Source organism: Capra hircus, chromosome 10, assembly GCF_001704415.2.
Source record: "Capra hircus breed San Clemente chromosome 10, ASM170441v1, whole genome shotgun sequence".
Classification (NCBI taxonomy): Eukaryota; Metazoa; Chordata; class Mammalia; order Artiodactyla; family Bovidae; genus Capra; species Capra hircus.
In genome coordinates, this window is record NC_030817.1 from 72,777,268 (window position 1) to 72,849,356 (window position 72,089).

At 42.7% G+C, this 72,089-nt stretch overlaps 1 protein-coding gene across 1 annotated transcript; it reads left to right on the forward strand.

Moving 5' to 3' along the window:
• On the forward strand, positions 24,148-27,003 carry GJD2 (gap junction protein delta 2). The gene is made up of 2 exons (XM_018053800.1): positions 24,148-24,400; positions 25,411-27,003. The coding sequence occupies exons 1-2, from the start codon at positions 24,330-24,332 to the stop codon at positions 26,303-26,305; spliced, it is 966 nt and encodes a 321-aa protein (XP_017909289.1). The 5' UTR covers positions 24,148-24,329; the 3' UTR covers positions 26,306-27,003.

A 72,089-nucleotide genomic window follows, 5' to 3' on the forward strand; every position in this document is an offset into this window, starting at 1 on the left:
CCTTTTTGATGAAAACTGATAGCTGAAGAGGCCCTTTGCCTTAGGTCAGGCTGCTACTAAGTGGCAGAGCTGAGCATCAGCACTCTTGGGGTGCGGCTCCATGTCCCCTGTCAGCAGTCCAGAGGGCTCTGCATCAGTGAGGAGAGCTAGAAACCAGAGGACAGCCTCTCTCAGCATGCAGCCGGATACTAGTCCAGGAGGGAGTTTCCGAGTTCCAGTCATATTCTCTGTGTTCAGAAAGGATTTTTTTTTCTTTTTTTTAGAAAGGAGCTTTAAGGAGAAGGGGAAAAAAATGGTGGGATGAACTGAGAGAGTAGCAGCGACATGTATACACTACCACATGTAAAACAGAGAGCTAATGGGAAGCAGCTGTATAACGCAAGGAGCTCAGCTCAGTGCTCTGTGATGGCCTAGAGGGTGGGGTGGGGGGTGTGGGAGGGAGGCTCAAGAGGGAGAAGGTATATGTATATACTTACAGCTGTTTCACACTGTTGTACAAAAGGAACTGAGACAACATTGTAAAGCAATTCTCCTCCAATTAAAAAAACATAACCTGTCAAACAGTTTAAATCTGGTTAGGGGAAGTGATTGTTTGATTGACTAATTGATTAGACCAACATATACTCATTGAGATCTTTCTACTGGGTGCTGGGGACAAAACAGACATGGACACTGTCCTCATGTGGCTTACAGTAGAGTGATCCAGGGCGCATGGGTGTGTGTTGTGGGGGGGAGATAAATCTTCAAATACACAGATACCCAGATAGAACGTGATCTCAGCCCATGGAAGGAATAAGAGTGCAGTGAAAGGAGATTCTAGTTGAGAGGAGGGTTTTACTTAGATAAGGCTGTCAGGAAAAGCCTCTTTGAAAAGGTAACGTTTAATCTGAGAACGGAAGAAGGGAAAAAGCAAGCAGGGAAAACAGCACCTGCAGAGACCTGGAGGTAGGAAAATCTATCATGTTTAAAGATGTGGGAGAACCCAAGTGAATGGATAGTGATGGGGGGATGCTAGGGAGGTGATCAGAACACCCATCAAGGACTTCCCTGGTGGTCCACTGGCTAAGACTCCATGCTCCTAATGCAGGGGGCCCAGGTTTGATCCCTGATCAGGGAACTAGATCCCACATGCTGCAACTAAGAGTTATTGGGCCACATCTAAAGATCTCGAAGGCTGCAAATTAAAAAACAAAAAAGGAGCCTACATGCCACAATTAAGACCTGGCACAGCCAAATAATAAAAAAACACCCGTCATACAGGGACTTTAGACTACACTGAAAGTTTAGATTCTAAGTGTAACAAAATGATCCTAAAAGGTTTAAAACATGGAAATAGGAACCATATATTTTAAAAGCTTGTTCTAGCTACCATGTGGAGACAGGATTTGAGAAACAAGAAGAGAGACAAGTAAACCACTGAGAAGCTCTTTGATGCAGGTGGGATATCGTGGGTCTCGGACCCAGAGGAAGCTGTGAAGATGGAGAGCAGTGTGGACAGGGTCCAGACGGATCTCCTAAGAAACCATGACAGATGTACTAGTGGGCTAGAGAGGGCCAGGCAAGAAGACAGAGTGCCACGGAGGCTGCCTAGGCTGTGGGTTTGAGTGGACAATGCGTCTTCAGGGAAATGAAGATTTCAAGGTAATTCAAATGCAGCTTCAGCCCAGCATTGGAAAGGAAGGTTTTGCTCTCTCAAATCTCAAAAATGGGATTTGCTCTGGGTCTTGGAACTGTTTTCTGGGAGAAAGGGAGGGAGACTGAATAAGCAGGGAGTGGTTTTGGGGACAGGGAGGTGGTGAATCAAGCGGGGAGTGTGTGTTGGATTGGGACCTGATAGGGTTAGGGCTACAGCATGGATTTTACAGACACAGGTGGGCTGTGTTCTTGTCTATAAAACACAAATGATGATAGAACTGTCCTTTGAAGTTGCTGGTATGGGATAAAGGCAGCGCTATGCTCAGGCCTTGGCACATACTGGGAGTTTAATTAATACTCAATAATTATAGTTATTGATATTGTTGTATTTGCATATATTTATATTTGGCACATATAATATATATTTTATGTTAATATACATGCGTATGTATGTGTGTGTGTGTTGTAGAAGAACTGAAAGACAAATATAGGAATTTGTATTTGATAAGAAAGTGTATGTGGTTCTGCTGATGATACTTCCTGAGAAGTGATTCATTGAATGATATTTGAATTCTGGCACCTGGACCCAGAGCAGTCTAGTGATTAGAGAACCTTACTGAACCACCCAATAGTCCAAGAGCAACTAGAGAAAGTAGGGAGCACATATTCCAAAGACTGAGACTGTAGAGTTAGATTCTCCTTCATCTATCAGTGAGGAAAGTCAGGAAAGTATGGCTTCATGATACAGAATATAGAGAGTTTGATTAACAATCACCATGGCCTTCCACTATAGGGACTGTTCAGAAAATCTAAATTGGCTTCCTGAATTCTCAGTGCAGGAAGAACTTTTTATACACTCTTGAGTCTCCTCTCAAGTTGAAGGAATTTATTTTAAAACTGTTTAAATCCTACAGCAAAGGGCAGCCATATTCTCTTTTATACCCATTACCCTAGAGTGTCAATTCCATTGTGTTCTAATAACTGGTTTGATTTTAATACATAAAAGGAAACTCCGGCACTGAAGTGTAGTATGAGGATTCCAGTCTTTAAAAAGAAAAGTGTAGGTTGGTAGGGAAAAGGGATTCAGTAGGAAGAATTTGATTAGTGTTTATTCCAAACATAAATCTTAACTTGGAGGATATAAAAGTATGCATCCAAACTCTGAGAATAAAGGACGATACAAGGAATCAAAAATCAACTGTAACATTCGCTTGCTGAAATTGAAGCCTCCAGCAGCCTGGGTCCTCACAAGATTGGAATGAGCAGCACCCCCTGCAGACTGAAAGCATGAGTGAGACACAAACTGTTAAAGTGACCCCTGAGATTGGGCTTGCACAGCTCAGCCGGTTCTGGCTGTTATCCCCAGCTTTCACTCACCTCTGGAAGATTTCACTTTGCTCTGGGGCTCTGAGGTGACTTAAGGCCAGATGAACAACACATTTCAAATAACAAACGTAAACCTGGACGATTTTTATTTCAGTCGGCACGGTTGTTCAGGGTGTCCAAAGTGCCACACTTGTCAGAAATGAGTTTCAGTTCAGTTCAGTTCAGTTCAGTCGCTCAGTCGTGTCCGACTCTTTGCGACCCCATGAATCGCAGCACGCCAGGCCTCCCTGTCCATCACCAACTCCTGGAGTTCACTCAGACTCACGTCCATCGAGTCAGTGATGCCATCCAGCCATCTTATCCTCTGTCGTCCCCTTCTCCTCCTGCCCCCAATCCCTCCCAGCATCAGAGTCTTTTCCAATGAGTTTGGAGGGAGGGCATAGAATTTTGTTTTTCTTTGGCATGTGAATGACATAGAAAATGTATCTGAAGTTACCCCACATACATCTTGTTGGTTCAACATGTGAGTGGGAGGCTAAAAATGAAGAGTTTCATCCAGGTTACTTTGCTTCATCTATGTTTAAAGTTTGCACCTGAACTGGCCTCAACATGGAATTACATAACCTTATTGTTTTACAGCTTCAAAATATCATTCACATATACAATTCAGTAAGATTTGGACAAAACTGAGAAATTGAACAACAAAAAAATATACAATTCAACTGTTCTTTAGTAGTTTCACATGTAAGTGCTACCATGGCCACAGCCAACTTTAGAATGTGTTTTCTAAAAAACATTAAAAAGAAGACTCAGTACTAAAAATAAAAGGGGAAAAGAGAAGAAAAGAAAGAAGCCTCAGACTCTATAGCTCTTACTCCATTGTAACCCACCCCTCTGCTCTCGCCTCCACAAGGCATTAGTGGAATGATCTTCTCTCCATGGGAGAGTAAAATTAGGATTCTTGTCTTAATAAAATCCTCTATTGCAAGAGATATAAAAAGAATGATCAGGATTTTTGCTCATGTGATTCTTTCTGCATCAGCCTCTTTCTTCCTGGTGGCCAAGAACCTCCTCTGCAGAGAAGCCTTCTGGAGACACCCTTCTCGGTTGCACTCCTGTTTCACCTCCACTCTGTTTGCTTGTTTTATATCTCATATTATGTTTGTTTCAATTTAACTTGATTAATATGTAATTTAAATAAAATAAAATGTGCCATCCTAAGCATGCAATACATTTTGCCAAATGCTTATAATCCAGTAACTACCTCAATCAAAATATAGTACATTCCATCAGCCCCTAAATTCCCACTTCTCCTCCAGACTTAACCCTCTCCACTCAACTCCAGAGAACCCTTTTTGTCACTATAGATTAGTCTTGTCTATTCTCAAATTTCATAATAATTTAAATTGTTCATTTCTTTTCAGTTTCTACAACTAGATATTTTTATACAATTTTTTCTTATTGAAGTATAGTTGATTTACAATGTGTTAGCTTCAAGTGTATAGCAAGGTGATTCAGGTCATATATATATGTGTGTATATATATATATATATATATTCTTTTTCAGATCCTTTTCCCTTATAATTTATTACAAAATTTTAAGTATAGTTGTCTGTGCTACACAGTAGGTCCTTGTCGATTATCTATTTTTTTTCTGTAAATTGATATTAGAGTACAGTTGCTTTACAACATACATTACTTTTTTACCCACAATTTTCTAGCACAAGGCCAGGCAATGCCAGAATGAATAAATGCCATATCATTCTATTTATCAGCTTTAACTTAAAAAATTGAAGCAGCTAAATAACAGTGAGGATTTGATTGCAAGGGTTAAGGAACAGGAGTCTTATTCATCTTGTTTGCTTTCTTTCTTTCCCTGCCTTTCCCCTTTTCATCACAACAATGACAAAGGAAGCCTCTGATGGGAGAGAAAGCTGTGTTAGGAGTCACATTCCTTTGCCTTTGGGCAAAATGTGTTACCATTTTGAATGAACAGGTAGAAATAGTTTCATTCATTTGTTTTATAACTTTCGACTTTGAGCTTTCAGTTTCCTTGCTGAAGACATTTTAAATCTGCCCCCCTAATAAGATACGAGATTCACTCAAATGGGATCTCAGTTTCTGAAAATACAGCTGAGATTTGTGTTCTATCAGCAAAATCATAGCAGATCTGTTAATTTTTGGCAAGATATCTCTCTCATTACAACGTAATCAAGCCTCATCACATACCTGTGGGCTGGCCTCTCTCATTCAAGCACAGGAGAGGAAGGGATCATGCTCAGCATCTCTTCCTCACAGAAGCAGGAGCTGGGGTAGAGACTCTCCTAAGGGCTGCTTTTCCTTGCTTCTTTGCGTGCATTCATTTCCAGTTTGGCAGTGTGTGCATCCCCCTTCAGCCCAAGTTCTAAATCTCTTTCTCTCCCACTATCTAGGACACATGAGAATTAACCTACTCATGTAGATTACAGGGCCCCAGCCCTCATTAACCTTAATATTGAAAGAAATACAGCTTTTGCAGTAGGAGAAGTGAAAATGCCCTTCCTTTCAGCATGAATAGTGGCATCAGTGTGAGCCAAGGAGATGGGTTTTTAGGTGGTAGTTCATCCCACACACGCATTTGCGTCCAGTCACTGACAATTTCACATGGGTGATATTTCTGGATTTGTGGGCACCTTGATACAGCATTGTAAAACTGCAGCCCTGAGGTGATTTTGGAGTAGCTCAAGATGCTGTCTGTTCTGTATTTTCTTCGTGTCCTTTGAATTAACAGTTCTGTCCTGAAATTCTCATCTTCCTTCCCAGTGGGTACTCGACTGGTACCTGCTGCAGGACAGAAGAGCTGATATTTCTCTCTTAAACGCTGTAGTCAATGTTCCCTTGACCTCTTCTTTTCCAGACATCAGGTGTTCCGTCTGTCCCCTGCTTGCCGGGCCTGACCTTTGCTTTAATGAGATTTGAGTGCTGAGCAGATCTCAGACATATCCTCATCCCTCCTCTATGGAAGATGCAGCTTTGGTTGATGACCCTTGAGTTTGGGGAGGACAGTAATCATTTGGGGATGGGGAAGGGACAAGAGGGGACAGGATATAAATTCATAACTCAGACAAGGTTAGAGGAATGCTGAGGATGGGCTTGAACCTCAGAGAAGGCAAAACCAGAAGACAGGTGGAATGAAAAGCTGTTCAGAGCAGCCCAGGCCATGACCTCTGGCTAGCAATACAGTTTCTAGAATCAAATAGAGAAGTTGGGCAATGGGCTGATGTACAAAGAAGTGGGAGCTTGTCAAACTCTTTCATTTCTAAACCCGATGACACCAGAGGAGGGTCAGGCTTTCCCAAGAACACTGGGCAAATTTTCATTCATTCTCTTCCATTGCTCCCACTTTTCTCTTGATTCAGGCCAACAGGAAAATATAGAATTGCCTCCAGAATGATCTAACACCATTTAGAACTGTGTTCTTCAAACTGTGGATTAAGGTCTATTAAATGAGTTTTGAATCAGTTGAGTAGGTTTCAGCTAGCACAGACACACCCAAAACAAGCAGGGCAGAGAACAGAAAATATCAGAGGATACTGTATGTAGTGAGAGTAAATAATATTTTGTGAAACTGTTTTAGTCTCTATGTGTATGTATTAAGTTGTAATATGGAATGTATTTTGTGGATCATGGTGAAAAAAAAGTTTAAAATCAATGGTTTACAATGATCAATTTTCATATATTATTAAAAAACTTATTAGGAAAATATACTAACAATAGCAAATATACCTAAAATAGCAATATAATAAGATAGACCCTGTACATCGTCATCTAGTTTCCAAATTGTCTTTTGTAGGCAGTACAATTCTATTTATTTCCTTCAGTAATTAAAAAACTTTTTTTCTCCACACTACTAAATTAGGGGGAGATTTTGGGTAGAACTGAAGTTATCCTTCCTAAAGTTTCAAGCTGTGAATATTTCAAGTCAATTGGGAGCCTTCCTGAGAGGCTATGGGAAATTACTGGGGAAAACAAGTTTGGAAGAAAAACGGAGGCAAATTTCACAGATGCTGCGTGTACCCAGGGCTCTGTGCTTTTCCTAGAGTCAGTGATGTCTGCTGGTTTAGTTCAATGTTCTCCTTTGTCCCCAGTCCCCTTACAGAATAGAGAAAAGTAGAGCTGGGTGGGACTGGAGAACACTCAGTCCAACTTTTGTGTCTTATGGATGAAGAAACTGAATTCTAGGAGTGGGAACTGGGTTATTACCCAAAAGAGCCTCTCATCTCAAGGCCCTTATCCCCCATGCCAGGAGCCATGTATATTTCAGATACAATGAAAACTTTTTTTTAATACTCAGCCTTAACCTCCTTCTCTGTTTTTCCTTCAATCTCCTGAAATGGGTTCTTGCTCTTCTAATCCATGAATTGGTATTTTTTATACATTTTCCAACTATCCATATACCTACTAAATGTCCATGTAGAAAGTATAGGCTATTGCTTCCCATATTTTACATTTATACAAGTGGAGTTATAGTCTACATTACTATACAGCATGCTTTTTTCACTCAATACTTAGTTTTTGAAATTTATCTTTGTGGAGATATATAGATCAATTCATTCATTTCCCACTTCTGAGTATTATGCCGTGAGATGACTAAATCACAGTTTGATACTTCTATCACTGAGTTTTGTGTTTTTCACTTACTATGTTTTTTGCTTTGCTTTGTTTCCTTTTCTTCTTTTACTGACATTTATGGGTTGAATGTATCTTCACAAAATTCATATGTTAAAGCCTTTAACTTCACTGTGATGGAGGCTAGGCCTTTGTGAGTAATTAGAGCTAGATGAGCTCATGAGAGTGGGACCTTTATGATAAGATTGACTCAGACAGTAAAGAATCTGCCTGCAATGCAGGAGACTCCAGTTTGATCCCTAGGTCAGGAAGATTCTCTTCAGAAGGAAATGGCAACCCACTCAAGTATTATTGCCCACAAATCCCATGGACAGAGGAGCCTGGTGGCTACTGTCCATGGGGTTGCAAAGAATCAGACATGACTGAATGATTAACACTTTCACTTTCAAGAAGAGACACTAGAAAACTTGCTTTCTCTTTTCTTTATTTGAGGACATGGCAAGAAGGTGGCTATCTGCAATTCCTAGAATGCAGGACAAGATCCCTCAGAGAAATCAGCTGGCATCTTGATCTTAGACTTTCAAAAACTGTGAGAAAATGCATTCCTGTTGTTTAAGGCACCCAGTTTCTGGTATTGTGTTTCGGGAGTCTGAGCAGACTGAAACCCCGGCCTCTACTGAGTTGATGTTCTCCCCACTAGTCTGGAAGTTTTTACATTCCATTTCCGTTCTTTCTTACATCTTCTCTAAAGCTTTTAACATACATTAAAATAAACACAACCTAAAATTAATTTCTATGCCTCTCCTATTATGTGCACATTCTTAGTCACTCAACTGTGTCCGACTCTTTGAAACCCCATGGACTGTAGCCCCCCAGGCTCCTCTGGCCCTGGAATTCTCTAGGCAAGAATACTGGAGTGGGTGGTCATGCCTTCCTCCAGGGGATCTTCCCAACCCAGAGATCAAATCCTGGTTTCCTGCATTTCAGGCAGTTTCTTTACCATCTGAGCCACCAGGGAAGCCACTCTCACCTTGATTTATCCCCATTCTGTCCACATTAAGTATTTACAACAGAAGAATTGTACAAAAAGGATCTGCACAACCTGGATAATCACAACAGTGTGATCACTCATCTAGAACCAGACATCTTGGAATGTGAAGTCAAGTGGGCCTTAGAAAGCATCACTACGAACAAAGCTAGTGGAGGTGATGGAATTCCAGTAGAGCTATTTCAAATCCTGAAAGATGATGCTGTGAAAGTGCTGCACTCAATATGCCAGCAAATTTGGAAAACTCAGCAGCGGCCACAGGACTAGAAAAGGTCAGTTTTCATTCCAGTCCCAAAGAAAGACAATGCCAAAGAATGCTCAAACTACCGCACAATTGCACTCATCTCACATGCTAGTAAAATCATGCTCAAAATTCTCCAAGCCAGGCTTCAGCAATACGTGAACCGTGAACTTCCTGATGTTCAAGCTGGTTTTAGAAAAGGCAGAGGAACCAGAGATCAAATTGCCAACATCCGCTGGATCATGGAAAAAGCAAGAGAGTTCCAGAAAAACATCTATTTCTGCTTTATTGACTATGCCAAAGCCTTTGACTGTGTGGATCACAATAAACTGTGGAAAATTCTGAGAGAGATGGGAATACCAGACCACCTGACTGGCCTCTTGAGAAATCTGTATACAGGCCAGGAAGCAACAATTAGAACTGGACATGGAACAACAGACTGGTTCCAAATAGGAAAAGGAGTACGTCAAGGCTGTATATTGTCACCCTGCTTATTTAACTTATATGCAGAGTACATCATGAGAAACGCTGGGCTGGAAGAAGCACAAGCTGGAATCAAGATTGCCGGGAGAAATATCCATAACCTCAGATATGCAGATGATAACACCCTTATGGCAGAAAGTGAAGAGGAACTAAAAAGCCTCTTGATGATAGTAAAAGAGGAGGGTGAAAAAGCTGGCATAAAGCTCAACATTCAGAAAACGAAGATCATGGCATCCAGTCCCATCACTCCATGGGAAATAGATGGAGAAACAGTGGAAACAGTGTCAGAATTTATTTTGGGGGGCTCCAAAATCACTGCAGATGGTGACTGCAGCCATGAAATTAAAAGATGCTTACTCCTTGGAAGAAAAGTTATGACCAACCTAGATAGCATATTCAAAAGCAGAGACATTACTTTGCCGACTAAGGTCCGTCTAGTCAAGGCTATGGTTTTTCCAGTGGTTATGTATGGATGTGAGAGTTGGACTGTGAAGAAGGCTGAGCACCGAAGAATTGATGCTTTTGAACTGTGGTGTTGGAGAAGACACTTGAGAGTCCCTTGGACTGCAGGGAGATCCAACCAGTCCATTCTGAAGGAGATCAACCCTGGGATTTCTTTGAAGGGAATGATGCTAAAGCTGAAACTCCAGTACTTAGGCCACCTCATGCAAAGAGTTGACTCATTGGAAAAGACTTTGATGCTGCGAGGGATTGGGGGCAGGAGGAGAAGGGGACGACCCAGGATGAGATGGCTGGATAGCATCACTGACTCGATGGACGTGAGTCTGAGTGAACTCCGGGAGTTGGTGATGGACAGGGAGGCCTGGCGTGCTGCAATTCATGGGGTCGCAAAGAGTCGGACATGACTGAGCAACTGAACTGAACTGAACTTACCTTTATAAGCAAGACTATCTTTCTTTTTTCATATTTTTTTCTCACACCCCGCTCTGGATTTAATTTCTTTCTTGACTGTTAGTTCTTCACTGTTCTTTTAGTGCAGGTGTGTGTGTCAGAAACTCTTTCATTATTTGTCTGAAAAAAAAAATTTTTGCTCTCCCTCTTTAAGATAGTTGGGCATATAGACAAAGAAAAATAACTGCAAGGTAGTGCTTATATCTGAATGGAAAAACCACTAGCAGTTTTCTTCAGTTACTTGTGCATTCTAATTTTTCTAGGTTGAATGTTTGTGTAATTTCTCAAAAGTTAAAAAATACACATCCAGATGCTGTAGGATGTGAAAATCCTTTGATTGGTGCCTCATCCGATCAATGCCAAATCTCCAAGTATTCTGATCCTGTTTCTGCAAGATTTTCTTCAGGAGAACTATTGAAGGTGATGCTGTTGCCATGGCACCATAGAAGTAGTCCCCTGAGATATTGAAATGGAGGAGTCTCCTCATTCTAGGCTCAGGTTTCAGCTGCTCTGGGCTGCTTTTATCTGCATACCTTCAATGCAAATGTGACTTTAATCTTGCTTTCTACTTGACATTAGAAATTCTTCTTCACAGTGATGGAATGCAATGTCTGTCTTCTTGCAAGACTTGAAGCTAGAGTGTAAAAGAATTCAGACCCCACCCACTATACCTGGAAAGTGTGGCTACACGCCCTCTCTCCTTTCAAAGCAGGTTTTCTTTCTTTCTTTCTTTCTTTTTTTTTAAATGCAAATGATGCTCCATTAGGCCTTGAGAGCAGCATCTGTGCATGAGATGGAAATCCAGAGCACCGTCCACGTCCTCTCCAAAGTCACCGAATTTCAAAGGACAATAGTGAAAATTAGATTTCTAGAGAGCAACAGATCTTGAGTGACCTTGAGCTAAGATCATTTTCCAGCTGCTCAAGGAGCTGGTCAGCTGGAGAAATCTGAATTCTTTTCACACAGAACTTCAGTTAGTCAATTAGTCCACACTGCTATTTTATTTTTAGTAAATTATGTTTGGATTCTTGTTTTCTCTTGGGTTTAGGTTTAAAAAAATGTTTTTTCCTGGCTCCTATCACACTGCATCCTGCAGATTAAATGGGCTCCAAATTAGCTTCTCCTCATATTTAGTCAGTAGATTTATTTAAGAAAGAAACCACATGCATTTACTTTCATTTGCTCTCTGTCCCTTCAGAAGCCTCACTAATAAGATACTAAAAGGACTTTTAAGAAGTCATAGTCTATAAAGGCAAAGAGAATAGGAAACTGGAAAGCAGATACATAGTGATAATAATTAAGCTCAGATATAGAAAAAGCTGAGCAACAAGTATTTTGTTTAGCAGAAACCCACCTCTGCCCCCAATGAAGGTTTAGAAACTGGGCATGAAGGGAAGGTAACAATGTAGCTAAAATCAGGATGATTGCTTAAAAATCTGTTTAAGAAACTAAAATTCTATGTTTCCATTTTCCATTTCATACAGCCAAGTAACTCCCTTTCCTCCACCCTAGAAGAAAACTGGATGCTTAGCCTCTGGAGGGGGGTTCTCTCGACTGGGGGCGCAGTGGCTATAGTTGATGATAAGGAGACAATATTGTCAACAGAGTGATTGCCCACCAACTGTTAAAACCATAAGCCCACTATTCCTGGTTTTAGGAATACTGGAAGACTGGGCTATCTCCACCAGGCAGGAGGCTGGTAGGTTCTTGTCTGCAGAATCTGACCAGACCAAGAGGAAAAAAAAAAAAATCAGGAATTTTCCTAACTAATTAGTCCAATGAGATACTCTATATTAGGATTTCTCAACCAAACTAGACATTTGGACAGGGTAACTCTTTGTTGTGGAGGCAGTCCTGTGCATTATAGGATGTTTACCAGCATGCCTGGCCTCTACCCACTATATGCTAAAAGCACCATTTTGCACTGAAGCCCACAGTTAGCAGGCCCAACTCATGCACTCGGTCTTCAATCACTTCCTTAGGGCTTCATTCTTTCCAATGCGAGCTGACATTCAAACGTCAGAAGACACCTGAAGAGGAAAGCCTTTGATGTGAAATATAGACATGAAAACAATGGAAGTGTTTTTCCACTGGAGGACGGTGGATTGGGGAAGTGCACAGAGATCTGCAGGGCTGGAGTGCAGACATTGTGTGGGAAGAGGACAGGCCTTTAAACTAGAGAGGCAGGTACAAACCAGATCTGAGGAACCCTCATGGGTTTGTGTATGGTCAGGCCACTAAGACGGCTGTTCTCTTGCTCTCTGTACATCCCCTACTTGACCAGTGCCTTCTTTACCTAAACCCTATTCACGTGAATGTGTTTACCCCCAGCTCCAGCTAGTGACTGTTCTAATCCTAAGGCCAGAATGGTTCCACCAGCTGATTTATTAAAGGGAAATATCTGCCCTTGTGATGATCGTTAATCTGAGGGGCTGTGCAGGTTTCCCTGCCCCAGCTGCTGGTTTCCCTGGTAACAGATAAGCCAATCTGAGGTCATACTACATGCTCAGAGGCTTCAGTCGTGTCCGACTCTTTGCAATGCTACAGACTGTAGCCTGCCAGGCTCCACTGTCCATGGGATTCTCCAGGCAAGGATATTGGAGTGGGTTGCCGTGTCCTCCTCCAGGGAATCTTCTTAACCCAGAGATCGAACTTGCATCTCTTATGTCTCCTGCACTGGCAGGTGGGTTCCTTACTACTAGTGCCTGCTGGGAAGCTCAACCTGAAGTCAAGTCCCGCTAAAAACAGTGGCTTCATTCTCTCCAAGGAGTGAAGACTGCTGTCATGTCCTGCCGGCTTTTGCTGCACATGGAGGGGTGTCACTCCAGGACTCTGTTTCAGACATGTAAAATCCCCTCCCTGATGCACCACTTATGTCCCCATCACCATTTCCAGGCTTTTTCTTGGGACTTGAGGCTGGGTGATTGCAAGACTTGCAGGTCTACAGGGTGGAACCCAAGAGTTTGTTAGAGTCTGACCTACCCAGAAGGCCACAGGAAGCACTGTAGAACTGTCAGTAGTTGGCTTGTTACTGTAATAATATTCCCGTAAACACACTTTGAGTGAAAGGTTAACCTATCCAGTATGATCTATCCATTCATCAAAAAAGCTACGCAGTCTCTCACCTCATATTATCAACACACAAACTTGACAGCGTGAACCACAACATATTTCAAAGTAGCTCCTCTGTACACTACTTGGAAGGTCCAACGTATGCTTCACAGCATGCCCCCAGTACACAGAATATTTCAGGAACTTGCCGGATGTTATTTGCTCTGGAGCTGGCAAATATGTATATGAATATTTTCAGAGATGGCAAACCCACACTTCGAAGGGGAGTTTGATTTTGTAAGTAGCTAACAACACAAGGAAACCTTCCAACTTGAATCCTGAAGAAGCAGAAGGAACCTGAATCCCAGCTCACAGTTGGCAAGAAACTCTATATGATGCAGGTGCAAATAATTTTGTCTCTCTCTCTTAAATTTCACTCATTAAAGTATGTATTTTAGAAGCTACTAATGAAAATAAATTGGGTAATCAAAGTGGCTCATATACCTTGTAGTATAAAACAAAGGGTGATTTTTCAAATATGATTTTCTTACTTGTTAACAAGGGGAAGATTCAAGTGCATTACGTTTATTGTGCACTTTTACTATTGCCTCAGCTCCACCTCAGATCATCAGGCATTAGATCCTGGAGGTTGGGGTCCCCCGCCCTAGATTATTTCACTGAGAGCAGACAGGCTTAGATACTGGAGGCGCTTCCCTGGTATAGCCACCCATTCCCATAGGAAGGCAGGCAAATGCATATGGATTTTACTGAATGTAGTCCATCAGCAGTGGTGGTGTGGTCATTGCTTTCCCTGCATCCAGCCTTGCCCAGCCCCTCCAAACTATTCTGTCTACACTGCAAATAGACTGAGCTTTCAAAAACAAGCCTAATTATGTCAATCTCCTCTTAAGCCTTCAAAAGTGGCACATTATTTTTTTGGAAAAAGGCAACTGCTTTACCCTGGCCTATTACCCTGGTCTGTGGGTCTTTCTTGGTGGCTCAGAGAGTAAACAATCTGCCTGCAATGCAGGAGACCTGAGTTCAATCCCTGGGCCGGGAAGATCACCTGGAGAAGGAAATGGCAACCAACTTCAGTCTTCTTGCTTGAGAAATCCCATGGACAAAGGAGTCTGGTGGGCTACAGTACATGGGGTCACAAAGAGCCGGACACGACTGAGTAACTAACAACAACCTTACTCTGGCCTGTAAGGTTCTGCTTGATCCGATTCCTGCCAGTATCTCCAGCCTCCCCACTCCCCACCCTCTTGCTCTGTGAACCACCATATTAGCTCTTGCAGTTCTTTGAAGATGCTACTTTTCTCCTGCCCCAGGGCCTGTTCACTCCTGTTCCCCCAGCTGCGAAGCAGCTCTTTCACCCTTTGCACTTGCTTCACTCCTCCTCCTTTAGATCTCAGCTATAGAATACCTTTCACCCCTACCCTTTACCACAAAGTCGGTCAGCCCCTCCCTGCTCCATTCTTTTTTTAAAAATTATTTATTTATTTGACTATTTCAGATCTTTGTTGAGGCACTCAGGATCTTCATTGCTACGCTCCAGCTCAGTTGTTCTGTGGCCTGTAGGATCTTAGTTCCCCAGTCAGGGATTGAACCTGTGTCCTACGCATTTCAAGGTGGATTCTTAACCACTGAATCACCAGGGAAGGCCCCCTGCCCCAATCTTTACTCAGGGCTACAGATCTATCTCAGAGTTATCTACCAGTAGCACTTAGCTCAATTTTAAACTTATACATTAGTATTTGAGATTATTTGATTAATTAGTTTGTCTCTCCTAATAAACTTTAAATTCCATGAGGTCAAAGTCCATATTGTTCTACTCACTTTTGTATCCTCCTGGCACAGAGCAGGAAATGAATAAATCTTCACTCAAACGACAGGGCCAAGAATCTATGTGCAAATAAAAAAAGCATCTATGTGCAAAGATGAAATGTAATGGGTTGGTAGAATTTGGTTGTAGCATAGCATATATTGCTTCATGGTAGATACACTTGCATCTCTGTTGATTTTTAAATGTATGTTCTAGGAAGGCAAAGGGGCAGGCGAGGACATGAGTAGTTAATACAGAATGAAGTGAAGAGTAAAAGTGTTAGTTGCTCAGTCAGGTCCAACTCTTTGCGACCCCATGGACTGTAGCCTAGCAGGTTCCTCTGTCCATGGAATTCTCCAGGCACGAATACTGGAATGACTAGTCATCCAGAGGATCTTCCCAACACAGGCATCAACCTGGAGTTTCCTGCATTGCGGGCAGATTTTTCACTGACTGTGCCACCAGGGAAGCCCAATAAAGAGTGAATAGCATGTTAATTAATCCATTCATTCATATTTCATTCATTTTGTTCATTCAGATGTCACAATATGGAAAGACTTCCTTTTTATCTGAACAGTTGGCACTCAAATTTCCCTTTGGAAAAGAACTGTCTTGATTGCAACAGCACAAAAGACTATGGTAAGTATTCAGGTTAAGTTGGTCCCCCCACCCTCCACAACCTGCAATCCTTTCCTCCTCAACTGAGAAGGCAAAAAAATATAGTCTAGGCATGTGACTTTCTGACCATCTGTATTGTTGCAGAGCCAAAGCCTAAACAAACTAAGAAAAAGTTATTAACTTAGCTCTGAGGTGATTCTTCTTGTGTACCAACTGTCACAAGTTGATTATTTATATGAACTATATGATGGACATTTAAAAACAGAGACTACTAACAAGTGGTTTATGCTTTTCACTGAAATATCTATATCACAGATACCAGGCAGCAAAATTAAAAGTTTATTGAAAGCAACAACATTATTTGATTTACACGCTTACCTTAATGGAAGACCATGCCACCTCCGCCTGAAGTAGAGAGAATAACTTAATTACTGACACCATGACAGAAACAGTGATGCTGGAGAAAACACACGGACTCTTCTTGTGCTCTGAATAAAAGATGTAATCGGATGCAATCATTTCATTAATACACACATGGCTCTGTAATGGGAAGACAGGGGACCAGATGGCCAGGAATGGACTGAGATGAAATGAGATGGGTGCTTGCAGTTTAGCAACTAACTACTTAGCCTGTATGGATTATACTAAGTCCTTACAGAATCACAGGAACACATTTTCAGAATGAAATTCTGCTTTGTCTCCAGAAGCCCCATTCCCAGAACAAGGAGAAAGCCCATCTTATGGGAGTCCTCCAGGGCTATTGTGTATAAGTAGTTGATGGTGGCTATAATTGCACTAGTGCACTAGTGCTCAAACTTAACTGCATATTAGAATCACCTGGAGAGTTCTTTAAAAAAAATACCAATGCTTGGGGCTCATCTCCAGAGATGCTGGTTTAATTGGTCTGGGGTCCAGCCCAGGCACTGGAATTTTTCAAATCTCCCCCGGTGATTCAAAGGTGCAATAAAATTTAAGAACCACTGCATTAGTGTAATTCCTGTATTTATACAAGTAGGCCGACTTCATAGATCAATAAAAGAAGCCAGTTCTTGCATGGTACGATTTGGGACAGCACAGAACATCTCTGGCCCTCAAATAGCTATTCTCTCCTTCAGTGTTTGGAAAACTCCCTAGAAAAATTCATTTCTTTGAATGAAGGCTTTGCAACTTAAATGAGGATAATTCCTCTGAGAAGGATAATACATTAAGTGGTTATCAGTTATTAACACCCTGGTGTGCCTGTTTATCGGATTACTTTCCTTAATGGTGGGGGAATCAGGGGGCAGAGAATGAGTGAAGCATGATGGTGGGAAGCTCAAAGGTCAATAGGATGTGGATTCAGGGTGAGTTCCAGGGCTGGGGGATATGACCAAAGGCAATCTATAGGCAAGGGGGAAGGATGAGTTTACCAAAAAGGTAAATCTTTGTGTGAGATTCTGAAGGTCAGAGAAGACTGTGAACCAAATCCAATGGAAAAGTGGGAGAGTTGCTTTCGACAAACCCTTGGCTGACTATCCAAACACCACAACCAGGGAGCTGAACATGTGAGCGGCAAGAAAGTGGGAGCCCCTTTCCAGTCTCACCCATCTCCAGAAACAGGAGGTTCTCTGGACCAGACTTGGACATTCAAGAGGGATCAGAAGGCAGGTAGATTGACAAGAACTGGAACATCACAAAGGCCTCTGGGTTGATCATGCCTGAGTTGCCAGAATTCTGACAAAAATGGGAACTGGCTAAATTTCAGGAGGTCAAGATACCAGGCAGCCAGGAGCATCCATGCATGATTGATTGAAGAACCTTGAAAATCAGCTCCAGGTCTTAGAGAGGATTCCTTTGGGGACAAACATCAATTCAGCATAATTATCTTGGCTGTAGATATGAGGGAACAGGATGAATCCAGCTTTTAGCAGCCTACTCTGATGTGGCAAAAGTGCAGGAAGGGCGCCTATGGGAACTAACATATATTCTCTCAGCTTAACGATTCTGTCCAGGCTAGGTCTTACCCATGTGCATTTCCCCTACAATTTCCTCATCTCTTCTATATAGACTGGAAATGCACTCAGCAGGAAGCCCAGCCATATCCCTTGTGGCTGGAACTCTATCTGGACCATGACAATGACAGTATAAAGAGGTGGATATATGTTCTGTCACCCCCCAGGCAGGCTCTTCTGTACTGTAGCTGAATGACTTTTGAATAGTGTTGACTTAAAAGAAATCTCTTCCTGCAGGTTTAATGAGCCCCCCTGGGAAGTTCCTGATGTGAATGGGGATCACGACTTGACATAAACATGAAAGATTATGTGTCAGCAGGCCTGATTTGATTCTTAATGAGTGTTAATTTATTTGCTGTGATTTCACACATCTGCTTTGGCCACAATGTCATATTACATTAATCCTGAGATATTACTACACATACTATATTTTCTATACACAAGGTGGGGAATGGGAAATTAGTACATGTGATGTTTCTTAAAGGGATACACACCCTTTAATGCAAAGGACTAGCAGGCAGATGTTAGATATCCCCACTATTTGGATACACAATCTCTCGAGGATAAAACATAACTTGGCGTTTGTGTCCGTGACATTGCAGAATGGTTTCCATGGTAACAAGCTCAGGGGAATCCTAAGGTACACAGCAAGCTACCATATTTAGGGTTACTTATGATTAGTGGATTGGACAGTTCTACTTCTGTATGGAATATGATTCTGTATTGCTTTGTCTGGACAATAAAATCCAAAAGGTGTTTCCCTAAACTTATAAGCCAGGGCTTAAACAGAGGGAAGGAAACACACACAAAAGATGAGAAAAATCACTCTGCAGCATAAAAGAGTCTGTTTCACCTGCCACTTATGTTCTTTCAAGTCTCACAAGACAGGTTGGGTTTGTTCTGTCAGAAGACAAATTTGAAGGTTTCATTAGTAAACAGATGTATGTAGGCCACTGGGGGAGATAAAGCTCAGTTAATCCTAGCTGTTTGTGAATGAAATGTGGAGGACTTTAACACAGAGACCAATCCCAAACCAAATGCAGTCCCTCACAAATCCCGGAGGCTACAGATGCTGGCGCTTCCCAGAGGCTGTGTATCCAGAGCTGAGATCAGCTTTCTGAGGCTGCCTCTCTGATGCTGAAGCCCAAATCTTGCACATCAGCAGCATTTTCTGGGTTAGTTCAGTGGGTGCTGGGATTACATTAAGTAAAAGTATCACAAAGGTGAGAGCAGGGGGCTAGTGGTCAGCAAGAAAGCTTTTTAGTGAGGGGTCCGGCTGCCCTAAGTGTGTGGGATTTTCACTGAATAAAGGGAACTTCTTTCTTTTCTTGATTTGAATGTAATCTATAGTTGTGCAGAAGCCAGGATCCGCCTCTGTTCAAAGAACATGCAGCTTTCCCAGGTTGATGGTAATAGAGAGCCAGAATAGCTACCCTATTCCTCCAACAAACTTTAGGTTTCCACAATGCTAGTTTCCACAACACTATGGAAAGCGCTGTGAGGTATAATGCATGCCCTCTGCTCTCCAAGAATTTATGATCCAGGAGAGGACAGATCAGTGGATTCACTATCATTCTTACACCTTACAAAGTTCCTAGGGGGTTTCATTTACCAAGTATTTGAAGCTGCTAAGCTAAGCTACTAAGCTGCAATACCTGGGAATCTGAGGTTGAAAAGAGAAGGAAACTGGATGAAGGTGCTCAGAAGCTACAGACCTCCAATTGTAAGATAAGAGTGCTGGGGATATAATGTACCTGATCAATTTAATTAACACTGCTGTATGTAATGTATGAAAGTTGTTTAAGAGAGTAAATCCTAAGAGTTCTCATCACCAAGAATAAATTGTTTCTATTTCCTTTATTTTGTATCTATATGAGATGATGGATGTTCACTAAACTTGTGAAAACTATTTCATGATGTATGTAAAGTCAAATCATTACGCTCTACACCTTAAATTTATATAGAGCTGTATGTCAATTATATTCGTAAAAAATTAGAGGAAAAAGAATAAAATTCTAAGCATATATAAAGGTAAGAGCAAATCCAGATATATCCATGTAGAAAATTGGATTATTCTTAGTAACTCTTCATTTCGACACTGTATTAGAATATTTAACTAGGCCATTTGCTATGTGTCTTTACAGGTTTTTTCCCACTAGACATGGAGAGTCTTTCCCTGATCTACCAAGGGAAATTTCTGCTTGGAAAGACCTAGCTTCAGAAAGCCAACAATCCAGGTATGATTTTACTTTAGATGCTTTCAGGTGGCTATGTCCCCATGACCCAAACCATGTTTAATTTCTTCTTCCTTTCTTAAAAGTCACCTTTTCTCATCTGTTGAAATTATTTGTTCCTCCTCGCTAGGACCCTTAAATAGCACTTTATTCATAGTTTTTTCTTTAACTACTTGCCTGACTTTAGGTACCTAGTCTTTGGATCAGTTTTAACATCTATCAGAGCTACTGGTGAGAACTTGATAAAAATACAGGTACCTAAACCTCACTTCTATAAGATTTAATTTAGCAGATCTGGGAGAGGACTCCAGCATTTGTATTCGTATTGAGTATCCTTAGATGGGCAGCAGCAGCAGACGGGCTAAGATACACCAAAGTTTATTCTTCAAGTTCTATTTTTTTTCATGCAAAGCTATTATTTTAATAGAGTAGAATGAGTTTTAAATAAGAATTAAAGAACTTCCCAGTTGTCTTAAATGGGGATCTTCAGTCAGGCGGGAATTGAGTCAGAATCCAGTTGGTTGAGACAATGTACTGAGGAAACAGATTCCCAGTTCTACACAGAAGCTTTTCATATAATTGCAGCACAACCAGGACAATTTATTAATTAAGAGTATTGGGCTCAAAAAAAAAAAGAAATACATAAAAAAAGAATGAAATGTTATTTGCATTGACAGGGATACACTTGGAGGATTTTATGCTAACTGAAATAAATCAGAGAAAGACATACTGTATGACAGGGGTCCCCAACCTCTGGGATCTAGTGCCTGATGATCTGAGGTGGAGCTGATGTAATAATAATATAAAGTGCACAGTAAATGGAATGCACTTGAATCATCCTGAAACCAACCTCCCCCACCCCACTCTGTCTATGGAAAAACTGTCTTCCACAAAACTGCTCCCTGGTGCCAAAAAGGTTGGAGACCGCTGCTGTCTGATATCACTTACATGTGGAATCTAAAAAAATACAACAGACTAGTGAATATAATGTAAAAAGAGACAGATTCACAGATACAGAGAACAAGGTAGTGGTTACCAATAGCGAGTGAGGAAATGGGGAGAGGCAATGTGGGATAGGAGATTAAGAGGCACAAACTATTAGACATAAAATAAATTATAAAAATATTCTGTACAACACGAGCAATGTAGTCAATATTTTATAATAACTATAAAGGAAGTATAATCTTTAAAAATTGTGAATCATTATATTGTATACCTGTAATGTATATATTGCATATCAATTATATGTCAAAATTTTTTTAAAGGTTAAAAAAAGGAAACATAGCATAGTAATGTAAGACAACTTATAAATGATTTTTAAAAATAAAGAGTTCATTTTTTCAAGGTGTTGTGGGGAGAATAAGGTTTTTAATCTAAAAGAAGGCTACCAAATCTAATAAATGAGTCTTTTAAAAACACAGAATCTGTGTATAGGTGTTTCTGTGTGTTTACACATGTACACACGTGTGCTCATGTGTTAAATGTATATGTCATGTTAGTGTAATTTTAAAACAATTAATTAAATGATAAGCAATTTAGTCATAGTCCAGTACTTCAAAACTGCACTGTGAGAACGTTTGAAACGTCTTTCCTGTGATCTATGTCCTTAGGATCACCATCTTAAAGGGTTTGGGAAAGCCACATGTATAGAACATCATGCAGCCTATTTTGGGGACATTTAAATATGTGCAACAGATTTCCTCAGGGACTTTCTCATTCATTCACTCCTTGTCTGAGACCCTTCACCCCAAAGAATCTGCTAGGGAAGGAGGAACTACAGGGAGCTAGAGCCGAAGGGAGAGGATGGAAGTCTGAGCAAACACACCAAGTCTGAGTGGGGAAGTCATCATTCCATCTGGAGGCAGATTAGGTATCATCTTTGTACCTCTTCTCTGCTGCTAAGTTGCTTCAGTGTTCTGGGATTCAGTGCTCTGGGATTCTCCAGGCAAGAACACTGGAGTGGGTTGCCATTTCCTTCTCCAATGCATCAAAGTGAAAAGTGAAAGTGAAGTCGCTCAGTCGTACCTGACTCTTAGCGACCCCATGGACTGCAGCCTACCAGGCTCCTCCATCCATGGGATTTTCCAGGCAAGAGTACTGGAGTGGGGTGCCAGTGCCTTCTCCGGTACCTCTTCTCTACCTTGCAGGAAATAAGGAGCATTTGCCATAGCCATAATGTTCCATTTTCACCCTACACCTTTCTCCATTTTCAGTGGACTCTTTCCTCCTTTGCAGTGAAAACCAACTTCCTTGGTCTAAAGGTGTCAAGTCTAGGAGAGATCTCACTTGATCCCTCTCTCACTGAAGCTTAGGTTGTGCCTTTAAATGTCATTTTATGTAGAGGTGCACTGTGAGGAGACTCAAGCTCATGCCCTGAAGCCAGCTCTTCCCAGTCTCTGGGCCACCAACTAGCCAACTAACTTGTATGGTCACGAATTGAAGGCTCATCATGATGTAGCTTACATAATACATGTATAATAATATGTGCGATGATCCCTGTGGATAATTAGGGCTGCATTACCTGTCTAGAAGGGAGCTGGTAGCTCTTTCACACTGTGTTTTTTAAAAGGGTGACGACCACTCACTGTGCTTTTCGTACACATATATAAGAGGGACTCAACTACTGTGTCTCCTAACACCTAGTTCTGTGCAGGCGTGCTCAGTCACTCAGTCCTGTCGGACTCTTTGTGACCCCATGGATTGTAGCCCACCAGTCTCCTCTGTCTGTGAAATTCTCCAGGCAAGAAATACTGGAGTAGGTTGCCATTTCCTCCTCCCCAGAGACTGAACTCACATCTCCTGCAACTTCTGCATTGGCAGGCAAGGCAGATTCTTTACCCCTAAGCCACCGAGGAAGCCCCTCCAAATACTGACCCCTGAGCTAATTAGTATCAGTGTGATTGTCTTAATTTTCTAGCTATAACCAATTAAGCAGTTGCTCCAGAGAGAACTGTCAGCAATATGTCAATTTAAAAACAGAAACCAGGAGCTGCTGGTTGACAGCATAGAAAGCCAAGGTTGGAAATCAAAGGTGATGGTGGAGTGAGATTGTGAGTGACTCTTCTAGCTAGTTGAATACTGAGCTTCCTTATCATCCGATTAGCTCACAGTTTACCCGAGAAGTACCCACTCCTCCAAATAAATAAGTAAAAGATAGATATAGAATAGCAGAGCGTCTGGGTTTGCGCTGGGGAAGCGAGTCCTTTAACCATGGCCATCCACTCGCTCAAACTAGGCACCTAGGTAGCTGTCCCATCCTCAGAGACAGCTTCACTCCTACATTTAAGCTTCAGCCTAAATGAACACTCATCGAGCTTTCCTCATTCCTGTATCGGATTCACGATGGCACCGACCGCAGACTCACTCTTAAGCCACGCAGTCCTCTCTTATGAGAGACTGAAAAACGTGCTATTGTTGCCCCCGCTTTCCTTCCCCCAACCAGCATCTCCATTTAGAGAGGGAATTTCAGTTGCATCACCAAACACAAAAAGCAAAAGGTGAGGGATGCAGGGAGAGACGCTAAACTCCCCACTCACACCCCTCCCCACTCACCCACGCGTCGGCTCCCGGCTCCCCCTCCTCCTGCCCCGGGCTGGCGGTCAGGTGAGGTTACCTGGGCGCCCCGAGAAGCCTCGAGGGGCGCAGCGATCCTTCCTCTCGAAGTCGCCCCACTCCCCACCGGGCCCCCAAGACTCTGGCCCCTTCTCCCCCTGCGCGCGTCCCCTGCCCCTCGGGCTCCGGCGCGCAGCGACAGCCGCACGCAGCGCTCGGCTCCCCTCCGCCGACCTGGCGTGACGCAGGCGGAGACTACTTAAGGCCGGATTAGAGGCGGCGGCCGCGGATTCCCGAGCCCTGCAACCGGCTCCGCGCGCTCCGCCCCGGCTTCGCAGGCGGCAGCGCGGGAGCGCCCGGTGCCCGCTGAAGTGCCAGGCGCGGGGATTGGTGCCCGGACCTTTCCTCGGCCCCTAACCCCCGGGAGTGAGTGGCGCTCAAACACCTCGCTCGGGCGGGAGAGCTCGCGGACCTGCACGCGGCCACCCCCGCTCCGCCCCGCCCCTCGCCCGGCCATCCCCCGGCTCCAGACCTGACCCCCGGACGGCGCCCGAGGTTCGTGCCCGCTCTCCGGACCGCGCCAGCTGCCCATCAGTTGGACGCGCTTGGGTTTCCTTCCCCATTTTCCCTGTTTTAAGTACAATAAAAGGGAGAGGGGGAATCTTGAATTTTTTAAAATTTTGTTTGATTCTTTAATCGGGGGGCATTTCGCTCCCAGTCGGGAGGTGCGGCCCGGGGAGGGGCCCGAAGCGGGAACGTGCCCGGTGCTGCCCAGTCTTTGTCTGCTGCCTCCGGATGCACAGCGATGGGGGAATGGACCATCTTGGAGAGGCTGCTGGAAGCCGCGGTGCAGCAGCACTCCACTATGATCGGGAGGTAAGGGCGACGAGCCGGCCATCCGCGGGCCCCGTCGGGCGGCCCCCGGGAGTCCTTTCTAACGTCCAGACCGAGCCCCAGCAGCCCTCAGACCATCCTCTGTCTCCTTCCCATCATCCTTGGTCCACGCGCCTGTGTTCCCAGCATTGAGGGATTGCCTGATGCCCAGTGATGCCCCCCTCCTCAAGCTGCTCCTCATCAGGAATCCATCCCTTCCCTATGAAGCACCACCAGGGGATTCACTTTTCTTCCATTAGCAAAGGAGTTATTGGCTCAGTCGTGGTACCCCCACTCTCCGGAGTCAGAGCCAATCTTCATCCAGTTCCCTAAATAGAATCTACAAAGAAGGCAGGATTGTATTTGGACAGAGAAGGGCAAATGGGGAGATGGATTTGCTCTTCGGAGCAGATATATCTTTCCCCAACAAATATTTAACAAGCTAAACTGATTTGCCTGTTAAAACCTACAGTGTCAGAAACCCACACAGCCAGCTGACACATTTTGTCTCTATATAAACTATATATATTCATGTATATATGTGTATATATAGTTATAACTATCTGTTTATGTAAAGCTTAAGTTCAGTATTCATATTGAGGATAAACTATATATCCAGTTGGAGCACTTACATATACATAATCTGTGTGTAGACTTTGTATTTGCTGTATTCAGCTATTCCATGTGCATTTGCCATATCCAGAGGGAAGTTATATTTTGTGCCTCTCTACGTTACATGTATACAAATGAAATTGATCTGTTGCAAACACACCATGTCCAGTGTATGGAAATGCACATGCTTAAGATCCCTGTAGTATGAAGTGTTCCCAGACTACCAGCACCCAGCAGAAGGGGAAGAGACCAAAAGGTTTGCTGAATTCCCAGTTCAGGACCACTCTGGATGGATAGCTCCCCAGTCAAGGACAGAGCTGGGAACTGAGCAATAGGGCTTTCCTATTGAGTCAGTGACTCAACCCTTGAGAACCTCTCTCCCTCCCTTTTCCCCTGCTCAGGATCCTCTTGACTGTGGTGGTGATCTTCCGGATCCTCATTGTGGCCATTGTGGGGGAGACGGTATACGATGATGAGCAGACCATGTTTGTATGCAACACACTGCAGCCCGGCTGTAACCAGGCCTGCTATGACCGCGCCTTCCCCATCTCCCACATACGTTACTGGGTCTTCCAGATCATAATGGTGTGTACCCCCAGTCTCTGCTTCATCACTTACTCTGTGCACCAGTCTGCAAAGCAACGAGAACGCCGCTACTCTACTGTCTTCCTGGCTTTGGACAGAGATCCTCCTGAGTCCATGGGGGGTCCTGGAGGAACTGGGGGTGGGGGCAGTGGTGGTGGCAAACGAGAAGATAAGAAGTTGCAAAATGCCATTGTTAATGGAGTGCTGCAGAACACAGAGAACACGAGCAAGGAGACGGAGCCAGATTGTTTAGAGGTGAAGGAGCTGACCCCACACCCATCAGGGCTGCGCACTGCAGCTCGATCCAAGCTCCGAAGGCAGGAAGGCATCTCCCGCTTCTACATTATCCAAGTGGTATTCCGAAATGCCCTGGAGATTGGGTTTCTGGTGGGCCAATACTTTCTCTATGGCTTCAGTGTCCCGGGGTTGTATGAATGTGACCGCTACCCCTGTATCAAGGAGGTGGAATGTTATGTGTCCCGGCCTACTGAGAAGACTGTTTTTCTAGTGTTCATGTTTGCAGTGAGCGGCATCTGTGTTGTGCTCAACCTGGCTGAACTCAACCACCTGGGATGGCGCAAGATCAAGCTGGCTGTGCGAGGAGCCCAGGCCAAGAGGAAGTCAGTCTATGAGATCCGCAACAAGGACCTACCCCGGGTCAGTGTTCCCAATTTTGGCAGGACTCAGTCCAGTGACTCTGCCTATGTGTGAAAGGGCAGGTTTTGGGAAGGCCTAGGGGATGACAAGTAGCCCCAAGGCAGATGACTATGGAGGGTGGCTCTATCTGCCCTCATTTATGTGACTGTCATCATTGAGATATATTGAATGAGGCTGGTTAAGAGAAGATCTTGTATCAATCGGAGAGGAGGGAAAGTAGAATCGTTACCACATCACACCACTGGTTCCAGAGACACCTGGACAGAGTGATGAGATGGATGAGTTGGACTCCTTTGGGCCCTTTTCTTCTGTGGTCCAGTTTGATCCTGATCATAGTGGACTTGAACAGCTACCAAGTAGGACTTAGCTCTGCTAAGCTCTGTATTCTGGTGAATGGCATGAGTCAACTATTTTACTGGTACAAAATTTGTGACCTATCTCAATATATCCCTTCATCCTGGGCTGCAGGACAAACATCCTTGAGGCATCCTTCATGTACCTCCCCCATCAGCATGCCCCTCTCTCTCAACCCAGGACAGCATGCCAGCTTTCTCCTCAATCTGGCCTTACAGTAGACCTAATATGGTTTATCTGCAAGCTAGAGGGAATTCTATGGGGTGCTTTTCAGAGAATGGCCATGGCATAGGTTTGCACCACAGCCCCATCTGATTGGCCCTTAGTCATTATGAAAACCTTAGGAATGTCTCAGTATTTCCAGTTTTCTAACTCAAACTGCACTGGTGCTGTTTATTAGGGGCAGGGGTTGGGTGGGAGGGAGGGGATTCCAATATGCAACTATAACAGTCCTATGGGATGGTCGTTGCACTGTTAGGCATGCGGTTATGAGCTTTGGGATATTTCTGCCTTCCAGATTGTGGACTTTGGACAGCATTAAAAATATTTTTGTTGTTGTTGTTAATATCAAGGGTGTCTACCCAAGCCACAGAATCTCTAACTGGTATATTTAATTCATGTTCTTATATAGTTTTGTTGTGCAACACAGCTGCACTTCATTTTGCCATGGTTTGAATTTACCTGTGTGCTCACACCAGAGACCTTAATCAGCCCATGTCAATCCTGATTTATAATTTGATCAGTTATTTTGGAAACACATACAATCACTGGCTTAGGAAACCTGAACCGAAACACTATTGGCTAACATGCGTTTACGGATACTTATTTGAGATGTATACATATACCAAAGGTTCAAAAACCTGTTGCTTTGGACTGTGAATATATTTCCTTCTCTTTGCTCTTATTTATTTAAGTGCCATACTGTACCTTTCATATCCACTGTTTATTTAGTTAAAGCATTGGCCAAGAGTAATATCTGGATAATGTGCTTTTTATGAAGCCCTCCGTTTCCTTTGCATTATCGTTATGATTTTTGGTTTAGATAACAGACGTGATGTAATACACAACTGAGGATATGTTTAAAATAAAGTTCTTGCCTTTTTTTTTAATGGGAAGAGTCTGCAATTTTATGTTTTGATTTGGGTTCTATTTATTTAAATATATGTTCAAAAATGTTTTGTCACATATTTAAAAATCAGAACTGTGAGGGCAGGAAGTGATGGATGCTTGAATAGTACTTGGGGGATGACTGATAACGTCTAGTCACTAACAGATGAGACAAGACTGGTACATTTTGTGAAAGTTTGGAAGACTGTGATGCGGTATTCAAATAGTGGTGTTTACTAACTCCTTTCCATTTTAGTCCAAGATTTCTCTGCTTGTCTAAGGATATTTCTTGTAATAAAATGTCAATGCTGCAACATATTAGTTCATTCCAGGAGTGGAATTATTTTTCCCATTTTCCCATACTTTCCTGCTCTCAGCTGTCACATTTGGCAGCAGGCCGTGCTCCCTGTGCTCGTCTATTTGAGACCTGATGTTTAAATGATGCTAATCCAGTAGTCAGACAGAACCTTCTAGACCAGCATTGTCCAATACAACTTGGTGTAATGATGGAAACTTCTATTGTCTTTGCTGCTTAATATGACAATGACTCTTGAGCTCTTAAAATGTGGCTAGGACAACTGAATAACTGAATTTCTAATTTTATTTAATTTTAATTAATTTAAATAACCATATAGGGTTATTGCTACTGTATCATAAAGCACAATTATAGACTTTTAATCAAGCACTTCTTATTGGGTTCTTCCAAAAGAGATTAATCGTTTGCTTATGTGTCTTAAGATATTACTTTTTAGCAACACATTTTACTAACATATTTGGCATTTTCTTTCTTTTTTAGTTTTTTTTATAAACACCTTTTTATTTTATATTGCAGTATAGTTCATAAACAGTGTTGGTGATATAGTTTCAGGTGTACAGCAAAGTGATTCAGTTATAGATATACACCTATCTGTTCATGTTTGGCATTTTCTGTCTACATTAATGGTTCCATTAGTCCCGTAAACTAATGCGCTTCCTCAGTTCTTAAATGCTATTCACTTAATTCCAATACGCCCTTCATCTGAATATTGCAAAGCAATGTGAAATTTCTTGGATGATTGCTTTTCAAACACGATTGTTGTATCCTTTAACTATGACAGTGTGGATGCCAAATTTAGAATGAAAATCTGTTTATTTCAATCTATAGGTTTCCATCTGCAGTATAAATAGGCAGTTGAAAAGGATTATTCTTGAGTAAAGAAACAGATCCTCCTCTGTTTTGTGTGTGGTGAGCTAAAAATGTTTTAAGATGCCTCCCAGAGATGGAGGAAGAGTGTTGCTTGAGAGCTGTTAGCATATGCTTGGGTGTGAAAGAAGTAGGAAGCTGTGTGGAAAACAAGGGCTGTTGTATTTATGCCACAATGTGGGACTGGAAGAACGATAGTGTTTCCTGGTAGAAATGCATCCCGTATCAGTGGAGCTCTCTGATGTTTCCAAACACCTGAAAATACAAGATTAATTCACTTGTTGGTAGTAGAGAAGGGACACCTTCCACTTGGCTTATAGAGTCATTCCTCAGATTTACTGATGTGCGTCAGTCTGATTCTTTTGCTTTCTATTTAATGAAGGAAATACACTGATGATTTGATGGTTCACATGGCTATGTGATGGGTATGATCTTAATCTGTACTTTTGGGAGGACAGCACCAATCTCTTCTTATAAATTTAAGAGCCCTATAGTGAACCACAGGGCTTCCCTGATGGCTCAGTTGGTAAAGAGTCTGCCTGCAAGGCAAGAGATCCTTGTTCAATTCTTGGACGGGAGAAGGGATAAACTACCCACTCCAGTATTCTTGGGCTTCCCTCATGGCTAAGCTGGTAAAAAATCCGCTTTCAATGCGGGAGACCTGGGTTCAATCCCTGGGTTGGGAAGATCCTCTGGAGAAAGGAACGGCTACCCACTCCAGTATTCTGGCCTGGAGAATTCCACGGACTGTATAGTCCACGAGATTGCAAAGAGTTGGACATGACTGAGTGACTTTCACTCGCTCACTAGTGAACCACAGGCCCTTTTGGCCTGTGTGTGCATACTGTGTGTGTGTGTGTGTGTGTGTGTGTGTGTGTGCATGTTGGTGGGGGTTGGTGGGTGCTAAGGCATAAACTGAGTCTAAAAGTTTGAAGAATATCCTGGAGAGACTAAAGTTACTTAGCCTGGGGAAAGGAAAGCCTAAAGTACGGAATTTGTCATTTTTAAGTCCTCGAATATGTAAAGGCTTAAAAAGTATAAGGGATAACAGCTGTACTTGCTGACCTCTGAGAGCAGAGGAAAAAGACTGGGTTCAAAATCAAGGGTGTAGAAAAGTAATAAAGTACCAGAAGGAACATGGTTTCTCTTTCACCTCTGCTTTTCTTTCTTTCTTTCTTTCTTTTTAAATGCTGTTTCTTTTGCAGGGAATACCTGTCTCACCACCTTCTTTCACTAGGTATGCTCCTCTTCACTCCCTAAAAATTGGTTTGACTCTCTGCTCACACAGGAACCTATTCTAAACTCTCCTCCAGGCTGGCTTAGTGTGCCTGTGCTGAGCCTCCATAAAAGTCTCTCTGCCCCTTACTGCTTGGAGGTGAGATGTTTCTAGATCAGTGTGTGGATCCTTGAGGATGGCAACTGTGCCTTACCCATTGTAACCGTGTGTGGCGTTTATTATCATCGCTACATCTGCTATAAGAAAGATGGATGCCTCCGTGTTCCATCTGGCAACAGTCTTAACAGACTCAGTGTATGGAAGCTAAAAGTACCTTACGAAGACATTAAGTCAAACTCTTTATTATATGGTTGAGAAAACGGAAAGATCTATAATTAGAACATGGAGTTTCTTGGAAAATGATGTAACCGTTCATCTTGGAGAATTGTAATATTTAGGAAATCAATATTTATGTTGGTTTTACTTACTTTGTATTTTATAAGGTGTATTCGTCTGCTTGGGCTGCCGTAACAAAATACCATGAAAAGGGCGGCTTGACTAAGAGGCATTTGTCTTCTCACCACTCTGCAATCTGCAAGTCCAAGATCAAGGTGCTGGCAGGATTTGTTTCTTCTGAGGCTTTTCCTGGTTTTGCAGATGGTCCCCTTCTCTCTGTGTCCTCACGCGGTCACCCCTCTGAACATGTGCTTTCTTAGTGTCTCTCTGTGTGTCTTAATCTGCTCTTCTTATGAGGACATGAGTCACATTGAATTAGGGCCGACCCTAATGGCCTCCTTTTAACATAATCACTTCTCAAAAGACCCTGTCTTTAAATACAGTCGCATTTTGATACAAGGGACACAGTTTAGCCCATAATACTAAATATTTTCGAACCTTTAGGTACCGTTATGCTTGGGAGTAGCTACATAATTTACTGTACAAAATGGGTTATCTTTGAGAATAAAAGGGGCAGGATATCTAATTGAATGGAACACCAGACCTGTGAGTGTAAATTGGATCTGTCCTTAAGCAAACCAAGTTGTGTGGCTGCTTTACTTAAGACAATCAACAATCATTGAGCTCTTGCTCCAGGGCCTGGAACCCTGGAGATAATGACACCTAAGTCTCAGCTCTTGAGAAGGGCTATGAACTGCTGTCAGACAGAGATAAAAATTTATGTCAGTAATAATCAGGTGGCACTAGTGGTAAAGAACCTGCCTGCCAATGCAGGAGACCTAAGAGACGTGGGTTCAATCCCTGGGTCAGAAAGATTCCCTGGAGGAGCGCATGGCAACCCACTCCAGTATTCTCGCCTAGAGAATGCCATGGACAAAACAGCCTGGTGGGCTACAGTTAAGTGTCTCGAAGAGTTGGACATGACTGAAACAACTTAGCACTCAATAATGGGAAAATAATAGTTTAAAAAATACGTGTCTTTGCCCTCCAGACAACCTAACTTAGAATCTCTGATGCTGTAGCCTGGGCATTTCTTTCCTTATTTTTAGGGGATCGAATATGTAGTCAGGATGGAGGGCCACGACATCAGAGACATACATTAGCATAAAATAGTGAGAATCAGATATTTGGAGGAGAAGTTAGGAAAGGGGGAGAAGAGAAGTGTGAGGTTCTCAATGCTGTCCTTGCTTATGTCATGTGAAAAGTTAGTGATGAGAAGCTCTGAGTAGAGGACTAACAGCAATTCTCAGGGCTTTAAGAGTAGAAATGGTGGCATTGGCGGTAAGAGAGGCTAACCGGAGGATAGAGCCTGGAGTGAATGGAGGAAGAGAGGTCCAGTTTAAGAGCTGACAGGGCAAGTTGCAAAGTGGTTTCATAAAGTTCAAGGAGGTGGAATCTCAAGGAAGAAGGTCTGTTCTGAGTATTCAACTTACAGTAAGCATTCAGTTAGACTGAAATGCTAAATTGAAGCTAGTTAAAGCTTCCAAACCATCCACTAAACTTGGTGAGTGAGTGGGAAGTGAGAAAGCAGTGAGCACAGACTGTCCTTTGTTTTGGATACTCCCAGACCTCCTGTGGTTTCATTGAAACAGTTAAAGTCAGAGCAGGTGAACAGAAAATTATCCATCCCATCCAAGCCAGGGCTCTGAGACTTAAACAGGCATGGCAAGCCAGCTTTGTGACCACTCAAAGCTTATGTCCATTTAGGAGAGGCTATGATTTTTCCAGTGGTCATGTATGGATGTGAGAGTTGGACTGTGAAGAAAGCTGAGCGCTGAAGAATTGATGCTTTTGAACTGTGGTGTTGGAGAAGACTCTTGAGAGTCCCTTAGACTGCAAGGAGATCCAACCAGTCCATTCTGAAGGAGATCAGCCCTGGGATTTCTTTGGAGGGATTGATGCTAAAGCTGAAACTCCAGTACTTTGGCCACCTCATGCGAAGAGTTGACTCATTGGAAAATACTCTGATGCTGGGAGGGATTGGGGGCAGGAGGAGAAGGGACAGAGGATGAGATGGCTGGATGGCATCACTGACTCAATGGACGTGAGTCTGAGTGAACTCCTAGAGTTGGTGATGGACAGGGAGGCCTGGTGTGCTGCAATTCATGGGGTCGCAAAGAGTCGGACATGACTGAGCGACTGAACTGAACTGAACTGATACACCAAGTTATGATGTACTTTAGCTCAAACAGACCCGGTGGAACACGGCCTAAATGAATATTGTGGCTAAAATGTGTTTAGTGGCTCTTGTCATCTTAGGGTCTTGGGGCTGTAAGCAAGGACAGTGTATAAATATAGAGGCCTCTGGGAATTCCCTGGCTGTGTCTGGGACTCCACGCTTTTTCTGCAGGGGCCATGGGTTGGGGAATTAAGATCCCACATGGTGTGTGCCATGGCCAAAATAAATAAATTTAATTTAATTTAAAATACCAAAAAAAGAAAAAATAGAGGCCTCTGAGAGGATTTTTGTTGTTCAGTCGCTAAGTTGTCTCTGACTCTGTGACCACGTGGACTGGACCATGCCAGGCTTCCCTGTCTTTCACTATCTCCTGGAGTTTGCTCAAACTTATGTCCTTTGAGTTAATGATGCCACTCAACCATCTCATCCTCTACCACTCCCTTCTCCTCCTGCCCTCACTCTTTCCCAGCATCAGGGTCTTTGCCAATGAGTCAGCTCTTTGCATCAGGTGGCCAAAGTATTGGAGCTTCAGCTTCAGCATCAGTCCTTCCAAAGAATATTTAGGATCGATTTCCTTTAGGATCGACTGGTTTGATCTCCTTGCAGTCCAAGGGACTCTCAAGAGTCTTCTCCAGCACCACAGTTTGAAAGCATCAATTCTTTGGTGCTCAACCTTCCTTATGGTCCAACTCTCCCATCTGTACATGACTATTAGAAAAACCATAGCTTTGACTATATAGATCTTTGTCTGAGAGGATACTGGTACCAAATATCCATGCACCATTTGCTGTTGTAAATCAGATCCTTGGTTCACCCAGGCCAGTATTCTAAGTCTCTAGCAGCTGGGGCTGGAGAAGGCAATGGCAACCCACTCCAGTACTCTTGCCCGGAAAATCCCATGGACGGAGGAGCCTGGTAGGCTGCGGTCCATGGGGTCACTATGAGTCGGACACAACTGAGCGACTTCACTTTCCCTTTTCACTTTCATGCATTGGAGAAGGAAATGGCAACCCACTCGAGTGTTCTTGCCTGGAGAATCCCAGGGATGGGGGAGCCTCATGGGCTGCTGTCTATGGGGTCGCACAGAGTCGGACACAACTGAAGCGACTTAGCAGCAGCAGCTGGAGCAAACCCAGTTCTGAGGAGTGGCCCAGTTCTCTCTGACTCCAAAGACTAGGATGCTCTTTAAGTTAGATAGATCTATCTAACTTAAAAAATAAAGGACCTATCATTTATAACTACACCCCATCTCCCTGGTCCCCAATCCCTTCCTTGAAAATTTCAGTCCCTCCAAACATCAAGCAATAGAAAATGATTCAATTCAATTCAGTGCTTTCTTGAATGCCGATGGTAGGCAATGGCTTGGATTAGGTATTAAATGAAATTTACAGACCGGTGTGATGCCCTCCCTGCCCTCACAGGTTCTATAGTCTATCTGAGGGGAATAAATCAAGTTCATAAAGAATATGAAGTGTCATGTTCAAGGCTCAAAGTTTTCTGAGATCTAAGAAGGAAGCCATCACTTCAGTGTGTGTGTTTGTTGAAGGTGGGAAGCAGATACAGAAAACATCACCAACAAAGTGGTATTGAGTTGGGTCTCCTTGAAGAATAAAGGAGGTGTGGATCAACGTAACCATTCATCTCTCAAGTGGTGCTAGTGACAAAGAACCTGCCTGCCAGCAGTGCAGGAGAGAAAAGAGACGAGGATTCCACCCCTGGGTTTGGGAAGATACCTTAAAGCAGAAAATGGCAACCCACTCCAGTATTCTTGGCTGGAAAATTCCGTGGATAGAGGAGCCTGGTAGGCTACAGTCAATGGGGCCACAAAGAGTCAGACACGCCTGAGCACACACAGAGCGCACCAGCACACTGGGGACATAGTGGAGAACTGGGAGATTTTTGTTTTGTTTGGCGTTCACAGAGAGAAGTGGTGGGAAGTGAGTTTGGAAGGTGAGCAGAGTGGGCCACGTGGTGTATTTGGCAAAGCAATCTGCACTGAACTGGGGAGAAATGTGAAGAAACACGTTTCAACAAAGCCCCTCATGCCATCATTTTGAGTATACTTAGGTCCCCAGGCATCAGCCACACTGTCCCTTTCTGACCATGCAGAAATTCCATCTCAGGATCAGCCTTGATTTGGAAAACACATTTCAATCTCAACAGTAACGGATTGGAGCAAATATCCAGGGTGAAGGTTGGGGATTTGGCAGCATGGCCCCATTAACATTAGTGGAGTTAGTCTGCTAAATCCTAGACACTGAACAGAATCCTCATGTTTATTCACCAGGATGACCTTTCTGCTGTAAATTGATACAATATTTCAGAATCACTTAGAACCGATTAAGCTTTGTAGCATCTCTCTCCTAAAAGGGAAATCTTTTTGAAAATTGCTGTTCTGTGCACTGAAATGTCTGTATTTGTGGGCAACTCTGACCAGCAGGAACATATGGGCACCTAAATATAGAATTGGTTAATTTTGATACCTCTGAGACATTTGATCTGGGGAACTTTGTCTGTTTTACCTGTCTCCAGGTAGGGGCCAAGCTTTTGCAAATGATTGCTTTCTCCAAAAATCGTCTTTTTTGCATAATTTTCTACTTTCTTCCCTTCATATTTTTTATTTTCCTAAATATAATTTTTAAAATTCTGAAGGTTTTTTTTATTATGAAATTATGATCTCAATAATAGCAAAGACGTATTAAACATTTCCCTCTTAACCCTCACAACGGCCCTGTAAGAAGAGTGCTAAGTATGAGTACATCCATTTTTCAGATGAGGAAACCAAAATATGTAGATGTTAAGTCAATTTCCTAGGGCATATAGCTAGTCCACAGCTATGTTTAGCCTTCAGCCCATGCAATGCAACCCTGAAGCCAAGTTTTAATACGTCTTGACCTTGCCATCAAGAAAGCTCTGCAGGGCGAGGTCTCAGGAAACCTGACGCATTGGTCTACTACCTTGCTCTCAGTACATTTTTCAATGGGACGTTTCTCCTTCCCACCAAGAATGTTCTTTTCTTGGTATGTCTCAGTGCAACGTGAGACTGTGATGTTTTCCAAGGCATTGCCACATCATAGTCACCTTTGTTTCTGCAGTTCCTGGTACAGATAGAGCAAGACTTCATACATGTCTACTGATTGGATAAATAAATAAAAATATAGACTTAAAGGACCTTGAGGTGGGATGGGAAAGGTCTTTCCATTCACTCCTTCATTTTGTAGAGACAACTTAGATCCAGAGAGAAAGCCTGAATAAAGAGCTCCAGGTTAGAGAGACGTTAAGGCAGGGTGGGATTAAGAAGCAGCTCATCAAATTGTCAGGAAAAGACATCCTGGGTGGACAAAGGTTGCTAGCAGTGGCTGGCAATGTCAGAGCTCCTCTGATTCCTAGTCCAGATTCTCCAACCATAGGTCATGGGAACCATGAGTTGGCAACGGTGTTGGAAAACCATGAACCATTGTCTTGGTTAAGCACATAGCCCGTCCAGCTTCTAGACACCATATTCCTGAGCTTAGTCCCAGTCAGAAGATTAACTCAAGGTCATAGACTCATGGCCTTGACCCCCCAGTTGGGCACATGAGTGTGTGTCTATCTCTGGAAACACTTTGGGCAACTTCACACCCCCTACTCTGAGAAACCATGTTCTTGAACATTTCTTCCAGAACCCCTGGTAGTGTGTGTGTGCACATGTGTGGGCAGGGGGTGTTCACAGATGGAACTCAGGCTTCCCTAGCTAGAAGAAGACCCCTGACCCTCACCCATCCTAACTGCAGCTTCTCTGCAGATTTTTCTCTGTTTCTTCCAGGACCCCATGGATAACCAGTGCTGCACGCTCGTTAGCTACTGTTTCCCAGTTCTGTGTAGAAGCTTCTCTCTCTGCCCCATTTTTCCCCATCACTATGCTTTGCCTGAAGCCAGGCACTCAGAGACTTCCCTTGGGGTCCAGTGGTTAAGACTTCACCTTCCATTGTTGGGGAGCTGGGATCCCACATGCCTCACAGCCAAAACAAAAACAAAACATACAGAAGCAATGTTGTGGCAAATTCAGTAAAAACTTTGAAGATGGGCCACATAAAAAGTCTATAAAAATAAAAAGTACTCATAAAGTTATTATTTTTGCACATGTAAACTAAATGTAGTGTTTATACATGTTCAGCTCTGAGCTAGGTACTAAGGATACAGAAGACATGTCAGAGAAAACCAAAGGAAGCAGCTTGGGGCTGGTCTTGCTTTATAAGAAAAAAAATCAGAGATGAGAGACATCCAAGCACAATGGGAAAGGGCATGAGCACTAGAGTTCCAGAACCTTCTTCCAGAGAAGCAAACAGACTATATGCATCTGAAAGCATAAAGGCAAGTCTTTTCTTTTATTAAAATATATAAGAATATAACCTCAAATGATGCTATAGGCCAAAGGTAACTTGGTGAACTGGGTATAGAGATATTCTTTCTCCTTTTCCAAAAACTAAATTCAAATTTTAAGATCAGCAATTGATTTTCTTCAGTTTTAAGAACTGTAATAGTGATACTAATGACCATGATACAATCATGATAGTGGTAATAAACATTTGAGTAGATGCATTTTCTCCCTTCTTCCTTGTGTATTGTCTTATTTGGTCTTTGCAGCCCCGTCTAGGAGTGGGCAGAGTACAGAACAGGTGGTACTTGTTTCTCCTTAAAGGAACAAAATCTTAGAACTTCAGTTTTCGTGGTTTGTCCAAAACCATGGTTAGTTTTAATATGGTAGGACAGAGCCCTTTTCTCTGCCTTGGAATCTGATACAGTCCAATGTTGACTAGTCAAATGTTAAGCTTAAGGTTGTCAAGAGAGAGATCTAGAAATGATAGGAGGGAAATGAATATATTCTTAGAAAGTGGCTTCCTATATTTCTAAAGAAGTTGCAGGGAAATGTGGCAGGCCAGTCTTCAGAGAAGGACATTGCCTTGGTCTCCTGGGAACTGCAATTCATGCAGGAAAGTTAGAACCGAATCTTTCTGGACCTTGGACTGAAAACCAGAGAAAGTGAAGTGAGAATACTGGCAAAGCAGCCAGGTCCAACATGGGTTCTTCCTCTTTATTTTCCTTGATTCCAGAGATGAGAGAGGAAATAAAAAGCAGCACTTTTTCTTTTCAAAAACACTCTGCACTTATTTCCTCTAACTGCCAAAATAATACAAATTCAGGGCAGAGAGAAGCACAACAAAAACATTTTGTTACTCAAAGAGAATTATCGTTTATCCTTTGGTATAAGACTTCTGTTTAGTAGCTAGAGAGATGGGTGCACATAAGATCTTGGATATGGAGTTCCTGGTAACATCACAGGGTCCATACTGTTTTGTAGGCTTTTTTCCACTTAGAAATAGATAGCCAATATTTTTCACATGTCAAATAGCTTAAAATAAGCTTTTGATTAGTGGATACATGTTTTGTAATACAGTGGAACCACAATTTACTTGGAAAATTCCCTAGTTTTGGACATTTAGGCTGTTACCAGTTGTCTCTGTCATGCATAATAGTGGGGTAAATTTGCACATACTTCTTAGATTGCTCTTCAGGATAACTGGATTACAGAGCAGGCATTTAACATTTGTTGCTGCTGCTGCTGCTGCTGCTAAGCCGCTTCAGTCGTGTCCGACTCTGTGCGACCCCAGAGACAGCAGCCCACCAGGCTCCACCGTCCCTGGGATTCTCCAGGCAAGAATACTGGAGTGGGTTGCCATTTCCTTCTCCAATGCATGAAAGTGAAAAGTGAAAGTGAAGTCACTCAGTCATGTCTGACTCATAGTGACCCCATGGACTGCAGCCTACCAAGCTCCTCCGTCCATGGGATTTTCCGGGCAAGAGTACTGGAGTGGGGTGCCATTGCCTTCTCCAACATTTGTTTCTACATTTTGCCAAATTTTCAAAGATGAATATGAAAATGTTAGTAGATGTTCGTAGCTAATGAGAAAGTTTAAGAAGCAGATATTTCTGAGATTCAGGCAAAACGAACTTACAAAGACAGGAAGATGCAGAAAATCTCTTCAAATTTGTTTTGGTGGGGGGGAAGGTGAAGGAAAAAATTTAGGCTTATTTTTGTCTCTTATTGAGAACAATCAGTATGTGTGTGTGTTCAGTCGCTGAAGTTGTGTCTGACTTTTTGTGACCCTATGGACTGTAGTCTGCCCGGCTCCTCAGTCCACAGGATTCTCCAGGCAAGGATACTGGAGCGGTTAGCCACTCCCCTGTCCAGGGAATCTTCCTGGTCCAGGGATCAAACCTACGTCTCTTATGTCTCCTGTGTTGGCAGGCAGTTTCTTTACCATTCGTGCCACCTGGGATGTGTTAATACTGGGAGCTAACCCTTTAAATCAGGAATCCCCAACCTCCGGAATCTAAATGCCTGATGATCTGAGATGGAGCTGATGTAATAATAGCAGAAATATAGTGCACAGTAAATGTAATGCACTTGAATTATTCTGAAACTGTCCCCTAATCCCCAAGTCTGTGGAAAAATTGTCTTCCACAAAACCAGTCACTGGTGCAAAAAAGGTTGGAGACTGCTGCTCTAAGTGTGCGTTAGTTACTCAGTCATGTCTGACTCTTTGCAACTCCATGAACTATAGTCCACTAGGCTCCTCTGTCCAAGGAATTCTCCAGGCAAGAATATTGGAGTGGGTTGCCATTCTCTTTTCCAGGGGATCTTCCTGATCCAGGGATAGAACCTGGGTCTCCCACATTGCAAGTAGATTCTTTATGGTCTGAGCTACCATAGTCTCAGTTGCTCTAAATACAAGATGTCAATATTGAGACTCTGGGAAGCTGTGACTCCTGAGTTTGAGACAAAAATAAGGTTGAGGAAGAGTATAATGCCCCGCCAGATCAGGGAAGCAAATTGGAGTATCCATAAAAGGATGGCAAAGTTGTAAGTGAGAAAACAACAGATAGAATTAAATACTGAAAGCCAGCTGACACTTGGGTCAGGAAGCAGTCTTGGGTAAAAGAATCATACAGTTTGGAAAACTTTGCTGAGTGATCAAAACCCAACTGGTGAATTCCAAGGAAGGGGTGAAGCCTTAGCTCCTGGTCACAGAGGTGGGACTCCACTCACCCACCAAGGCTCCACATGCCTCCACTCAGGCCTATGCTTGGGCTAGAACCCAAATGGGCAAATGGCTGAGATGGAGATTTGATAAGGGATCAAGTGTCAAGACTTACGTGTTACATATCTGGGGATAAAAAGCAGGCTAGAAAGGGCACATAATATAACCAGTCCTTATTAAAAGGAAAACTTATTTCCAAAGGAACCCTTTTTCTTTATCAAATCACTCTGGAATTCATTTAAACGAAGGTGCACTTGATAAAAATAGCAGTTTCCTTTTCTGTGCCTGGGTGCTAATGAGCTCGACAGGCATTGATTCTTCACTTCGATAAATTCTCTCTCCTCACCACACCTCTTTCTGGTGCTCCGAGGGTCCTAGGGTGTTGAGATGAGAGTGGCTGGTACTTAAAAAGACTTTCTTAGGTGAGAAAATACAATGACATAATGAATTCTTTTTTAAGGATTGAGGGGAAAAGGGAGGTGAGTGGTGGGTAGAAAAAGTATTGTTTTAAATAAATTGAAAGTCAAACTAACTTCACTTGTCTGCATACTTTGTATGTGGGGGTAGATTTCATATCTAGCAGGTGCTCGGGGGCTTTCTAGGGTCAAAGGAATAATAATAAATGAGGAATATATAGGAGAATGACAGCTGACAAGTAGTTGCAAGCGCAAGCTTTAGAGTCAAATGCCCTACAAATGTAATAGTGACTTGCAATTGAGTAGCGTCCCATGACCATCTTTGATTAATAGTGACACATTCATTCTATGGGCTTCCCTTGTGGCTCAGCTGGTAAAGAATCTGCCTTCAATGTGAGAGACCTGGGTTCAATCCCTGGGTTGGGAAGATTCCCTAGAGAAGGGAAAGGTTAATCACTCCAGTATTTTGGCCTGGAGCATTCCATGGACTGTATAGTCCATGGGGTCACAAAGAGTTGGACACAACTGAGCGACTTTCACATTCATCCTATAACTATTTACTGAGACACAGCTGTGGATCAGACACTGAATTAGCTTCATGACTCTCACTTTCAAGTTGTGGGATCTGGGCCAGTTACTTAACCTTGCTAAACCTCAGTTTCCAGGTCTGTAAAATGGAAACAATAAAGCTATCTATCTCATTGGTTGTTGGGAGTGACAAATTTGATTACGTTTATAAAGAACTCTCTTCATTGCTTGATACCCATTAAGTACTTAATAAATGTTATTGATTTATTATAATAATGGTTATTACTATTAATGGAACTCTAGGTGATTGGATGTGATTATTGGTATCTGGAGTTCATCACAGCCCTATCTGAAGAGGATACTGAAATAAGAGAAAAGAAAGAGGGATCTGGCAGGGACATTAGCTTCTTCTCATTCCGCAGTTTGTCTCAGGCCAATGCCGTGAGTCCTAGAGTCAGTTTGACGGGAGGAGCAGGTGATGTGTAAGGAGCACACGATGCAATATAGCTTTGACACCAAAGAAGGTAGGCCACACTGCCAAGACATGGGGCTCCTTGCTGAAGAAGTAGTTAGAAAGCAATACGGAGGGTCTGGAAACGCCTTTTTACTTACCTAGAATAAATACCTTGCTGTGTTGCAAGATCTAAATAAGCAGCTTCTGTTTGTGTAGATGTCTATATTATCCTACAGGATGCTATCATCAACATTCTCCAATGAACCTCTGTCAGCAGCCTTGTAAGACAGAGTGGAAAATACCCTGTCTTACAGATGAGAAAATGAGATTTAGAGACACTTATTCTTTTTTTTTTTTTAAACTTTTTATTTTGTGTTGGGGTATGGCCAGTTAACACTGTTGTGATAGTTTCAGCTGAACAGTCAAGGGACTCAGCCATACATATATATGTATGCATTAGAGACACTTATCCTTTAATACCAAACAGCCAGGCCCAGAGTCAGGATTGAATCAAAGCTGCTTGAAACCCAAACTTCCTGTTACTAGAATGTTCTGCTATTCCTAATACTGACCCCTTTACAGTTTATGTGGATATTTGTGCTCTTCTGAGGCCTTCTCTGGGCAGAGGGAAGTTTAGTTTTACCTTGGCCAGACAAGAACCTGATAAAATTAGGACAACTTTTGTAGACATAGCAAAGCATGTAGAGACTAAAGTCTAAAGCCATAGAGAAATTTGAGCATTACTGTTACTTATTATCCATGACCTTGATCTTGGCTTTTGTTGAGGCACTATTCATGGACTCATTTATTGAATTAACAGATGTGAAACTTTTTTTTTTCCTTTTCTTTTTTTTAATTTTTATTTTTACTTTATTTTACTTTACAATACTGTATCGGTTTTGCCATACATTGACATGAATCCACCATGGGTGTACATGCATTCCCAAACATGAACCCCCCTCCCACCTCCCTCCCCACAACATCTCTCTGGGTCATATCCATGCACCAGCCCCAAGCATGCTGTATCCTGCATCGGACATAGACTGGTGATTCGATTCTTACATGATAGTATACATGTTTCCATGCCATTCTCCCAAATCATCCCACCCTCTCCCTCTCCCTCTGAGTCCAAAAGTCCGCTATACACATCTGTGTCTCTTTTGCTGTCTCGCATACAGGGTCATCATTGCTATCTTTCTAAATTCCATATATATGTGTTAGTATACTGTATTGGTGTTTTTCTTTCTGGCTTACTTCACTCTGTATAATCAGCTCCAGTTTCATCCATCTCAACAGAACAGATTCAAATGTATTCTTTTTAACGGCTGAGTAATACTCCATTGTGTATATGTACCACAGCTTTCTTATCCATTCATCTGCTGATGGACATCTAGGTTGTTTCCATGTCCTGGCTATTATAAACAGTGCTGCGATGAACATTGGGGTACATGTGTCTCTTTCAATTCTGGTTTCCTCAGTGTGTGTGCCCAGCAGTGGGATTGCTGGGTCATATGGCAGTTCTATTTGCAATTTTTTAAGGAATCTCCACACTGTTTTCCATAGTGGTTGTACTAGTTTGCATTCCCACCAACAGTGTAGGAAGGTTCCCTTTTCTCCACACCCTCTCCAGCATTTATTGCTTGCAGATTTTTGGATCGCAGACATTCTGGCTGGTGTGAAGTGGTACCTCATTGTGGTTTTGATTTGCATTTCTCTAATAATCAGTGATGTTGAGCATCTTCTCATGTGTTTGTTAGCCATTAGTATGCCTTCTTTGGAGAAATGTCTATTTAGTTCTTTGGCCCATTTTTTGATTGGGTCGTTTATTTTTCTGGAATTGAGTTGCATAAATTGCTTGTATATTTTTGAGATTATGAACAGTGTCTGGCATATAGCATGTCTTCAATGAACTCCTGTATTGTTGCATAATAAATTGTGTTTTACTTACTGAATGCTTATTAGGAATTTTACATGTAATAATTAACTTAGTAACCAAAAGAACCCAACAAGTCCATTTTAGAGAAGAGGAAGCTGAGGCCCAGAAAGGTTACAAAGCACTAAGTGTGGTATGAACTCATTTTTGGCTGTATATATTTGCATGTAGAGAAGTCAGCAAGGAATTTGCCTGTCCTTGCTCATGCTTGTGTATGCTGAGTCTTGTCCAACTCTTTGTGACCCCATGGACTGTAGCCTGCCAGGCTCCTTTGTCTATGAAATTTTCCAGGCAAGAATATTGGAGTGGGTTGCCATATCCTTGTTCAGGGATCTTCCTGACCCAGGGATCGACCTTGGGTCTCTGCATCTCCTGTGTTGGCAGGTGGGTTCTTTATCACTAGCACCACCTGGAAAGTCCCACTGTTCCTGAGTGGTAGACAAATGTAAATTTAATTCCACTTACAGATTTTCCACAAAAAATCTTAATATATGATACTTTAATATGATATGACTGTGATATATTTAATTTTATAATTTTCAGGAATTTTTGCTTACTGCATTTAGAGAAAAGTATGACGTTTAACACTGTCTGGTCTTCTGGGGCTTTTGTCAATTGTTTATTCATGAAGTCTTCTTAAAACACTCAGATTAAATATGCCACCAACATCCAGCCTGGGCCCTGACTGACACAAGCATCCATTCTATGTTGTGCTAATGCAGTGTCCTTGTGAGAAAGGTCTTTTTAGACCCAGGTTACAGGTGGAAAAACTGAGGTAAGTAGCTATCTTGTCCAAGGCTACAAGGAGAGAATGGGTAAGTGCTAAGTCACTTCAGTCATGTCTGACTGTTCGTGACCCCATGGACTTTAGCCGGCCAGGTTCCTCTGTCCATTAGATTTTCCAGCAAAAATGCTGGAGTAGGTTGCCATTCCCTCCTCTAGGGGATTTTCCTGATGCAGGGATCAAACCCAAGTCTCCCGCGTCTCCTGCATTGCAGGAGGATTCTTTACCAACTGAGCCAGCAGAGAGAGGGTACCTCATTACAAAGCCTTTTGCTGATTTTGTCTTTGCAGGCTCTTACAATGGGCTTAAGGGAACAGTAGGAGATGGAAGGGCAGAGGTAAGAGCGCAAGTCACTGACAGGTAGAGAGAGGAAGGCTCTTGGTTGAAGTTACCCTCCCGCTGAAGATCTTAGGATTCTGACACTGTGCGTGGGCTAGATGGGTGGAGTAAGGGGTAAGGTGAGGGGGACAGTGCACAGCTGTGAAGGTTGGAATCTATATTGAAAGTGCCCTGGTAAAATTGCTAGATGTTTGAGATGTTGGGGGAGAAATATTTGTAAGAGATACTCTACAACTATTTGAGAAATTCTAAAAATGTCTCAGCCCATGTCAGACTTAGTCCCAAACAATTGCAGTGTGGGTAGATTTTCTCATAGGCCTGCTCTCCACCCTCCCTCTCTCCTTCCTTCCTTTTTGCTCTCTGTTCATAATTTTATGGGGCCTCTATCTTTTCTCTCTTGGTGGAGTGGCAGATTTTTTTAAGTTCTCTCACTCCAAGGATGAAGTTTTAAAATGACGATTTCTTTAAAAAAAGAAAAACACCTTAGTAAAAGAAAAATGTTTGACTCTAAAGACTATATTACTGATGATGGAATTTCAGGTGTCAGTGAAGGTCTTTTTAAGCAGGAATTTCCTAGCTCACTCAAACAATACCACAGGGGGCTCTCCTACTTTAATTTTTTATTTTATTCAAGTACAGTTAATTTACAGTATTGTGTTAATTACTGCAGTAAAGAAAAGTGACTCAGTTGTATATATACGAAACCATGAAAGAATGCATGTGTATATGTGTGTATACATATGTATATATATGTGTGTACATACATACATGCATTCTTTTCAATATTCTTTTCCATTATGGTTTACCATGGGACATTGAATGTAGTGCCCTGTGTGATGCTGCAGACCTCGTTTATCCGTTCTATATATGGTAGCTTTCATCTGCTAATCCCAAACTCCCAGTCCATCCCTCCCTCACCACCCCACCCCCACGTGGCAACCGCAAGTCTGTTCCCCATGTCTATGAGTCTGTTTCATAAATAAGTTCCTTCGTGTCAGATGTTAGATTCCCCATATAAGTAACACTATACAGCATTCATCTTTCTCTTTCTGACTTACTTCACTTACTATAGTCATCTCGAGGTCCATCCATGTTTCTGCAAATGGCATTAGTTCATTCTTTTCTGTGGCTGAGTAGTATTCCATTTTATATACACACCCTACCTTCTTTATCTGCTCATCTGTGGATGAAAATTTAGGTTGTGTCCATGTCTTGGCTAATGTGGATAGCATTGCTGCTAGGAAAGGGAGCTCCTTCCAGGGCCTGAGAGGGGGTTCTTGTCTAACACTTAGAAATGGATTGTCAGAGGAGACACACAGGCTGACGAAGCAGGAACACTGCCATGTGGCTCACAGTCTCAGGCTGTATGGAAATTGGGTTAGTTTCCGGGTCATCTCTGGCCAGTCATTCTGACTCAGGGTCCTTCCTGGTGCTATGAGCATCTCTCAGCCACTGTGAGGATTTCTGGGAGGTTGGCAAGATGTACTGTCTCTTCCCTCCTGTGGGCTGGCATGTTCCCCGCCTCCTTTCAGCCCCTCCTGAATTCTCCTGGTTAGTTTTCTACTGGCAGCACCTCCTTCTTTATTGGAACCTCCTGTTGTGAGATGACTCAGGCAAGTTGTTATCATCGTGCCTGGCCAAGGGGGGTGGTTTCAGTCAACAACTCCCTAACTGTGCTATGAACATCAGGATGCATGTATCTTTTTGAATTATAAGTTTTGTCTGGATATATGCCCAGAAGTGGGATTGCTGGATCATATGGCAACTCTATATTTAGTGTTTTGAAGAACCTCTATACTGTTTTTCAGAGTGGGCGTGCCAATTTACATTCCCACCCACAATGTAGGAGGTCCTCCTACTTTTTATCAGCCATTCAGCACTCTCATAGACTCACAGGCTCCTGGGGTGGCAGTGGTATCATATGCAGTTACTCCAGCCTCTTCTCAGATATTTGAATTCCCTACACAGCATCCTTTCAGTGGTTGCTCACATCTGAGGGTGAGAAACTGGTTTCATTCAAGAGAGTCCACTCTGCACCTCTGATTGTGTCAGAGTTCTTCCTTGTGTTGAGTTGAAATCTCCTACCCTTTCAGACAAGAGCCCAACAGAAAAGGTGTTTATTTTTTCTTCTCTAGTTTCTTCCCATTCAGACTCACTTCCATGGTTCACTGATAGTAGTGGAGTTAATAGCTACATGCCTTCCACTGGAAAAAATTGTTATTGAGATGGTGCCTGATACAAAGTGCTCAGGAGAGAGGAGAGACTCTTGGAGTTGAGGGTTTGGAATTGGAAAAGGCAGGGCATAGAGGTGTGTTGGAACATCAGGGGATGTACACACTAGATTCAATGGTCGTCTCTCTTTGCCAAGAATACAAATATTTCATTCTGAGAAAAACAGACATAATGAAATGCAAGTACAAGAACATAATTTACCCCCCACACAAGCAGTAATACTTGTACCAGGTTCGCATTTGGAAAAATAGACAAGTTTGTTCATTCACATCGTGTTGGTACCGGATAACCACGAAATCCATATGTTGCTTTTTCTGTTTGGGTTGCTAGGCACACGGAATTCATGGGGAGCTTACTAAATACGCCTGACACATTTTGCATGTGAATTATAAATATTGATGGATTCTTTTCAGGAGTGACTGTCATTTAGAAATAGATCCTGAATGAAACTTTCCTCCCCAAGAATAAGACCTGGATTTCAGGCTGAAAAAGGCCTGACTGAGTGTGGGAGGCTGGTCCCCCGGGTATGATATTAAACGGTAGTAGAAAGGTCAGTCCTTTACAGGTGCATGGTATTGTGAGGTTCACAAAATGCCTCCCCACTCACAATCTTATTTGATCTCCTAACTTTCCTGTGAGATGAGTATTAGGGCTGTCATCTGCCTCCAACCAGGAATAACATCATGGGCCCAAAGAGTCGTGATGGAGGAGAAAGCCCCCAGCTCGGGAATCTCCTGAGAAAGACTCTAGCTCATCTTGGCAGTTCTGGGGCTGGGCTTCTTAGTGTGGGAAAACATACTCCGCTACCCTGCTGAGTCCAGCCATTTCATTTCTTATCTTGGTTTACTCAGTACCCAGCCAGTGGCGCTTACATAAATGTCCTTCTGGCAAGAGGAAGAGAGAGAGAGAGAGAAGGGAAACAGCAGCTGTCAGCAGAGTGTCAGGCTGTGGCGCTGCCATCTCATTGAACAAAGCTCCGGTCAGTTCCTACAGTGTCCTGGGTGCATCTCTAATCATGGGTGATGGGATTGTCCCCAGGCTCAGGGTTACTCCCTGCCCTTAAAGAGAACAGGGAGAGAGTCCTTTAGCTGTTACCAAGGTGTCGCTTGTAAATCATTAACCAGGGCAGAGAGGAACCAGAGCAAGGTCAAAACAAATGAATCCTGATCCTGAGGCCCCTCAAGACTTTATCTCAGTGGTAACAATTGAGCATAAATCATACTTGGCTATCACAAACAGGTCATATGTTTAGAAGTGGGGGTGCGGTCTACATTTTGCATTTCTTTTAACTCTAAAGTGTCTTCCAATATGTAGCATTTTCCACTGAGGCTGGAAAAACACCCTCTGGGGTGATGCAATCCACCTTCTTGCCTCTGACAGCACTGTAGACCTCTCTACTCTGAGCGGCCATGCTTCTTTGAGTTCAACACCTCTTATTTTTCTGCAGTTCTCCACGGAGGATCACTCCACAACGATACTGTGGACCCCACTCCAAGGCCTCAAACCCTAGAGAGTTCTCTTTTCTCTCTGACAGCCCCCAGCTTACAAGGCACTCAAGAAACAAGAGTGGTGAATGTGTATAATGGTTGAAGTTGGTTAATCAGTTCATGTGGGAATCATACTAGTCTGTCTGCTTTATGAGTGTAAAATCTATATAAAATTTTTTTTAAAAGACAAATGGGCTTGACAGAATCACAAAGTGGAAGTCTTGACTCAAGCTCTGAAATCTGTCTGGTCTGGGATCAAATCCCAACTCTGCTACTTTCCTGTAGTAATTGGACATGATACTTAACTGTCCCAAAACTTCATCTGTAAAATCAGAGAGAGATTAGTTACCCCCCAGGTTTCTCTCAACATTAAATGAGATAATAATGCCTTTTTTTTTTTCCAGTTTTTTAAAGAAGTGAAGTATAGCTACTGTATGGGCTTCCCAAGTGGCACGACTGGTAAAAAACCTGCCTGCCAATGCAGGAGACAAAGATATGCTGGTTCGATTCCTGGGTTGGGAAGATCTCCTGGAGAAGGGCATGGCAACCCACTCTGGTATTCTTGCCTGGAAAATCCCATGGACAGAGGAGCCTGGAGGACTACAGTCCATAGGGTCACCAAGAGTCAGACGCCACTGAAGCGACTTAGCACACATGCATAGTTGCCGTACAATATTACATAAGTTACAGGTGTACAACATAGCAATTCACAAATTTTGAAGGTTCTATCCCATTAGCTTCTACAAAATACTGGCTGTATTTCCTGTATTCTATAATACATCATTGTGGCTTATTTATCTTATTCATAATAATTTGTACTTCTTAATGCTCTACCCCTATCTTAATGAGTAGTTTTCTTAATAAGGGACAGAAATCACCTTTAATGAGCTTTTAAAAAGAGAGAGAGAATGCAATATATGGATATAAGGGTATTTTTAAAATTCTAAGGTGTGCAGCTGATTCTCAAGAGTACATTGAAATCAGGGACTCCAAGGGCATCAGGACCGCGTTTGGTCTGACATCTCTGTGACTCTCTGCATGACCGTCTACTCTTCTCTTTGCTGCAGACCAGCTTTCTGTTTGCCAGTCTGCATAACTGAAAATGTGGCCACTCACAGCAGGTCCCAGGTTTACATTTTCTCAGTTCATTAGCACAACCAGCCTGAGTTTGGATCCCCTGGTCTGGATTCCAAGTTTTCTGGGGACATCTTTTGTCTAGCTTGAACAAGAAGTCTACTCCTATATCCAACAAAATGAGGGCTGGATCTAAGGTCACGCTGTGTTAAAATGGAGGCTCCGAGGTGGTCAGACAGATGGAGCTGGCCTGGTGAAGTTTCCAGAGGAAGGGAAAGCAGTCTCCAAATACTGCTCGGGGTGGGTGTGGGGATGGTACTGGGCAGACAACACAATGAGAGTCAAAATGCAAAATGCTTAGAACACAGCCATTGAAACCCAAGTATTGGTTCCTACTCCTTTGAATCGACCCATTTTCATGCCTCAGGGAAAAGTTGTAGGTTAGCCCATCTAACATGAAGGAAGAACTACACAACTGTTCGTTCACACCTTCATTCCAGAGTGCCTACTCTGAACCAGACAAAGAGGATACAGCAGGGAACAGACACAACAATCCCCACCTTCCCGGAATTTATGAGAAGAGTGTGTGCTCAGTCATGTCTGACTCTGTGACCCCATGGGCTATAACCCACCAGGCTCCTCTGTCTATTGAATTTTTCCATGTAAGAATACTGGAGTGGGTTGCCATTTCCTTCTCCAAGGGATCTTCCTGACCCAGAGACCAAACCCGCATCTTTTGTGTCTCCGGCATTGGCAGGCAGATTCTTTACCCCAGCACCACCTGGGCATTCTTTAGTGATTGCTAAAAGACCCGTTTCTAATGGGAGAAAATCTGGAATACATCAGTCGCTCAAACTGTAAGAATAACAGGAAATTATAGACAGGGTTGCAAATGGAAGGCCCAACTGTGTGGAAACGCCGGTATAATCCTCACCTCCAGGGCACTGTTCTCTATCAAGCAACTGATAGCTCACAGTGCTGGGGAGAGAACTGAGGTTTTCATGAAAGTGTGAATGTCCTTTTGCACACATATGGGTCAGTAGGGAAGAAAATGCAAGACTGGGAAGGAAGAAATTTAATAACCATGTAATAAAAGATGGTTAAGATAAAAACCACTGAATAAAAGATGCCAACATAGTCATAGTTTTCAGTGCCTTTGATTCTGAATCTTGATCGAGAGATGGTCCATGTCATCCCAGAGAAAACCCCTTTATGTGATTGTGCCCCAGAGCCCTTTTTGCAATGATCATAGCCGAGTATTTGTAGTGAGGATGTTAGCTACCAAACAGCTAGGAGTGAATGAAAAGGGAGAGCTGGAAAGGCCCTTTCCTGCTCCCAGGAATTCAGTATCAACCCAAAGCCCACAGGGATGTACTCTTCTCTGGAAACCATGATTTGTACAGTCCAAGAATGGTTTGTACTCTTGAACAGAATGTAGTTCACTTCTGAGCCTTGGACAACTACATACAAGAAAGAACATGTGGCGACTGGGTGAGGGACTCCAGAAGTTAAGCACCTGCCAAACATATGGGCAGAGTGAAAGAGGAAAATGTAATTTAGAGGCGATGAATTACAAAGGAGAAGCCAGTAAATCCACTCCTCCTGTAGCAGGCGGTCCAGGAAAAGGACAGGGTACAGGATAAGCCTCTTCACTGATCTAGATTAGTAACAATATTCCCCCCTTTAATAAGTGATTTTGATGACTGGAAAAGCGAACTTTTTTCTGTGGTTTGAATAGGTGGTGTCTCAAGAAAGAACCATTTTTAACAGGTAATTTGAATCTATCTTTAAACTCATGAACTTCCTAAGAGGCTCAGTAGTAAAGAAGAGACATAGGAAATGTGGGTTTGATCCCTGGGTTGGGAAGATCCCCTAGAGAAGGAAATAGCACCCCACTCCAGTATTCTTGCCTGGAAAATCTCATGCACAGAGGAGCCTGGCAGGCTACAGTCCATAGGGTCACAAATAATCAGACATAACTGAGTGTCTGAGCATGATAACTACCATTCTTTCTTCTGGGCACCTTTGATACCAAGAGCAGAGGATTTCGGGGTAATGTATTCCAGATCACACTGTATCACAGAACATATTATTGTTAAAATGTGGGTCTATCTATCTACCCATTCTATCTATCTAATAAGCAGTACAAATATATAGCACAAAATTCAAAGATTATACATTCTTCATTTTCCCCAGAGACAAGAGATGTTATGAGCATCTCTTGTTTAATGGTACCATACACACTATTCTCACATTGCCCTTTTCACTTAACAAAATAACACTGGGATGATTCCATATAGTACTGTGCCTCATTTTCCCCCAAAGGCCATATAGTATTCCATTGCGTGTTTGCTCCATAACTTATTTAACCACTCTCCTGTGCTGTCCTATTCTTTGCAACTCTATGGACTATAGCCCTCCAGGCTCCCTTGTGCATGGGATTCTCTAGGCAAGGATATTGGAGTGGGTTGTCATGCCCTTCTCCAGGGGATCTTCCCGACTCAGGGATGGAACTCACGATTGTGCATTTGCAGGAGGGTTCCTTACCACCAGGGCCTCCTGGAAAGCCCCAAGGTTTCATTAGCGGATGTCAATTAGATAGCCAGGGAATTTCAGAGGTCTTTAAGATAAGTGTAAATTCTCAGCTGAGATGGCTTAATTGCAATCCCGCTTCAAGTAGAAGGGATGAATTAATGGTTGTGAGATTTCTTTCCAGTACTAATATCATACCACAACCACATAAAGACTCAAGAAATGCCACATTAAGTCAGTTCACTGGTTCCAGCCCATGATTCTTGTTTCTTCCCGTGGCCCTTACAGCTGTTTGTGGGAGGATATAGTTGTACTCCAGTGTATCACCTAAAGGTGAAGGATGCCCTCCAGCAGCCTTTTCCAAACTCTATTAACATCCTTTCTCTGCCTCCTATGTAGTGCCTTTGGATATCATCTCATTGCTGCTGTTTGGAGGACATCCTTGTTTCCCTATAAAAATGGCACTTGTCAAAATCAAAGTCTGGAAATTAAATGTTTTCAATATAACTTTACTGAGCTAAATACTTGGGTTAAACGTGGCTTTTGGCCTCTCCCAAAGAGTGTTTGGTTTTGGTTTTTTTTTTTTTAGGTGAGACCTATTGAATTACCCAATTCTTTTCATTCTGTTATTATGATAATATAACATAAACATTGCCATTTTAACAAATTTTAAGTGTAAGATTTAGTGGCATTGATTACATTCATGATAGTGTGCAACCAACACCACTGTTTTCAAAATTTTTTCATCCTCCCCTGCCCCCACCCCTGCAAATGAAAACTCTGTAACCGGTAAACAGTACTGCCCCATCCCTTCCTCTCCCCAGTCCCTGGTAACTTGGAATCTACGATCTCTAAGAATTTGCCTAGTCTACGTATGTCATGTAAGTAGAAAATGCAATATTTGTCCTTTTGCAACTGGTTTATTTCACTTAGCATAATGTTTTCGGGGTACTCAATTCTTGATATCTGCTGGGAAAGATTGAAGGTGGGAGAAGGGGACGACAGAGGATGAAATGGTTGGATGGCACCACTGACTCAGTGGACATGAGTTTGAGCAAGCTCTGGGATTTGGCGATGAATAGGGAAGCCTGGTGTGCTGCAGTCCATTGGGGCACAAAGAGTCGGACACGACTGAGCAACTGAACTGAGCTGAACTTCTATTCGGATTGAATATGTTTTCCTTCCCTTCCTGTTTTAGGGATCATTTTATGACTTCCTTTTAACTGTCATCCTGGAAGAGAAATTGACCTAAATACACAAGGCCTTCTTCAAATGTGATGTTCTAAAAACATAAAATGATGAGGAAATAAATTCAACTGTGTGAAGATACTCTTTTACAAGTCTCAATAGCCTTAAAAAACAACTATCATTCAGATGAACTATCAATGAAATATTTTCTTCTATCTTTGTATTGAGACAGTTGAGGTCATAGAGCTACTGATATAAATATTTTTTCAAGGCTGCCAAGTCCCTGACTATCTCATGATGGACTATAAGTGTTTAAACACAACCCAGTCCTTCAATATATAAGAGGGCTAACGTGTCCATGCATCTTTAATGCATGATTAATCTTTTTTGACATTTCTCTTCAGTGCTGAGGAAGATGGTTGAATTTGCTTGTGGCTGCATTGACAATAACTTATCTCTTCCTCTTTCATTCCTGAAGGGAAATGTCATAACAAGAATCCACCATTAAATAAAACATGTACATCACAGGTTTTTTTGGTTTTTGTTTTTGTTTTAAAAACAAAAAAGGATGACCTCAGAGTCAGAATGAATTTATAGTGAGCAGAGACAAAGTGACGCCTAAATGTAGAATCTGCTTCATTTGTTTTAGCATTTGTTATTAAAATTTTTCCTACAGCAAGAAAGCTACTCCAAAGAATAAAACAACTGGAAAGTAGCTACTACCCACTTAGGTAAGTAGATTGTAAAATTATCTACTTGTACTAATAGAAAAGTATCAGCTCTGTAATGTGTATAGTTGATAGTTTGGTTCATATAATCACTTATCCATCCTCCCAGCCAATAAATGTTACTATGTGTCTACTCTGTGAAAAAGTGCAGACATTATCTGCTCTGCCGTCTGTGGCTAACGGGAGCCACTAGCCACATTGAACTTTGAAATGTAAATTGGATGAATTCAATAAATAAAAGTTCCTTTGTTGTGCTAGCCTGTTTCAAGTACTCAACACTCACATGTAGCTAGTGGCTACCATCTCGGACAGCAAAGATAGTAGACCATTTCTCTAATAATGAGTGATGTTGAGCATCTTTTCATGTGTTTGTTAGCCATCCATATGTCTTCTTTGGAGAAATGTCTATTTAGTTCTTTGGCCCATTTTTAGATTGGGTCGTTTATTTTTCTGGAATTGAGCTGCATAAGTTGCTTGTATATTTTTGAGATTAGTTGTTTGTCAGTTGCTTCATTTGTTATTATTTTCTCCCATTCAGAAGGCTGTCTTTTCACCTTGCTTATATTTTCCTTTGTTGTGCAAAAGCTTTTAATTTTAATTAGATCCCATTTGTTTATTTTTGCTTTTATTTCCAGAATTCTGGGAGGTGGATCATAGAGGATCCTGCTGTGATTTATGTCTGAGAGTGTTTTGCCTATGTTCTCCTCTAGGAGTTTTATAGTTTCTGGTCTTACATTTAGATCTTTAATCCATTTTGAGTTTATTTTTGTGTGCAGTGTTAGAAAGTGATCTAGTTTCATTCTTTTACAAGTGGTTGACCAGTTTTCCCAGCACCACTTGTTAAAGAGATTGTCTTTACTCCATTGTATATTCTTGCCTCCTTTGTCAAAGATTAGGTGTCCATATGTGTGTGGATTTATCTCTGGGCTTTCTATTTTGTTCCATTGATCTATATGTCTGTCTTTGTGCCAGTACCATACTGTCTTGATGACTGTGGCTTTGTAGTAGAGCCTGAAGTCAGGCAAGTTGATTCCTCCAGTTCCATTCTTCTTTCTCAAGATTGCTTTGGCTATTCAAGGTTTTTTGTATTTCCATACAAATCTTGAAATTATTTGTTCTAGTTCTGTGAAAAAATCACTCATTATTAGAGAAATGCAAATCAAAACCACAATGAGGTACCACTTCACACCAGTCAGAATGTCTGCGATCCAAGAATCTGCAAGCAATAAATGCTGGAGAGGGTGTGGAGAAAAGGGAACCTTCCTACACTATTGGTGGGAATGCAAACTAGTACAGCCACTATGGAGAACAGTGTGGAGACTCCTTAAAAAATTGCAAATAGAACTGCCTTATGACCCAGCAATCCCACTGCTGGGCATACACACTGAGGAAACCAGAATTGAAAGAGACACATGTACCCCAATGTTCATCGCAGCACTGTTTATAATAGCCAGGACATGGAAACAACCTAGATGTCCATCAGCAGATGAATGGATAAGAAAGCTGTGGTACATATACACAATGGAGTATTACTCAGCTGTTAAAAAGAATACATTTGAATCAGTTCTGATGAGATGGATGAAACTGGAGCCGATTATACAGAGTGAAGTAAGCCAGAAAGAATACAGTATACTAACACATATATATGGAATTTAGAAAGATGGCAATGATGACCCTGTATGCAAGACAGCAAAAAAGACACAGATGTGTATAACGGACTTTTAGACTCTATGGGAGAGGGAGAGGGTGGGATGATTTGGGAGAATGGCATTGAAACATGTATACTATCATGTAAGAATCTAATCGCCAGTCTATGTCCGATGCAGGATACAGCATGCTTGGGGCTGGTGCATGGGGATGACCCAGAGAGATATTATGGGGAGGGAGGTGGGAGGGGGGTTCATGTTTGGGAATGCATGTACACCCGTGATGGATTCATGTCAATGTATGGCAAAACCAATACAGTATTGTAAAGTAAAATAAAGTAAAAAAAAAAAAAGATAGTAGACCATTTTCATTGTTGCAGAAAGGTCTACTGAGCATCACTGTTATACAGTGTCAAAATGTATAATGCACTGGGGGAGGGATAAGTTAGGAGCTTGATATTAACATATATACACAGTTATATATAAAATAGATAACCATCACAGTCTTACTATATAGCACAGGGAGCTTTACTCAAGATTCTGTGATAACCTATAAGGGATAAGAATCTGAAACAGAATACATATGACTGAATCACTTCGTTGTACACCTAAAACTAACAAAATGTTATAAATCAGCTACACTTCAAAGAAAAGAGTATAAGACAAAGTTATTTCTTTAAAAGATTCTGCAGTTTAGTTGAGGGGACTGCATATATAAATGAAAGTATGATTTTTGTTTTATTCAGCAATACATGACAGTAGTAAATAAGAGGGGCTGCCCTTTGGGGAGCATGTATGATGTGCCAAGTTGTGTAAATTCTTTGCACATGTGGCAGAACATAAACAACCCCAGAGTGTTTGGCCGTTTCCCTGTGCTTGTTGGCCTTTCCCCCTTCCTCACCCTCCAACTGTGCGTGGGAAAGTACAGGCCTTTGTCATATCTGTGTTTGTTCTGCAAACCTGTAGGAATGGGGAGACAGACACAGAATTGGAAGAGAGCAAAGGGGTATGAGTAATATGCCAGATTATTATGGTCTAAAACTTGGAGTGAAGTTAGTTGAAAATTATGGAAAGAAGGGTTCTAACCAGCTATGGGGCGTAAGGGAAACATATAGGGAAAAAGGGGGATTATAAAGGGTTTGTTGTGGACTATATATTCCTTTCAGGTATAGAGAAATGTGAGTAAAAAGTTGAGATATTTTGAGGCTAGTGTATTTTAATTGGACTGTGCTCTTTGATAATTACAATTCTGAGATAAGGTTATATGAATCACATATGAATCGTATGAATCACATATAAAGTAAGGTTGTACAATCGTTATTCTCATTAATTTAACCTTCTCTACTACTCTGCAAGGCAAGTCATTATCATTCTTGTTTTCTAATACACAGCCTGAAATTAAGAAAGTTAAGTAAACACATGCCCACGGTCATATACCCAGTTAAGTGGCAATATCAGATTTGAACCTAGATATATTTGGCTCCAGGGGCTTCCTAGGTGGCGACAGTAGTAAAGAACCCTCATGCCAGTACAGTAGACATACGAGATGCGGGGTTCGACCCCTGGGTTGGGAAGATCCCCTGGAGGAGGGCACGGCAACCCACTCCAGTATTTTTGCCTGGAGAATCCCATGGACAGAGGAGCCTGGAGGGCTACAGTCCATAGGGTCGCAAAGAGTCAGACACAACTGAAGCAACTTAGCATGCATGCACATATTTGACTACAATGTCAAATATGCTTTTAATAATTCTGACATACTGCTTCAATACAAGAAGGATCAGGTAGTATGTGACAGTGCCAAGAAAGCCATATGGACAGTACTATTGGCTATGAGATCCAAAGAAACAGATTATAGTGAGCTGGAGTAACTAGTACACGCTTCATACAGAGGGTAAAATACAAACTGCCCTTGGAGGACAGATAGGATTTAGGCCAGGGGCCGGGAGATGAAGCCATATACAGGGCATAAACTAAACCCAGGAATGTTGGCTGCAGCAGAGGTTTATGGTCTTTTCATGACGACATCCTAGAAGCTGGACCGAATTAGGGGTAAAAGACCAAATGCATATAGCCATACATAGTTTGATAGAATTCCTATTGGGAGTATTTAAAGATTTAAAGATAATGTCTAAAATAATATTGAGCTGGCCAAAAAATTTATTTGGGTTTCATGTACGATGTTACAGAAAGCTTGAACAAACATCTTGGCCAACCCAATATTTAAACTTCAGCCTAGCTGCAAATTGCTCAGTCCTTCCTGGCAGCCTCTTTCTCAGGGAACAGTAAATAGTGGAGATGGCTCCAGATCCTCTTTTTATGAGATTCGATGTATGTGTGACGGTAAATGTTATGTGTCAACTTGATTGGGCCACAGGGTGATATCTAATTTAAAAATTATCCTAGATATTTCTGTGAGGGTATTTCTGAATGAGATTAATATTGGAATTGGTAGGATGACTAAGACAGATTGCCCTCTCCTCAGCAGGCGGACCTCATCCTATCTTCTAGAGGCCTGGATGAAATAAAAAATGGTCAATAAGGGAGAATTCATGCTTTCTCTGTCTGCCTGTTTTTGAGCTGGAACATCAGCTTTTCCTGCTTTCAGATTTGGTCTGAACTGAAGCTCCACTGGTAAAGAATCCACCTGCAATGAGGGAGATCTGGGTTTAATCCCTGGATTGGGAAGATTCCCAGGAGGAGGGCATGGCAATCCACTCCAGTATTCTTGCCTGGGGAATTCCATGGACAGAGGAGCCTGGCGGGCTACAGTCCATGGGTTCACAAAGAGTCAGACACGACTGCATGACTAAGCACACACACATATTATCAGCTTTCCTGGGTCTCCGATTTGGGACTTCTCAGCCTCCATAATCCTGTGAAACAACTCAGAGTAAATCTCTTGTATACCTATACATTCTATCGGTTCTGCTTCTCTGGCGAACCTTGAGTTCTCAGGAGAACTTCTGTGGGTTGATCATGATGAAACAATGAATCAGGGAGTTTAACTCTCTTCTCACTACCTAGTCATACAGCTCCTTAGGGTACGAGTTCAGAGTGAGGAGTGGGCTCTTCTGCCCTCTCAAATCTCTATGTCTTGTCTGGAATGGGAGGAATTCCTATAAATCTGAATCAGTAAGATCTGGAGGCCGAGGATTGGATATGCCTATGACTGAAGACTTAGTTGTCTCCCCCAGACTTCTAAGAGAAAATTTATTCAAACAGCATGACTTTGGGTAACAAATAAAACAATAAAGAGAAAAACAGACTATCCAAGAAAGGCAGGGAAGTCTTGTCACCAGACTTGGGCTTGGAATGTTACATTCATAAGCCTACCTGTTATCACTCTGAAAATCATCGGCAAGTACAAACAGTTCAGTTCAGTTCAGTCGCTCAGTCGTGTCTGACTCTTTGTGACCCCATGAATCGCAGCACGCCAGGCCTCCCTGTCCATCACCAACTCCCGGAGCTCACTCAGATTCACGTCTTTTGAGTCAGTGATGCCATCCAGCCATCTCATCCTCTGTCATCCCCTTCTCCTCCTGCCCCCAATCCCTCCCAGCATCAAAGTCTTTTCCAATGAGTCAACTCAAGCAATCCCAAAATAGAAGAATGACCAAGCTTCAGTTCTTCAGCTAAGTAGGGCTTGTTCCATTGAGTCAGACTCAGGTTAACTGTTCCAGCCGGAACATGGACTTCATTGTCCAGAGTAAGCTTTGCCACATGAAACACTTAGACCAAGCATTCTAAACAAACAAACTTGGAGCTAGAGCTCTTCCTCCAGTATTAAGATTTAATTATTTGAATGACAATTTAGCGCAAATAAATTTTCAGTACTCTAGCAATTCTAAAATGCAACCGGGATTAAGAAACACTGGTTTAGACCACTCTACAGTAATATTCCATATGGGACCAAGACATAAGATTAGCCTACAAATTCTGAAGACTATTAGATTCCTGTAATTCTCTTATATGTAATTTTGCTGGAATAAGATAGCACACATCAGTCCTGTCCTACTTTCCCTGTTTTGTAGCAATTCAGGAGTCTTTTAGGGGGCTGCTTGCCCATCTCTTTCCTCATTATTTGTTTGATCCTTATCACCCTCTTCTTAGACTAAGCCTCTGCTTTTTAAAGTATGGTCCTCAGACAAGCCCCAGTGCCATTACCTGGATAGAAATAGGGCTTCCTTTGGTAAAGAAAGATGGTAAAGAATCTGCTTGCAGTGCAGGAGACCCAGGTTTAATCCCTGGGTCAGGAACATCCCCTGTAGAAGGCAATGGCTACCCACTCCAGCATTCTTGCCTGGAGAATTTCATGGACAGAGGAGCCTGCTGAACTACAGATAGTGTTACAAAGAGTCGGACATGACTGAGCAACTTTCTCTTTCACTGATAGAAATGCAGAATTCCAGGCACCACCCAATGCATCAAATTCTGCACTTTAATAAGATCTTCAGGTGGTTTTTGTGTGTTTTAAAATTTGTGGCCCACTGCTCTATCCCACCTCTATATAGATCCCCCTTCAGGCGTTTTTCCTTTTCAGGGATATATGCCTGAAAAGGCCTTGACACCAGGATATTCATTATACACTCCATTCCTTCTTTCATCTCATAAGAAATGAGGTTATTTGTTCTTTATCATAAAGTCTGTTCATGTCATTCACAAAGTGAAATTAATATGTATTCAAATATATATGTGAATGTGTATATATACGTCTGTGTGTATTTATGGGGAAAGAGAGGGGCCACCAGTTGTCTCTGCAGTTGGCCAGACAACAACTGGTTGGTGCAGGGGTGAGGATGGGGGAGGGAGGAGCTGAATCAGATGCCAAAGCTCAGCACTCAATTATGTACTCAATGCACAACAGCTGAATGTGTGAGCTGTTCAGATGCCATCCGTGTTTCTTGAGCCTTTTTTTCTCCTTAATTTGGCTGGGGGTGGGGGGCTCTCTTAGCTTGTGTAAGGTGGGATCTCTTTGATTTATGGTCTAGTGACTGTGGGACAGACCCTGGCAGCTGGGTCTGAGCAATGCCTTAGATATTTGACTATTTCAACAGGACATGCCAAAGGGCTGCTGGATCAGAAATAAATCTCTTGAGCACACGCTGCTCTTTATCTCCTCCTTATTAGTCAATGATGGAGTCTTCTGTTGAGAGTAGAAGTCCAGAGAAGTTTAAGTCAAGGTGAGGTTCCTCTCTCACACATTCATTTTGATCACCACCATTTAGTGAGTACTGTCTGTGGTTCCAATGAGGGCAGTGTAACAATACAGTACATAGTGTTGAAATTAAGAATAAGGTTTTGAGCAAGAGACTCACAGACTTAGAAAATAAACTTATGGTTGCTTGGGGGAAGGGACAGTTAGGGAGTTTGAGGTGGTTATGGACACATTGCTATATTTAAAATGGATAACCAACAAGGATCTATTGTATAGCATCTAGAACTCTGCTCAATGTTATGTGGCAGCCTGGATAGGAGAGGGATTTTAGGGGAGAATGGATACATGTGTATGTAAGGCTGAGTCCCTTTGCTGTTCACCTGAAACTATCACACATTGTTAATTGGCTATACCCCAATACAAAATAAAAAATTCAAGAAATCAAAAAAAGAATATGGTTTCTGGAATCCGGAAATTTTTGCTTGAATCCCACTTCTGCCACATCTAAGCTTTGACCTTGGAAATGTTTCTTCTTATGTTAAATATACAGTACATAGCATTGCATCAAGTACATAGAAGGGTTACATGAATATTATTATGGTCATCATTATGATCATACTCTGAATTTCATGAATTAGCAATCACTACAGATCCAGGGTGAGCCTGGGATTCCCTTAGGGACTGTAGTTTTTTTTTTTTTTTAATGAAGTACAGTTAATGAACAATATTATATGTTACATGTATACAACATAGTAATTCACAGATTCAAAGGTTGTACTCCATCTATAGTTATTATAAAATATTGGCTATATTCCCCATGATGTACAGTATATTTTTGTAGTTTATTCTATACCTAAGAGTTTGTACCTATTAGTCCCCTACCCCTAGAGTACCCCACTGGTAAAATTAGTTTGTTCTCTGTCTGTGAGTTTGCTTCTTTTTTGTCATATTCACTAGTTTGCTGCATTTTTTCGATTCCACATATAAGTGAGATCATACAAGATTTGTCTTTCTCTGTCTGACTGCATAATGTCCTCCAAGTCCATTCATGTTGCTGCAAATGGAAATATTTCATTCTTTTTTAATGGCCGAGCAGTATTCCACTGTGTGTATGTATATATACACATTTGCTTCCATATATTGGCAATTGTAAATAATGCAGCTGTGAACATTGGGGTGCATGTATCTTTTTGAACTAGTGTTTTTATTTTTTCAGATACATGCCCAGGAGTGGAATTGCTGGATCATATAGTAGTTCTATTTTTTATTTCTTGATAAACTTTCATATTGTTTTCCACAGTGGCTGCAACAATTTACATTCCCACCAGCAGTGCATGAGGGTTCTTTTTAGTATACAGAGTGTTTTGTGTGAGTTGCTTTGAGACTAAAGAACATAGACATCCTTCTCCAAAGAATAGCAGGTATATTTAATAATACACAGGCATCTAGGCTCCTGAGGAAATACTTTTTGAAGAAAAAGGTACAAGCTGAGGTGGATTCCTGTGAGTCTTAAGAATTCAAGAGTGTACAGAAACAAAATTCAAGTCCTAATGCAAAAGGATTTAGCACCATGCATGTTTGTTTAAAGAAAGCTGCTGCTACCATGGTTTATTCATTGTGTGATTTTTTCTTTTTTTTTTTTGAGCCATGCTCTAGTTCCAGCCAAGTGCTAGACTGCATCTACTGTCCTCAGCCTGCCGAGTTTCCCTGTGACAGCTCCATCTCAACCCTTACCGGAATGGAACAGATTTTAGGCAAATGGTTTGAATCCCTGGGTGCTGGGTTATTCTTGGCAATAATCCACCTTGGGCTGGATAGAGTCATGCGCTCTATCCTCATCGTCTGGGGCTAGAACCAGGAGTAATCGCATCTGTGTGGAGTAATGCAGGCATGGAAACCCCACCAAAGCACAAACCTATGTATAATGAAAGCGTAGACAGGAACCACTTTTTAAGTAATAGAATCCCCTATCACACAAGGAAGTAGCAGACAGAAAACAGACAAGTTTTTTTTTTTTTATTGTTGTTGTTCTGGTTGATAAATACGTATGCACGCGTAAGATACTTTCAGAACCTCTGTTTCTCCATATAGAGTCACCCTTCCGTATCTATGGGCTTTGCATCCACAGATTCAACCAACCGGGGATCAGTTGGTAGAATCAGCGGATGCCAAACTAGCAGCTGCGGAGGGTCAGAACTTCACCAGTTTATGGATGTAAGCATATCAGGATTCTGGTATCCTTGCAGGTCCTGGAATGGATCCCCTGTGGATACCGAGGAACGATGTACTTACTTCTGTGAGTACTTGCTATCTCACACACGTGCACATACTCCATGGCCTCCCCACTGAGGAATCCCGAGGCTTCTTGAACCTTGTTTAAAAATCACTGCATTAACTGATGTCCAAAGCATACTCAGCTCTTGTTTTCCATTATACCGGTGAACTCACTATAGCTTCAGGGGTGTAAGAAAGGGTTCCTTGTGCTAAGGTGGAGGTTGGGGGATAGAGTCTGTAAGAAAAGCCAAAGTTCAGAGAAGGGCCTGAGCCTAGGGCTGAACAGAGAAATGGCAAAGGGGCGCAGGGAAGGGCTGAGTGGTACTAGTAGAGATGAGCAGCGTTTCAAGAGCAAATGAGGCAGGAGGGGATTATTTCTGGGTTCGCAGGCATGGTACGCTTGCCCCAGCTCACCCGAGGCAGTGTTTGTCATCCATTTGTGCCCTGGATTGTTCATGTACCAGCCAGGTATCAATTATGCTTCCTGCACCCAGCTCACTAAGACATTCCTCTTCCGTGGTCTGCTGCCCCTGTGGGCCAAGGCGGAGGCCTGGGAGGTTAGCAGAGTGCGGAGGGCAGTAGAGGGGCCCAAGCTTCCATGCACAAAGTCCAGCCAGGACTCCAAATCTGTAGGCCTCTTGAGTTACTTATTTATTTTTATAAAGTGCTTGAGAGCATTTTAGAAGCTTTTTATATCATATTTGAGATCTGTAAGATAGAAGTCTGACATTTGGCCAAATATCCTCATGACTAATTCTTAGAAAGATAGAACGTTAGTGAAATGAGTGATCTAGACAGAAACAGGGAAAACATAAAGTAGCCCCTGGGTTAGGCAAACATACTGGCAGGATTAGAAAATTTACAGGGAAAGAATACCAACCACTTTTTGAAAAACTGAAGTATATATATGTATGCTGCTGCTGCTAAGTCACTTCAGTCGTGTCCGACTCTGTGCGACCCTATAGACGGCAGCCCACCAGGCTCCCCCGTCCTGGGGATTCTCCAGGCAAGAATACTGGAGTGGGTTGCCATTTCCTTCTCCAATGCATGAAAGCGCAAAGTGAAAGTGAAGTCACTCAGTCGTGTCCAACTCTACACAACCCCATGGACTGCAGCCCACCAGGCTCCTCCATCCATGGGATTTTCCAGGCAAGAGTACTGGAGTGGGGTGCCATTGCCTTCTCCGATATATATGTGTATATATATATAAGATTTGTTCTATTATTTGGCTGTGCTGGGTCTTTGTTGCTGCATGGGCTTTCTCTTATCGTGGTGAGTGGGGCCTCCATCGTGGAGCTTGGGCTCTAGGCACTGGGCTTTAGTAGTTGCAGCACAAAGCCTTCAGTAGTTGTGGCATATGCAGCTTAGTTGCTCTGCGGCATGTGGAATCTTCCTGGACAACGGATCAAGTTGGTGTCCCTTCCCTTGCAAGGTGGATTCTTACACACTGGACCACCAGAAAAGCCCTGAAGTATAGTTAATTTACAATGGTGTGTAAGTTTCAAGTGTACAGCAACCCTCCTTCAGTTTTATAGGTCAAAAAGACCCACAGAACCAGAGACAACCCCTTTCCCTGCTAGATAATGTCCTAACTTCCATTTTAGATACTTAAAGCTTTAGATCTGTACAACTCTCTCCCCGAATCTCTAATGAAATCTGTAAAAATGCTTTTCTCCATGATCCAGAATATGCTTCTTTCTGCCTGGGCGGGACTGATGATACCTACAAAGGAGTTGTCAAGCCATCAGGATTGATTTCAAAGTCAATTTCATTTCAAAATTGGGCTTTCTAAGGTGAAGTGTTCACCCACTGTATTTTTTTTTTTTTCCTTCCACTCTCCTTCCTGACCTGTCTTGGGAGTGCAGCTACTGAGGAATTACTGGTCTGCTCTGTCCAGTTCAATGTAAACAGGGGAACAAATGGGCCAAGATTATGGACAGGAGGAAGCAGCAGGACTTACTCTCCATGGGGCACAAAGGGGCTGCTGCACATCAAAAACCGAGGCCTTTTGGACGCTGAAACACCTTGAGAAGGGAGTGTCCTGGGAGCAGTGGCAGTGAGTGATTTCCTTCTCCCAATTTAGACACTGGGGTGGTGATTTCCTCCCAGTCATCAATTCCGTTCTGGAGTCTGGACTTGGGCGGATTCCCATGTGGATTTAGAAGAAAAATCCACTGTGATGGGAGTGGAAGCAGAGTGGTGGGGAGGCTGGAGGATGGATCAAGAGGTAAGGAGGGGGCTGGATTTGTAAGGAATGGGAGGTAACTGAGGTGACTTTTGCAGTCTCTGAACATCGTGGAAGTAAGAGAGCTGGGTTTCTCAGAAAGGCTCTTCTAAAAAATCCCCCTGGCACCAGCCTGTCTAGCTTCGACCATCCTAAGGCTTTGATGGGGAACCGGCGGCCTCTATCCAGTCCCCGTCTCCTCCCTGGGCAGAGAGTGGAGTCATGCGTGCGAAAGGACTTGCGCAGACGCCTCCCTGTACACTGCCGCCGCGATGTGCAGGCGCCCAGCATCTGCTCCTGCCGCCTGCCCGAAATAGAACGCCTATTTTGTGATGGATTAGTCCTTTGGCTCCGATCCTGCCTGGGTCACCAGCTCAGCCTGCGATGCGTGCTGAGAGGGTGGTGGGGTGGGGACAGGGGCCTCTTAACTCGTTCAACACATTCCCTCTTCTCTCCTGCGGGAGTGCCTGTCCAGTTGCCCAGATCGTAACTTGTGTGGAAAGTTGGGGCTGGCAGGTGCTCAGAGGTGCCTCCAGCAAGAGGATTGTCTGCCTCGTGGATCCCTGTGTCCAGAGAACCAAATTAAGGAAGATCTTTCCTTTCGGTCAGAACATTTACTTTCTACTTCTCACTTAACCTATTTGTGTTTCAATGTCCTCATCTATAAAATGGGTTAGTAATCCTACCTTATATAGGTACATACTTATATTCGGTCAGTTGCTCAGTCCTGTCAGACTCGTTGCAACCCCAGGGACTGCAACCCATCAGGCTCCTCTGACCATGAAATTTTCCAGGCAACAGAACAAGAGTAAGGAGCCATTTCCTCCTCCAGGGGATCTTCCTGACCCAGGGATCAAGGGTGCAGTGGCCTGCATTGGCAGGCAGATTCTTTACTACTGTGCCACTTGGGAAGCTCAATCTTATCTTATGGAGCTGCTGCTGCTGCTGCTAAGTCGCTTCAGTTGTGTCCGACTCTGTGCGACCCCATAGACAGCAGCCCACCAGGCTCCCCCGTCCCTGGGATTCTCAAGGCAAAAATACTGGAGTGGGTTGCCATTTCCTTCTCTAATCCTAGCATTATGACGAAACAAGTTAAACGACATGAAGTGCTTGTAACTTCACGAAAGGATGGATACTGAAGGATACCAGTTATATGAGGTATCTGCTGCTGCTGCTGCTGCTGCTAAGTCACTTCAGTCTGGAGCAGTCAAATTCACAGAGACAGAAAGTGATAAAGTAGAATGCGGTTGCCTGTGGTTGAGAGGAGGGGGAATTGAAGGTTATTGTTTAATGGGCACAGAGTTTCAGTTTAGGAAGATGGAAAAGTTCTGGAGGTGTTTGGTGGTGACGGTTGCACAACAATGTGAGTGTACTTAATGACACCATACCCTTAAATATGGTGTAAATGGTAAATTGTATGTATGTTTTACTGCAATAACACATACACAAACTTTCCCGGGTTTATGAGGTGCTATGGCATTTTAGTTATTATTTATTATTATTATTCCCTTCCCACTTCATTTTATACACATTTTTGTGTGCACATATATATATACATATATATATAGTCTCAAAACAAACCAAAGAAAAGCCTTTTGCTCATGTATTAGTGAGATGTCCTGTCACCCAACTCATGGACAGCTTCATTTTGCCCACACAGAATGAAAGAACAGGTTTGGGGCCGGAAAGTAGAGTCTGCCCAAAGTAAATTCTGTTGCCTGTAACCTCTTGACTTCAAAGGAGACCGTGTTCTCCCCCAGTGGAAATTCTGAAGGCAGCCCAGATAAGACTCTTGGAAAGGCTGCAATGGAGTGATGACTGGTACTGGTTCTCCATCTTATTTGGGGAATTGGTTTTGGAAAAGTATAGTGAGAGCTGCTCCGGGACTCACCTCAGGACATCCTGTGTGTGGAGGACTGTTTGGAAACAGAGTCAGGATGTCAGGAATTCCGAGGGTTTGGGCCCTGCCTGGGGTGAACTTGAGGCTCGATTCAAGATTCTCTATGTCTGTACCTCCATTGCTGCCCTGGGGAAAGACAGGGTGGGCCAAATAGAGTAGCACTGAAATATACACATTACCATGTGTAAAACAGACAGCCAATGGGAATTTGCTGTATGACACAGGGAGCCGAAGCCCAGTGCTCCATGACAACCTAGAGGGGTGGGATAGGGTGGGAGGTGGAAGGGAGGTTCATATGTATGCCTATGGCTGATTCATGTTGACATATGGCAGAAATCAACACAACATTGAAAAGCAATTATCCTTCAATTAAAAATAAATTAATTTAAAAAAAAGATTCCCTGATGCCCGTCACCCAGGACTAGCCCCTAAGCAACCCAGTCTTTGGAAGAAGCAGAGAGTCGTGCAGCCTGCCATAGTCACTATAAATTCCATCCTCTCACAGAGCTGTCTCTCATATTTTCTCACCACCTTATCACCCATCCAGAGTGAGTGAGGACAAGACAGCCAGCCTGTAGTTTTCAGTAAAGTTCCAAACCTGACTGTAGTGAGTCTTATAAGACATCATTTAAGAAAAAAAAAAAAAGAATAAAAAGCCCTTGGCTCATCTCAGAGGATTCTTTGGAAAGATCCAGAAATGATTGATTGTATCTTGTAAGTCTGGAGGAAAACCAGACGGAGCAATTTGGGGCTAAATATGTGAAAACTCTTGACTCACACAGTCAGCATGAGGCTATTTTTGCGTGGAATATTTTCACAAGCTCATTGAGGGTGTGAGGCTCCATCAGAAAACAACATTTCACCTTGTGGGAGATGAAAGTGAATTTTCAAGGACCTTAAACAACCTTTGGCCCTGGCTCGGGAGGCTGGGGAAGGAGGGGGAGTTGAGTGATACTGGGCAGCAGAGAGAAGCCACAAGGCTGATGATTAAAATGGTGGCTGAAAAGGGCAGGAGAGCACGGCGAGCCAAAGACTTGAAGACGACGAGAGAGCACCGAATGGAAAAAGCTGGGGCTCTGGCCCCAGCCCTCCTGCTGGCCTGGATAGTTTCTGCCCCACACTGACCTCCAGTTTCACACACTTGGGTCTTGTAAAGCGGATTTTGCTTAAATTCCCTGTTAGCTAGAGATTACAGATGAGTCACTGTTTATAAAGGGTCGTACCCTCTGTGCCACCTTGGGAAGGCACATTCTGCTGAGTAGGTCCAAATGCAGCGGGTGACAAGTCGATGCCTTGCCAGCTAAAGGCTCCCTTTTGAAGCCTCCCCAGGGGGCCTCTGCAGGGACAAGGGCAGAACAGCCTGTGGGAGCTGGGAACCTGATCCAAGCTGCGTGACTGCTGCTCCCGCACATGGGATCAGACATAAAGATGCTGCCCTCACAGGCATCCTGAGTCCATTCAGACCCTCAAGATCAGCTTGATGCACCCACTCACCACGGGGGTGCGTGTGCACACACGCACATCCCCACAGAATCTGGGACTGGCTTCTGAAGCCCATGGAAACTTGTTCCAGAGCGGGGTGGAATTGCCTGCTAGAAGTAGCAGGCTGCTGCTTCCAGCCATACACAGTCTGTGCGCACTTTGCATGCAGAGGCCCAAAATAAAAATTAATTCAAATAAAAATATTTGACATTCATGCCAAAGTGAAGAGAGACAGTGACCAGAGAATCAAGAAGCAGTCGTTTCTGAATCCAGTTCTGCTGTTGGTGACCTTGAGCAAATAATTTGTTAAGTGTTTCTTGATTTCTCTAAATGTAAATCAGGAGCCATGAGTCTGACCAGTGATTCAGCTACACAGAGGAAAGTTGGGGTCAGGGTGGTCTGGGGAGGAGAGAGAATGTTAGTAAAATTTCTTGTCTATATACAAAAGTATGAAGTGTTGAGGAATGTAGTAAAGCCCTTATAGTGACGTTGGTTGTACATGTTGTAATTTCCTGTCTCCATCTCATATTTTTGGGCCAAGTGTTCTTACTAACTCAAGCTAAGATACATCCACTCAATGCTGAGCACCCCATAAACACTGCTTGCCCCAGTGATTATGGCATAATGAAATAGAACGTACAGCCTTACCTTACAACCTTACCTGCCAACTGATCAGGTAAATCTTAGTGAGAGTCCTGGCTTATCATTCATGGACGTTTATACTTCAGGCTTCTTATTTTGCTCAGGTTTCTTAAAAATTTTTGTTTTCTCCATATTCCACAGCTGCAGCCTCCATGTAAAAATGAAAATGTCATCATTTTACTAATTTAAACTTGATGTTTCTAAGAGCTGATCACTTTGGGATTTGGATATGGAAATACTCAATTATTCTGCATTTGTCCGAAGCAGAAATAATGGTTTCTCTTGAGAGTCATGTTCTGTTCAATGGGATTATGAGTTACAAATCTGTCTTCATTCATTCCAACAAAATCTCATCTGCTATGAACCTCTTCTTCATGGCTTACATATTTGGATCTTCATGAGGATAGACTAGGAGAGATAGGCTGAAAAATATGTGTAAGATCTATAACATTCTATCAAGGGATGGGGTAAAGGAAGTTACTGATGTAAATATTTCATCCATGTCTGATAGCCAGTTTGTTGAGACACTGAGACCTAGCCTTTTTGGTCAGTCTTCTGTGGAGAGACTGGTCTGGTATATTTCTGTTTTAGTTAGATTCTGTGCTCTAAAACTAAAGAGTTGCTTTGAAGTAAAATAAATTAAGTTCTCTTCAGCCAGTGCAATTATTCTCATTGACTTGAATATTCTGCAAGTCTGTGTTATTTTCTGCAGCAATATAAATGTCTAACAAGGTGACCAGAAATAATAAGCTCTTGACATTTCCCTCCCCCTCGCCAACAGAACCTAATTATTCCCTGACACCAACTTTCCTTGTCAGAAGAGTCCCACAGAGCCTAGAAGCAAGGACATTTTAGACTTTACAGATTAGCAGAGCTGAGGAATTTGTACATGTAGCTTTAAAATAGCTGAGCTGTCAAGCAGGGGTCAGTTTTCACGTAGGACATTTATGGTGAAGAGTCTGGTAAGTAACTCACACTGCTTAGCATATTTATTTATAGTAAATTAACTGTTGCCAAGTTTAGTCCCAATTTATTTCAGGGGCTGTAGGGAAGTCCACACACACACATACACACACACGAGACACAGACATCATTTAAACACCTATTTCTTCCAGCTTATTCTATCTTCTAAAAATGATTCAGAGAAATTCAAGAGGAATTGTCAGAATCAAGTTCCCACAGGCTTTATATAAAAACAAGACTGTCCTTACAGAGAGGAATTTCCATTAGCTGATTTTGTACATTCAAGTGCATGTTCACATGGACCTGTCCTTCTCAGAGCAGGGAAGGCTCTTCCCAGCTCCCTTTCTGGGCCTTCTGTCCCCTTTCCTCACTCTACCCATCTTCATCTTCCAAAAACTGGGAGCTCTTCTGTGGGATCAGGGCTGAAAGCAAGCTGAAAAAGTCATGACCAGTAAGAAACTGGGGGTTAACAGGGAACCCTTTTGAAAGGTATTTGCATATTAAAGGAGAAGACCTAGAAAAGATTCACCTTGAAAGAACTATATCTCTAATGGTGGAATAGTTGGGGGTCTTGGTGGAATAGGGTGGCAGAAGGGTGTGATTGTTTTGAAGGGAAAGGCATCTTCCCTATGACCTTAAAAACATACCATAGATGTCATCTTCTGTTCTCTTCACTTATAAAGCCACTGCTTGGCCCTTCTAATGGAATTTGGTGTTTTAACAAACGAAGTTCTGTTTCCTCTTTATTCTTTCCCAGAAGATGTATACAACTGTGAACATGTTTATTAGTAAACACTGTACCTGCTTTTAGCAACAAGCTGTCTGCTAAACCTTTCCAGGGTTTCTGGCAGATGGGCCCTGTGTACCCCATTTCTGTTCTTTTTCCAACTCCTTCCTGACACAATTTTCCTGGTTCAGGAAAACTCACACAGTCTTGTCCATCTATTACTGCTGTTCCTGATGAGTCTGGATCAAAGGGTTAAACACCTCTCGTTCAGGGGGGATGGATGCCAGTCCACTGCACACAGCGACCTGTGTCCAAGGACAGCTGCGTGACGTGCCAGGCCTGCGAGGTTCCTGCCTGAGGAGCAGCAGGGTCTCGTTCTGGAAGGTGAGGGACAGCCTGGTCACTGGGGAGGGCCGAAGGGCAGGAAACACCATGTACTTTCCAGTCTCTGTCCGAGCTGTGCTGGCAGCTGGATGGAGCAGAGATGCCCGGAGGCAGCGAGGGCACGTCTGTTCACCAGCTCTGCGCCTCCTGAGCCACAGAAACAGTTCAGTCATGAGGAAGCCTGTGTCTGTTCACACACATGGCTTCCCTCACCCGGGCAGAAAGAGCACAGCCCTCAGAAACAATCGTTATGTATGTCCAGCTTTTCAAGCTAGAGCTGGTGTTCATACTCAACCAAACTCTGGGGAAGGGTAGTGAGGCGCTGGGCAACCAAGTTGAAGGCAGGAATTCATTCGTGTTACTGAACACAGTTTACTCATGGTTGGTCTGAAAGGATGACGGCCCCTGGTCAGGCTCCTATTCCACCTTCTCTGCAGTTTAACTTAAACTCCTTTACCCTAGAGTCCTTGGAATGAGATCAACTGTAGCTTCTTTCTGGTTAACTCTGATTAACTCTGTCTGGCTAACTTGATTGCCCCTTACTCTCCTTCCCACGTAATTGATATTTCTCTAACATCACAGAGATGGCAGGACTTGAAGAGCATCGATTGCTGTTATTATCTGTGTCTTGGTTGGGAACCGTTTTCATAGGGGTCCCTATGATGCAGCTTATGGAGCCCAGGAACTGGTTTGGACTCTGTGCTTCTACCCTACTTGAGGGACCAAGCAGCTTGGGACTGGGTGTGGTGCGCAGTCACACAAGCTGTTCTGCAGGTGTGTTTGCCGCATGTTGCTCTCACTGGGATTTTCGGTGCCCAGAAGCAGTTCAACAAGTGCTTGTTGAGTAAACGAACAAGTGGCAAAATGAAAATACCCCCTTCTGGACCTTCAGTGCAGCATCTTGTATGCAGCAGCCACTCAGTAAGTACCTGGTTGATAATGTTATATTTCACCTCACTGTACATACAGAACTTAGAGCCTGGTGTCAGCTACTTTGGCCTTGTGTTGTTCTTAAGATGGATAAGGGGTGGTACCCAAGGCTGCCCATACCAGCAGCCTGTTAGTAACGAGGGTGCAGGTATCTCTGCAGTGCAGTGAGAGGCACTGCAATTCTGCGGCTTCACTTGGGAAACCCAAGCAATCAGGAAGATGCAGTGGAGTCACTGTTG

Coding starts and splice junctions, on each gene's coding strand:
- GJD2 (XM_018053800.1), top strand. CDS start 24,330: ATGGGGGAATGGACCATCTTGGAGAGGCTGCTGGAAGCCGCGGTGCAG. Junction 24,401..25,410: donor CACTCCACTATGATCGGGAG/GTAAGGGCGACG, acceptor TCCCCTGCTCAG/GATCCTCTTGACTGTGGTGG.